At 38.0% G+C, this 69,858-nt stretch overlaps 7 protein-coding genes across 12 annotated transcripts in view; 3 read left to right on the top strand and 4 right to left on the bottom strand.

Annotated features, from left to right (window-relative positions):
* The window catches only part of LOC131327027 (upstream activation factor subunit spp27-like), a 6,851-nt gene extending 4,980 nt beyond the window's left edge, over positions 1-1,871 (bottom strand). Inside the window, exon 1 of the mRNA XM_058359991.1 lies at positions 1,355-1,871. Within this exon, the coding sequence (XP_058215974.1) occupies positions 1,355-1,728 (374 nt within the window). The 5' untranslated portion in view covers positions 1,729-1,871. The remainder of the gene's footprint in view (positions 1-1,354) is intronic.
* Positions 1,872-12,207: 10,336 nt separating this feature from the next.
* On the top strand, positions 12,208-13,140 carry LOC131327546 (uncharacterized). Its single transcript, XM_058360701.1, has one exon. The coding sequence runs from the start codon at positions 12,208-12,210 to the stop codon at positions 13,138-13,140; it is 933 nt and encodes a 310-aa protein (XP_058216684.1).
* Positions 13,141-15,653: 2,513 nt separating this feature from the next.
* Positions 15,654-22,962, top strand: LOC131325206 (serine/threonine-protein kinase SRK2E). 2 transcript variants are annotated; one of them, XM_058357321.1, is made up of 9 exons: positions 15,654-16,281; positions 18,623-18,697; positions 18,824-18,925; positions 19,045-19,098; positions 19,192-19,284; positions 20,303-20,395; positions 21,269-21,373; positions 21,454-21,552; positions 22,424-22,962. In XM_058357321.1, the coding sequence occupies exons 1-9, from the start codon at positions 16,105-16,107 to the stop codon at positions 22,715-22,717; spliced, it is 1,092 nt and encodes a 363-aa protein (XP_058213304.1). In that variant the 5' UTR covers positions 15,654-16,104; the 3' UTR covers positions 22,718-22,962. The 2 variants fall into 2 exon arrangements, with proteins under 2 accessions (XP_058213304.1, XP_058213305.1); XM_058357322.1 differs by lacking the exon at positions 18,623-18,697 and having other exon boundaries at positions 15,697-16,281.
* Positions 22,963-24,158: 1,196 nt separating this feature from the next.
* On the top strand, positions 24,159-27,618 carry LOC131325207 (uncharacterized). Of its 3 annotated transcripts, none has more exons than XM_058357324.1 (2): positions 24,159-24,574; positions 26,760-27,618. In XM_058357324.1, exon 2 carries the CDS (start codon positions 26,762-26,764, stop codon positions 27,473-27,475), a length of 714 nt encoding a protein of 237 aa, XP_058213307.1. In that variant the 5' UTR covers positions 24,159-24,574; positions 26,760-26,761; the 3' UTR covers positions 27,476-27,618. The 3 variants fall into 3 exon arrangements, with proteins under 3 accessions (XP_058213307.1, XP_058213308.1, XP_058213306.1); XM_058357325.1 differs by lacking the exon at positions 24,159-24,574 and adding an exon at positions 24,587-24,693; XM_058357323.1 differs by lacking the exon at positions 24,159-24,574 and adding an exon at positions 24,599-25,460.
* Positions 27,619-35,952: 8,334 nt separating this feature from the next.
* On the bottom strand, positions 35,953-43,147 carry LOC131326739 (probable N-acetyl-gamma-glutamyl-phosphate reductase, chloroplastic). 3 transcript variants are annotated; one of them, XM_058359605.1, is made up of 14 exons: positions 42,677-43,073; positions 41,911-42,066; positions 40,787-40,894; positions 40,092-40,178; positions 39,825-39,875; positions 39,672-39,743; positions 39,370-39,489; positions 39,155-39,215; positions 38,977-39,057; positions 38,543-38,622; positions 38,382-38,471; positions 37,444-37,572; positions 37,206-37,341; positions 36,191-36,331 (listed from the first exon to the last, which is right to left on the bottom strand). In XM_058359605.1, exons 1-13 carry the CDS (start codon positions 42,731-42,733, stop codon positions 37,234-37,236), a joined length of 1,200 nt encoding a protein of 399 aa, XP_058215588.1. In that variant the 5' UTR covers positions 42,734-43,073; the 3' UTR covers positions 36,191-36,331; positions 37,206-37,233. The 3 variants fall into 3 exon arrangements, with proteins under 3 accessions (XP_058215589.1, XP_058215590.1, XP_058215588.1); XM_058359606.1 differs by having other exon boundaries at positions 35,953-37,341; positions 42,677-43,147; XM_058359607.1 differs by lacking the exon at positions 40,092-40,178 and having other exon boundaries at positions 35,953-37,341.
* A 676-nt stretch (positions 43,148-43,823) lies between these two features.
* Positions 43,824-59,521, bottom strand: LOC131326651 (kinesin-like protein KIN-12D). Its single transcript, XM_058359503.1, has 38 exons — positions 59,180-59,521; positions 58,376-59,093; positions 58,133-58,288; positions 57,953-58,036; positions 57,171-57,290; positions 56,951-57,064; positions 56,781-56,873; positions 56,501-56,661; positions 56,337-56,411; positions 56,116-56,203; positions 55,977-56,035; positions 55,825-55,888; positions 55,656-55,721; positions 55,414-55,563; positions 54,984-55,088; positions 54,611-54,846; positions 54,465-54,534; positions 54,288-54,353; positions 54,148-54,192; positions 53,986-54,065; positions 53,827-53,908; positions 51,846-53,522; positions 51,278-51,718; positions 47,992-50,730; positions 47,788-47,895; positions 47,381-47,502; positions 47,204-47,291; positions 46,993-47,067; positions 46,618-46,860; positions 46,427-46,525; positions 45,872-45,949; positions 45,727-45,785; positions 45,522-45,633; positions 45,303-45,413; positions 44,998-45,168; positions 44,662-44,727; positions 44,421-44,540; positions 43,824-44,246 (listed from the first exon to the last, which is right to left on the bottom strand). The coding sequence occupies exons 2-38, from the start codon at positions 59,090-59,092 to the stop codon at positions 44,106-44,108; spliced, it is 9,081 nt and encodes a 3,026-aa protein (XP_058215486.1). The 5' UTR covers position 59,093; positions 59,180-59,521; the 3' UTR covers positions 43,824-44,105.
* Positions 59,522-66,594: 7,073 nt separating this feature from the next.
* On the bottom strand, positions 66,595-69,184 carry LOC131326473 (jasmonate-induced oxygenase 2-like). The gene is made up of 4 exons (XM_058359263.1): positions 68,695-69,184; positions 68,118-68,305; positions 67,197-67,524; positions 66,595-67,085 (listed from the first exon to the last, which is right to left on the bottom strand). Exons 1-4 carry the CDS (start codon positions 68,926-68,928, stop codon positions 66,810-66,812), a joined length of 1,026 nt encoding a protein of 341 aa, XP_058215246.1. The 5' UTR covers positions 68,929-69,184; the 3' UTR covers positions 66,595-66,809.
* Between the last annotated feature and the right edge of the window lie 674 nt (positions 69,185-69,858).

Genomic DNA, 69,858 nt, shown 5'->3' with positions numbered 1-69,858 from the left:
AGTTGACCCGGACACCTGACTAATCTGAGTTATTAAAAAAAAAAAAAAAAACAAGGGAAAAATCATTAAAGTCACGTCAATGCTCGTACAATGCCAACAAAATTAAAATTTCAGTACATAATTTACAAATATCGAACTAAAGTGACTAATTGGTTTGTCTTTTCTTTATTTCAAAAAAAAAATGCATTTGTTAGATTTGCGTCAAACTTTTGTGGATTTTTTATTCGTCTCAACAAGAAGAATCAGTCAAGTAAAAATTTATGATCTTAACTCATAATTTTTTGAATAAAGACAAAAATAAGTCAAAAAATCCGACTTTTTGACTTATTATTGTCTTTATCCAAAAAAAAAATTTCAAATTTTGATTATAATTTTTTACTTTTTCCATTCCTCCCGACGAGAAGAATCAGGCCCCGTTTCGCTAAATTTCTTATTTTCTAAGAGCATCTCCAACACTAGTCTCCACTTTGCCTAGTAAAAAGTACAAAAAAGAGACAATATCTACTTTTCCTATTCACTTTTCCATCAATGAATTCCAACACTACCCTCTATTTTTGCTCTTTATCCAAATAAATTTATTTTTTGAACATTTACCCATAGAATTTAGTGCCAAAAAGGTAAATAGAATGCTAGTCTTGTTTGCTCTCTACTAGTAGGTACTAGGTAGTTAGAGTAGACGAAGGTAAAATGCCTAGCCAAGTAAAGAGTCTCTTGTAACATTGAAATTTGAGTTTGGTTAGGTACAATAGCCAAGAGAAGCCAAGTAGAGAGCCTCTTGGAGATGCTTATTTATTTTTCATTTTATAAGACAGGTCATTCTCTCACAATACATCACATTTAATTTTAAAAATAAGTTTTGTTTTATTTTAGTTAGTGGAACGAACTCTCAATAATTCACAAAAATTTGACGCAAACTTAGCAACAACAACAGTAACAGCAACAAAATCCACGTAGTCCCCAATCATTGAAGGTATGAGCGGGGAGGATGAGAGACGGATCTAACCTTTGGCAATATGCACAAAGTGGCTTCTCTCAAAATACCACTGAAACAGCAGGCCTAGAGATCCAATTCAAAATTCAATTTATATGCATATTACATGCTTTCTTCGTTGATAATTCAGAGCATCGGTATGCAAATGTGAAAATTGTTTTTTGAATAATGATAAACTCAAACTTATTGGTCCAAAACCACCCTAACTTTTGTATTGATATCCATGTACTTTTTACATGTTATTCACCGTAGTTTACTGTTTGCCTTTGTTTACAAGACCAAAGACAGCCGGACACTTTCTTTTCTTTTCTCGGCAACCAAACGGAAGGAAAAAAAGACACAGAAAATAACGTAAACCCTAACCTTCCTTTCCTTCTTCTCTTTCCACTCCTTTCTTCTCCCTCCTCGCCGTCCTCTTCGCAGCCGGTTCTCTCATCGCCGTACGTCACCACACTCTCCGCCTTCTTCCATTCAATCGCTTCCCCATCGACGTCGTCTGCGCCGTCGTTCTCGGTAGTAATCTCGTCATCACGGCCGTCGAGGAACAGTTCGATTCGTCGTCTGATGAAGGCTCTACGGTCGGACAAATCGACGCCGAACTCCGCCTCGAGGGCGCGGCGGAGGGCGGTGGCGGTGGTGGTGCGGAGGTCGCAGGTACGGAGGAGCTGCCGGAGCCGGTCCGAGAGGTCCGAGTCCGGCGCAGTTCCCCCGTCGTCCTGTCTCGCGAGAGGCAACATGGGTGGTTAGAAAAGTACTGGTCAAAAAGGTTGTACTTGTGAAAGTAACCAGTTCCTGGGTACGTTGGGTTTTGGGTTTAAGTATCGGAGACGTGGGTTTTGTGAAAATTCCCTTTTTGCTTTGGAATAAAACAATAATTATCCATCTCACGCATTCACACAAACGCTTTACACATATATTCATATCTTTTGATAGATCTCACACGTACTGAAAGTGTAATATACATGGACCCCAATGTCAATTTGCCTTGTTCGTTTAACATTTTGAAAAGTTTTTTTCAAAAAATATCCCTATTTTTCGATCATTATATTTTACTCATTACTCTTATCTTCAATCATTTTTTTAATATCTCTCTATCTCTTTTTACTTATTATCCCCATTAACACAGCAAATATGAGTGAATTTGTGCATATATTTAGGATTGTAAAATAATTGTTTGAATAGAAGCAGCTTTATGCCTGCTTTGCCTTCGTAATCCTTTGAATTTGTTTTTATTTAAATTATACTACTAGTATATCAATTTTTGTGAATTCTTTTATATATTCACTCTCTTTTTTTATTTTTTAAGAAAAAAATTACGAACACTTTCAATACTAAAAAAACAAAAAATGATTGTGACTATAAAAAAGGAGAGTGTGAAAATCACTCTCATTTTTTAGAACTAATTTCATTTTAAATTATACGTATTGATGAATAGGCTTTGGGCTCTCAAACTACACGGTACACCGTAAACTATGAAAAAATTTGGTGATCTTGGGCCATTGATATATGGTGCCTAACACCCTTCTCAATCATTGTGCATGGTACAATACTAAGGGGGCGTTTCCAATAAGGTTTTGGTGAGAAAACGTATATCATTTTTATCATTTTATTTATATTAATTAACAAGTTTTGAAATTTTAGCTTGCTATTTACACTAACTAACAATTTGTCAACAACAACTTTTTTTTCAATAACTTTTTCACTCACATACCCATCTACAACTTATTGGCCACTAACAACTTGATTGTAACAAATTCTTTCTCAAAACTTATTCACTATCAGAAACGCCCCCTATGTGTATGAACCACATAGAGGGTTGTTCGCATTAATGAATAAATTTTGCACCACAACATTTTGGATTTGTATTTATTGAAAAAAAAAATCCGTGTTTTACGCCAAACTTTTATGTGATATTTGTTCGTTTCAACGAGAGTAATCAGAAAAGTAAAAAATATGACTTTTACATAAGTATTTAGGAAATATCCAAAAAAAGCTCAAGAAATCAATTTTTTGATTTTATTTTTCTTAGATATTTTCAGAAACATAAAATATATGAAGGTCACTAAAAGCAAACATAAACAGATTACAAAATTACTTCTTCTTTTTTTACCTGAAACAAAGCTAGAATTGTTTAATAAAAATCACTTGAGATACAACTTAAATTTAGCTTGGTTTAGTGATTTATGGTTATTAGTATATTAGTACTCAGTAAGATTTTCTTTCAATTGTCTTTTAAGTGGTATTATTTTTTTTCTCATCGTTTGATTAACTCTTTGTACCCGTTACACTCTACAGTTCGCAAATGTATAAACCATATTGTTTCCATTACGGGTGTTACAAAAATAGACGAACCAAAAAAACCGACCGATCAGTTTTTGGGTCGGGGTATGGCCAGTTTTTTTGGGACCAAATCGGTTCGGTCTCGATATCCTGGAATTTTCACTGGACCGAATGGAATTTCCAGGAAATCGAGACCGAACCGAATCAACTGACTATATTTTATATATTTTATATACACTTTTTCTATATATTTTACATACATACATACACTTTAAATTAAATAGAAATTTTATATCTTGGGCGGGCCGAAATTCTTAAAATCCCAGACCGGACCTATCCCACCTTGAACCGAACTGAACGAAACTCAACTCCGGTCGGGATCGATCCTGAAAATATTTGGACCGACCCGAATTGGTCATCAGAAATTTCACTCCGAACCGAACTGAACCAAAATCACCCAAGTTGCCATCCGTAATCCAATTAGAAATTTTCTAGGAAAATTATTTTCACACTTCATTTTTGATACACGCACTTCTTCTTCTTTTTTGTCAAACGAAAATACATACACTTCTTTTCTTGTCTTTACCCTTTAGTGGGATAATTACGTAGAAAAGTTTTACTAAAGACAAACAATGAAGTGCATATAACAAAATGGGGAGTGTGGAAATCATGTCTTTTTTTCTAACTAATTTCATTTTCAAATTGTGGGTAAAGATGAAGGGAAAATGGCGGGCCAGGACGTGTTTTGATAATTAATATCCGGCAAGAATAAGCTGAGAACATTTGTTAATACTAAAAATGTTCTTAGCGAGTATTAATTATCAAAACAAGTCATTGACCGTCATTTTCCCGAAGATGAATCGGCTTTGGGCCCCAAACTACATGGGGCCTACACCATAAAATGAGGAAATTTTTTGGTGGTCTTGAGATAATGCTATATGGTGCCTAAGATCGAGATTCTTTACGAGAATTGTGTCTATGATAATCTTGTAAGGCTTTCAACAAGAGGACGCCACCTATTAAATTTGTGAATCCAACGGTACAGATTAGAACAAATTCCATCAGCCTGTATATTCTTACCAATCCGATGCCGTTTCATTCGAAGGCAGCCAACAGAGAGATAACGTTTGAGCCAACGCTATGTCAGAGTTTCCCACAAGATGGCACGCCAGTGATTGGTTCACTACGACCATGGTCTGGCCAAAGGTAATCTGATAGAGTATTTGTTCTATTATGTGAGGATTTTCGTTTATTTTTTGATATCTCAAGTATCTAGGCCAATTTACGTGCACTTCGACTAATCATAGGATCAATCTCATCGCTTTCTTTTAGGGGTCTAATTAAAGTCAGAGCAGAACTCTATATGGACTAACCCCAAAAGAATTGATAACACTTAAAAGATTTCAAATCTGAAACCCTTAGGAGCAAACCCCCAAATCCCAACCCCATTCGCGGACCGTTCTATAATTTTTTGAATGGTCCTGCAAAAAGATCAATTAAATTGGATATGTGTGTGGTTGATCAAATTTTCCAAGTTTCATTCCGAATTCAAGATTCTGAATTTTGAATGAAAAAAACCAATATTGAATCAATCACTTAGACATATCTAATTGGGCTGTTTTCTGCTGGACCACTCAAAAAATTATTTAAAAAATAATGAATGATTTGAGTTATTCAAGTAAAACTCAAAAGTGGACCCCACATGGCATATGTAATTTTTGGTACCCCATATTCGGTAGCCATAGTCGGACTCCGATGGAATATGCTCTCCAAAATGGTTAAAATTTGAAGGTTTGTTCTTTGAACATTAGATGCTCATATGTGAATTCTAGTATAAGTACAAGAGACATAACATTTCCCTAGACATTATTCTGCGTTAGGCAGCCTTCGAATGAAACGGCGTCAATTTGTAAGAATATAAAGGTTGATGGAATTTTCTCTATTCTGCACTGTTGGATTCACTCATTTAATAGGTGGCGCTCTCCTGTTGAAAGCCTCACACAATCACCACAGACACAATCCTCATAGAGGATCCGGATCCGTAATAATACCCTTCTCAACCATTATGCGGGGTACAATAGTGTATGGAACACATACTAAGTCTATAGATCACACATAAATATGTGATGAAGACTTGTGTAGGAATGCTATGCGGGGGTGTCGAAAAACCCTGCAGAAGTATGGGGTGGAAAAGAGTGGCGGTGCCCAAAACACCGAATAATTACTCATCAATTACCGTCCACTAGAGAAGTAAAAAATTCTCACACTCCCACACTCTCGAAACAACTAATAACAATCACATACAACTTTTTAATTTCTTTTGTTGCATAACATTTGTGAAGCTTAAAAGCAAAAAAATTGCAGTCCATTGGAATTACAACTAAAATAAAGGAAATTTAGGGAATTAAGAAACCTTAGAGATGCTTTACCAATCATCTAAACGAACTCGAACATTGGAACTGAAAATCAAACTTAATCCTACCGCTTCACGTGAACTTCAGTTGAAATTTACCAACTCACCCACTCTTGTGCAATAGAGAGAGAGGGGACAGATAACCAATAGAGGGATATTTGGACTGTGAGAGCTACACGGGGGAAGAGAGAGACAGTGAGATTGCAGGTTTCATTGGTGGGGGGGGTGGGGTGGGTGGTGGACTGAGAGCTAAACGGGAAAAGGGAGAGATAGTGAGATTGCAGGTTTCATTAGGGGGGTTGGGTTGTGTTGAAATGACGTAGTATAGATGAGAGGGGTAGTTTTGTCCAGGTGTGTTTTGAAAACCATGTATTTGGAATAATTCTTCTTTTCTTTCTCATTACTTCTTAATTTCAAAAAATCTAACCATTACTTGTGAATTGTTTGCACCAACCACCGCTGAAACGTAATTCCCCCTATAAAACAAAGGGTTAATTTCATATACACCCTCTGTACTTTGGTCGTTTCTCAACTACATCCCCTCTACTTCATTTTTAAACACTCGCACCCCTTGTACTTAAGACTGGTTTGGAACTGTTAGTATTTCTGTCAAAAGTAACGAAAAGACTGAAATACCCCATCATATACCCCTTCCTTATTTCTTTTTTCTCATTCGCGTATTTCTCTCTCTCTCTCTCTCTCTCTAGAAGCTCTGGTTCTTCAATGGCAGAGAGAGAAACTCAGGTACGTTGATAGCGAAAAGAAATCAGCTTCAAAGAACGTGAATCATTTCAAAGAACTCATTTTCTAGGGTTTTCAGATTGTAAGGTATGTGTAACGCCCCGAATTTTGGGTACGTTAAAAAGACAATTTAAAAATCTGTAACGCCCCGAATTTTGGGTACGTTAAAAGGACATTTTATTGATAACCTCAAAATAGAGTCTGGCTCTTATTACAACAAATACTCCTACAAGAGTTCAATATTTACAAAAATGAAGAGGGTTCTACGGTTCCTAACTACAGCTCCTCCATTCTTGCCAGCTCCAAAAGCCTCCACGGTGAACTGCTTATCCTGATTATCTACAAAATCTGACACATTATACCAGCGTCACCACCGATATAATATGTCAGGGTCACCAAAAAGGCAACACCGTGAGCTACAAAGCTCAGCAGAGTAATCACATACCCGCTAACTCATACTTATAAACAACAGGAAATAACACATCGATTTCCACATGATACATATATACGTAGTTTAACAATGACACATCCACATTCGTTAATCAACTATCGTTGGTGTCCAAGATTTCAGAGTTTCTCCTACGCGACTCATCGTAGACCGTGTCAACATTTTCACTTACAAAACAATCTTTCAAAAACCATTTGTTTAACACAAAACATTTGCATTGGCTCCGTACCGCGGATAACCAAGCTACACACCCAACCCTTTTTAAAGTCATTTGCATTGGCTCCGTACCGCGGATAACCAAGCTACCCAACCTTTTAAAATATTTGCATTGGCTCCGTACCGCGGATAACCAAGCCATACCTCACCATGGTTCCGCCGCTCCGGGTTCCCATGGGAACACACACATTTTAAAACCCTCGGTTCCGCCGCTCCAGGTTCCCGAGTCTCCCACAATGGTTCCGCCGCTCCGGGTTCCCAATTGGGGGTTTTCGAAATCTAAAAACATCGGTTCCGCCGCTCCGGGTTCCCGAGTATCCCCACAATGATTCCGCCGCTCCGGGTTCTCATTGGGTTTTTCAACACACACAAAACCTCGGTTCCGCCTCTCCGGGTTCCCGAGTATCCACAATGATTCCACCGCTCCGGGTTCCCATTGGGTTTTTCAACACACACCACACAATGGACTACCACGTCCGGCCACATTGCGGTTTTCGAAAATTCAAAACCTTTTCGAAGCACATCTTTTACACACGCACACAACTCACATAATGCCACCCGAAATCGGTCATTATGTTGTTTCAAAAATATTTCCTTCCTCGAAAAACATTTCCTTTCATTACTCACACCATAGGTGTCATGTTTCTACTTTCTCGTGTCTCGTTACATGCAAGGACTCCGCGGTAAGCTTGAAACATACTATCGAGATCATCCAATTCTATACTACTTATCACGCTCAATTACTACTTATAGCATAACGCCACATATACGGACGCCTTTGGAGTGTATCACTTATGCTTTATTCAAAGCACAACGCCACATGTACGGACGTCTTTGGAGTGAGATCACTTATGCTTTATCACATACCACAAATAATACAAGCAACTTATATATACATACTCATAATCATCTTTAAAGATCGAAATACAATATTTCTAAACAAACGATAAGTACGTAAATAAAGATAACCTACTTTATACTTGAGTAAGTAAATACATAGGGAGTAAGTAAGGATTTCCTTACAGTTCTTCTAGGCGGTAGTCGGCTACGGAAGGTTAGTCGGCTACGGAAGGTACGTCGGTGGTCGGGCGGAGTAACTTCCTACGGTGGTCTCCGGTAGCTTCGAAAGAGAAAGGTTTCTCTCGAAACTTCTACTTGACTATTACTACTACTACTTTCGGATCGAGGGGGTGGTCGAGTGGCGGTTTAGTGGCGGCTTAGGTTGAGATTCTTGAAGAACACAAGAAGAACTCAAGAACAAAGAAAGAACTAAGCAAAAACAAAGAAAGAACAAGGAAATTCTAGAGAGAGAAGTTGCTAGGTGAAGGTGTGAGTTCAATGCTTGGAATGGGGTCCTATTTATAGGAAAAATCTTGGCCCTCTCCTCCCTCTCATGGCCGGCCCCCCCCCCTCTCTCTCTACCTCAAATTTTGACACATGGCATGCAATCTTTGAAAGATCAAAGTCTAACCCTAGGCTTGCATGGCTAGGTTAGGCTAAATGGTAGGCTTGCATGGCTAGATTGTACCAAGGATGGGATTTATGGAAGATTTGTTGGAAAATTTGGAGACAATGGTACAAGATTTGTCTTGAACAAATCCTAGAAGTACAAATGGGAGTTAAGTTTGGTTAGGAGAAAGATTCTCCAAAGATGAAGAAAAGATCAAGGAAAGATCATGGAAGGTCAAGAAAGTACAACAAAATCTCTCCCTCTCTTTCTCCTATCTCTCTCTCTCCTCTCCCTCTCTCTCGGCCTCTCTCTCCTCTCTCCCTGTCTCGGCCTCTCTCTCCTCTCTCTCTCTCTCTCCTAGTACTATATATATATATATATATATATATATGCATATATATACACACACACATAAGAAAGAATAAGAAAGTACAAGATTTTCCAAATCAAAAATCCTATTAAAGAAATACAATTAGGCACATGTTGATTTAATAAATAAACTAGGGTACTTTGTAATCTAGGTAGATCACACCTCCCATTAAACAAATCCAATTGGGTACAAAACCCCAATACAAAATAATAAAAAAGTACTTAGGAGAAATTTAGGCCTTAAAGGCTACAAGGCTACTAAGTACTTTCAAAATAAAATTTTGGTACTTCATCACATGGGGTTTTTGAAAAAGACTAGTTTATTAAGCCCATGTACTTGGTTGAAAGAATAAGGCTATTACCCAATGGATAATAAATATCCTAACGGTTATCGTCCAATGGATAATAAGGTACGAGTACTTTAAATCATAATTTAAGTCTTTTAAAAGACTACATGTCCTTTTTGAAATTTACCCATGTGTTTATATATATGTATTTAGCCAAATATAATAAAGGAAAAGCTTTTATCCAATGGGTAAAGATTACCCTAACAATCATTGTCCAATGGACAATAGTTACTAGGGTACTTTTTATAGTAAAATATTCAAAAAGTACTTTTAAAGTAATTATAAAAGTCTACTTCCAAAATATTATAGTACTTTGTTCAAATCTTTCAAAAATCCTTTTAATATAAAGAATTGGGTTTCTATTATCCAATGGATAATAGTTTCCCTAAAGGATAAAGAATAAAACTAAAACAATAAAAGAAAATAAATAAGTAATTCTTTAGGGTTGAAAAGGTTGACTAGTCACATCAACTTTATTGAAAAGTTCCCTAGTCACATTGGTACTTTATTTGGTCAAAAGACTCTATTATCCAATGGTCACTAACTTCCCTAACGGTTATTACCCAATGGATAATAGTTTCCCTTGCGGTTAATAACCATTGGACAAAAGAGTACAAGTACCATTTATTTTAAAATAAGATTTTGAATGACTACATGTACTTTTATAACAAAAAGTTTATTATCCAATGGACAAAAATTACCCTTGTGGTTATTATCCAATGGATGATGGAGGGGTGAGAGAATCCCCAATAAACAAAGAATAAATGTACTTTGCACACCATTAAAATACTATATCCTTGTACTTATCAAAATATTTTAAAAGAAAGCCTATTGTCCAATGGATAAAAAATTACCCTAACCATTATGGACTAATGGATAAAGATAAAGGTTTAAAAGATCCAAAAGGTTCAAAAGGTTCATCGAGTAACTAGGTAAGTCGGTTGCTCGGTTCCTCCAAGCAGTCGGTTGGAAACTAACTAAATTGGTCACGTAGGTTTCTAGTCGAGACCAAAATCTAACTACAACGAAATTTACAAGCAAACATATAGCCACTCAAAAGAAAATAAGTAAATTAAATAAAATTCAAATTTTTAACGAAATTTTTATAGACCAAAATTCAGGGTCGTTACAGTATGTTGATAGCCCTAAAACTCATCGTCTAAGGTTTTGAGTAACGTTTTTTTTTTTTAATACTGGTGTTGACGTGAGTTTGTCGGCCAATAAGGGAAAATTATTTCTGATTTTCACATAAAGGGAGACATAATGCTCTGAAAACAAAGAACTTTTCATGATTTGGGGAAATGTTGAAGTTGTAACGCTTTTCTGGTACAATTTTAAATTTGTTTCGATTTTAAGGTTTTTGTTCTAACTTTCCCCTATTGTTTTGTTCTTTAATGGAAATTTTCCTGATTTGGGGAAGGCACATCATTGTAATCCTTTTCTGGTACAGTTTTAAAATTTTTTCGAATTTAGGGTTTTTATCCTAACTTTCCACTATTGTTTTGTTCTTTAATGGAACTTTTTACTGTTCGTTTCTTCTTTAATGGTTGTGGTCCCATACCCAAATACATGTCTGTTGTTCTTTAATGGTTTTTTGTGAGCTGCGTTGTTCTTTAATGCTTGCATGTGGTCCCTTAGGTTTGTAAAGTTGGGTTTTTTAATCATAAATGCAGGATGACTATATATGTTACCCTTCAATTGCATCATGGGGGGTATTTCAAGCATACCCCATTGGCCACTATGTATCTAGGTGGGACAGTGGAAATGGTTGACGAAATGGACCCTGATTTGATTTGTTACTTTGACTTGAAGAAAGTAATTATGTCATATGGTTATCCCACCACAAGTACTATGTATTACGTGATTCCTAGTGTTGGTTTGACTAAGGGACTTAGGGTTATAAATTATGACATAGAGGTTAGAGAAATGTTGGATGTTTACAAAGGTCTTCCAGTCATTAGTTTGTATTGTGAAAGAGGTTATGAGCCCCTTCAAATCATTTACCCTGATGATGATGTGGATGTTCCCTATGTGGAAACAAATGTTGTGGACTTAGATGATGAAAGTCATAAGGCCAATGAGGGCAATCATGAGGTGGTGGATGATATACCAATGGATAAAGGAGTTGGTGAGGATGAAGATGAAGAAGATGACCCTGATTATAAAGTAGATGAAGATGAAGATGAAGATGAATATGAAGTTGAAGAGAATGAGGATGATGAGGATGATGAGGATGGCTCAGATGTAAGTTCTGCCCTTAGCTGGATGTTTGAGAATCTGGAAGGGCCTAGTGATGATGACATTTTTGCTGCAAAGCAGCAACCAAATCAAGCAAATGGTGATAAAGAGCAACCACAAGCAGAAGATTGGTACTCAGATGGGGGGGGGGGGGGGGGGGGGATTCTAATGAGTTACTTAGTCTGTATAGATAAGATGAAGATGAAGAGGGAAGAATGAAATCCAGTAGTAAGAAGTGTCATGAGTTTAATGAGGATGTGGACATGATTAAACCAGCTTTGGAGGAGGGAATGAAATTCACTAATGTGGTAGTATTTAGGAAGGCACTAAGGGAGTGACAAGTTCAACAAGAATTTGACTACAAATTTGTGAAGAATGAAAGTAGCAGGGTCACAGTGAAATGTGAGGAGGAAGAGTGTGGTTTCAGAGTTCATGCTTCAAGAATGCAGGGTGAAAAAACTTTTCAAATCAAAACAATGACTTATGATCATAGTTGTTTAAGAACTTACAATAACCATTTAGTGACTTCACAGTACATTGCAGACAAGTACTTGGACAAGTTGAGGGATGATCCATGGATGAAAGTTGATGCATTTCAAAAACAGATAAGAAGGGAATTGACAGTTGATGTAAGCAAGAGCCAATTGTACAGAGCCAAGAACAAGGCTAAGGAAATGATTGAGGGAGACCACTTTGTGCAATATGGTAGGTTAAATGGAAACTGTTCTAAAATTCAATCCTTCAAGTTGGATTAAGATACAGTCAGATAAGCCTGGTCCAGAACTACCCCCAATTTTCTGCAGAATTTATGTTAGATATGATGCACAATTAAAGGGCTTACTAGTTGGTTGTAGGCCTATGATTGGATTGGATGGAGCTTTTCTGAAGGGTTTATATGGGGGACAAATTCTTAGTGCAATTGGGGTGGATGGTAACAACAACATGTTTCCTGTAGCCATAGCTGTGGTAGAGGTAGAGACTAAGGAGTCTTGGATTTGGTTCTTGAACATATTGTTGGAGGATATTGGGAGTGTGGAGGAGAGGGGATGGACATTTATCTCAGATAGGCAGAAGGGCTTGGTAGAGACATTCAAAGAGCTAATGCCAAATGCAGAACATAGATTTTGCCTTAGGCATTTGTATGCAAATTACAGAAAGAAATTCAGAGGTAAGGAATTGAAAGATTTGATGGGGATGCCAGCCTCTGCAACCACAGTTTGGGCACATAACCATCACATTAAGACACTTGAGAGTTTGGATAAGGGGGCACACAAGTGGTTAAAGGACATTCCAGCTGAGCAATGGTGTAGGTCTCATTTCAGCCCCAGAAGCAAGTGTGACTATTTGGTGAATAATCTCAGTGAGTCATTCAATAACTACATTTTAGAAGCAAGGGATAAACCCATAATTTCCATGCTGGAATGGATAAGGAGGAAGGTTATGAACAGGTTTCAAATTAAAAGGATGGGAATGGAGAAATATAATCAAGCCATATGTCCAAGGATCATGGCCAAATTAGATGTAATGAAGAAGGATTCAAAGGACAGTTTTGCACACTTTTGTGGTGAGTACAAGTTTGAAGTGGACTGCCATGACACAACCTACACTGTGGATTTAAAGGAAAAGACATGTGGATGCAGACAATGAGATCTAACAGGAATACCTTGTAAACATGCATGTGCTGCTATTGGGCTCAACAAGCAGAACGTAGAGGAATATGTGCATATCCTTGTTACAGCAGAGACACATATTTGGGGGTATACCAACATATGATTCAGCCAATTCCTGGCAAACATGATTGGGTGAAGTCCAACAATGAGGAAGTCCTTCCTCCCTTCATGAGAAGGCCAAGTGGCAGGCCAAAAAAAGTAAGAAGAAAGGCTGCAGAGGAGGCTGAGGATGCAGGGGCAGGTCTGTCTAGAGCAGGAAGGTATATGTCATGTTCAAAATGTTTGCAAAAGGGTCACAATCTCAGATCATGCAAGAATCCAATCCACCCAAATTATAAGCTGCTAAAGAAGAAGAATCCATCACAATCTCAGGTATGTAAAGTAAAAGTATTCAAATTCTAAGTTGCTAATTTTTTAAAGTAAAAACATACTGACCAATATTTGGCAGGCACAACAAGGTCAACCAAAGCAGAAGAAATCAAGAATAAGGATTACACCACAAACTTCAACTCAGCCCTTTGTGGATGCTGGTTTCTACACTAAACTAGCACAGTTATTTGAACCAATTAACCCTGGTTTCTACACTCAACCTAGCCAAGGCAATGTTAATTCTGCCAATCCTGGTTTTTCCTCACAGGTATAAGTAATGTTTAATTATGGTATATTCTGCATTTTTTGGTTTATAGCACTATTTAACTAAGGTTTTATGGGTGTAGCCATCTAAATTGCAATGTATTGGTGGAAAGTTTGGAGGAAATGGTCCTCGATTCAGTGTGGGGGTTGCTAACACAAAAGGACAAGCAGGTGGTGCTCAAAGAGGTGGTGGAAGGACATGTGCTCCAAGAGGAGGACAAACAGGTGGTGCTCAAAGAGGCGGTGGTAGGGGAGGTGCTTCAAGAGGTGGTGGAAGGACAGGTGCTAGCAGAGGTGCTGGAAGGTCAGGTGTTACCAGAGGTGGTGGAAGGGCAGGTGCTGCAAGAGGTGGTGGAAGGGCAAGTGCAACCAGAGGTGGTGGAAGGGCAAGTGCTCCAAGAGGTGATACACAGTCAGGGAATGGAGAAACAGGTGGTAGAGAAGGAGATTGGTGGTGGTAATTTACATATGCAACCTTTTATTGGCTAAGTTATGTAGTAATCTTATGATAAGTGTCAAAGTAATTGTCCAAGTTATGGTACTTTGACACTTATTTCTGCAGTTTTTTTGTCCAAGTTATGGTACTTTGACACTTATTTCTGCAGTTTTTTTTGTTGGCTAGTTACTCCTATAGTTTCTTTTGTTGGGCAAGTAATTGTTGTAGTCTTATGGTACTTTGTGTGGACAAGTTTGTGGTAGCTATGGTTTCTTGGACCAGTAATGCTATGCTCGTGTATATTGCTTTCTAGTTTTATGGGTTTTGACAAGTTTGTGGTTGACAAGTTTGTGATGATGCTACATGATTTAGACAGGGACAGTGATGCAAGCCATTATCTGCTATGGGTTTTGACATTCCCTTGTGGTTTTTGTTAGACCATTTAGTAGTTGTTCTAGTATGAAGTTCTCAATATAGTTTGCATTGAATCAGATTACAATGGATTGCATTTCATGATAGCATAAACAAAACACTGCATATATTTTTTCAGTTCATTACTAGGGATAGACATATTTTCTGAATTACATAACCCTTGACAAAAAAGTGCAATACATGCACATTCTACTTAGTTAAATACAACACCATAAAGCAGAAAATGGCAACGCAAGTTGCCACAAACATCCCCTTCTGCCTTCTCTCCTCAGCCTTGCTTTTCTCTAACTCTCTCTCTAAGCGGTCAATGGTCTGCAATAGCTCGTCCCTTCCGCAATCACAAGGTGGACGGTCAACCAACACGAAAAACTTGCATTTCGTGAACTGCATAAAAAAAATACATTACAATTCATTTTACAATATTTTTTAGTGTGTATAACTACCTTAAACTTACCGGATACCTTCCACACCAGTAAAACCGTCTTCCCATGAATGATGGTATGTTAGACGTACGCAGACGAGCTACTTCGCCATAATGGCAAATGGGGACTTGGTTAGATGAGGAGGAACGAGAGGGAGTACGGGAAAAAGAAGAAGAGGCCATGGTGGGTGGGTGATGCTCTGTTTTCTATTCCCACCTATGGAGAAATGATATATATAGGATGTAAATGGCTTATGGGGGCAATTTGGTCTTGCAAAAGATGTTTAGGAGGGAAAATTCCAGCCAACAAGCCATTACTTGCTTTTTCGTTACTTTTGACGGAAATACTAACAGTTCCAAACCAGTCTTAAGTACAAGGGGTGCGAGTGTTTAAAAATGAAGTAGAGGAGGAGTAGTTGAGAAACGACCAAAGTACAGGGGGTGTATCTGAAATTAACCCTAAAACAAACGGAGACGCCATCTTTGCCGTTTCAAAAAAAAAAAAAAAACAAGCAAACGGAGACCTTTTTTTTTTTAACTCACAGAAAAACCGAAAGTGGAGAGAGAAAGTTTGACTGTCCTTGCGGGGAGAGAGAGAGAGAGAGAGAAAAAGTATAGACTTTCACTTCATTTCCACACAGAACGAGAAAGACAGAGACAGATAAGTACCAAAAAAGGCAACAACTTCACGAGCTCCACTCTCTCTCTCTCTCTCTGCATCGTCACTCCTACAAATCCCCATCGCCATCGTCGAAGTGTTTCCCCAATCAAAACCCTAATAAAAATCCTCCAATCTGTTGGGAAGAACCGGGTAAGTAAAACCTTCACGAGCTTCATCCCTCTCTCTCTCTCTTTCCCGTCTCTATCTCCCTCAACCAACCCCAATCGCGTGATCCATCTCTCGCCACGTCACTCCTTTTCGCACCTCCAGCTCGATCTCACAGCTCGATGTCGATCCGAGCTCTATTTCTAGCCTCGTAATGTGATTTTTTTTCGACTTCGTTGATTCGGAGAGAGAGATGGATCGAGCTGCGGTTACGATGGGTCCGGGCATGGACATGCCGATCATGCACGACAGCGATAGGTACGAGCTGGTTCGGGATATCGGGTCAGGGAATTTCGGTGTGGCGAGGTTGATGAGGGATAAGCAGACCGATGAGCTCGTGGCCGTGAAGTATATCGAGAGAGGTGAGAAGGTGAGTGTCTAATTGCCTTGTTCCCTGACTTTTTGCTAATTTTGAGCATACTTTGTTCCGTGTTTCGTAATTTAGGGTTTATTTCCACTAAAATGGACTCCCATGTTTTTCACGGATTTCTAGGCAAGTCATTATCCTCACACACATCAACTAAAATATCATTTTGCGGAAACAACCTATTCTTGACTATTGTCATGAGCCTTTCAATGGACAAAGGGAAATCTAGGCAAGTCCTTCTCCTCACGCACATCAATTAAAATATCATAGCAGAAAAAACTTGACTATTGTCATTAGCCTGACGTTGAAACGCACCCTTAGTTTCACATTTTTAGTGATTGTTTGGTTGAAGCCCTCCAATGGACAAAGGGAAATCTAATCATAAGTTTTAGCAAAAGATCCATTAACGGCATAGTTGTAAGTTTGAGAGGCACGAAATAGCCTTCTAAAATCCGAGTAAGGATTTTAGTCTCCCTTAATTTGAGTAAAAATTTGATTAAAACTCTTTTTGATACGCATTTTGGGTCAAGGAGGGAGTTGATTTTGAGGTGTCTTACTCAAATTTCGTGTTTAAGTGAAAGAAAGGGTAAGGGCTGGAGATGCTCTAAGGTCAGGTCATTTCCAGCCCTTTACTAAACTGTTTTTCTAATGGGAGTAGGAATTTGATAGAAGTATCTTTTGACAAGACACAATCCACTTGGGCTAGCGTTAGGCTAGCCACCCCCTTGTAAATTATCCATTGAGAGTGAAGGGATCAAATCTTGCCATTGACAACAGGTGATTATTAATTTTCTTGTAAGACAACTTTCATTGGTAGTGCATTTCTACCCATAAGGACTATTTTTTGGATTGTTGTGCATGAAGCTTGATTTACTTGTTGCTGACCTCACATGATTGATTAACTCTTTGAACTCAATTCTCTTACTCCTCGACATAAAAAAAAAAAATCGGAGAACTCAGATTTGAACAATGAGTGGAGGCTTCATTACTGGGAAAGTGGAAATCTGGAAAGCCACAAACATATCCGCCCTTTTTTATATGGTAAATCACATCTTTGTTATGCATTGTGCTCAACTTGAAGTTTCAGTCAAGATTTGTGGAAGAGTTGGAGATGCTCTAAGTGGAAATTGTTGTGGGGGTGGAATTGGAATTAGTAGACACTAGTTTGGTTTTTGGTTGCTGGGAAGTGGTGTTTGGTGAAGTAGATAAAAACCTGAGACGTCAGAATAGTGAATTTGACGCTTTAAACTCACCTTCACCATGAGATTGGCCTAAGTTGATGTTTACCGTCCGTTTAATTTGCTAAGCTTTTGGAGTAAAAGATACTAGGAGTTGAGTCAGTAGACTGACTTTTGCAAGAGTGTATATTGAAGTGCTGACAACGAAGGAAAGACGTTGATCCATTAATGATTATTGTGGTAGATGGAGAGCCATATATCGGCTAAATTGCAAAAGCCAAATCTTGTAATATTTCCTCTCGCGATAAACAATGGAGGATGTGGTCTCTTCTCAATTTAAGGATGTGAATCCGGCCGTTGAGGACATGGCTTTGTTGCTATTGTTTTGTCAGATCAACTCCAATAAAAGGCAGAGTAAAGGGGAGAATGTAAACTGACAGAAGCTTGAAGAGAAGATTCGCCCACTAAAGCTTTGTAGGTAGAATTGAACTTTTTGGTGGTTGTTGGTTGCCTCTTTGGCTATGTTTTCCTTTTTTGCTAGTTTGTGTTTCCTCATAGCGATTAGTTTGGCTTGTCCTTGCCTGTATTGGTGCGACTTTGTGTGTCCTTTGGGGCTTGTGCTTTGAGCTTCATTGTATATCCTTTCTTTTTGGTATAAAAGTTGCTTGCTTGCCTTAAAAAAAACTCTTTATCTCAACCTTTGATGAAAGAAATGTTTATATTATGTTTTTGACAGAAAAGACAAAAGAAGGTAGAAGGGCCATGCAAGCTAAGCCTTCTTGCTTTGTAGTTCTCTTATTTTGCTCTCAAGCCAGGACAAAATGAAAATCAGTCAGATACTTATAGACTGCATTCGTAAGATTGTATCATGGATTTACCTGTGTAACAAATCAAAATAACTCTGTTGGTTTCTTCCTCTCAGAAGATGATGAGTTACTCTGTCAACTTGGATGATTTGAGTTATGCAACTTGTTTATAATCGACAGTGAAGGTGCTTTTTGGGTTTAATTTTATAAGGAATAGACTGTATAGGTATTGAGGATAGTCTGCATCGTATAACTCAAGTGCTTGGCTGTAATATTGTGATTGTGAAACTGCTTGTACACAATATTTTTCCTTAAATACCTTCTGCCGGCTTATTAACTGTTGCAAAAATGATTTAACAGATAGATGAAAATGTACAAAGGGAAATTATTAACCACAGGTCGCTGAGGCATCCCAACATTGTTCGATTCAGAGAGGTCTATAATTCAGTCCCTGTGTTTCCTTTTTCTGCTTCTTTTCTTTCTATGTTATGTGTTGGTAAACAAAGAGAAAAAGAGAACAAGGTTCAGTTAAATTAAATGGCATTTAACTTTCTGCTCTAGGTCATATTGACACCAACCCATCTGGCTATTGTAATGGAATATGCTTCTGGAGGAGAGCTCTTTGAGAGGATATGCAATGCAGGACGCTTCAGTGAGGACGAGGTTTTGATCCAACAATTGATCTTTTTTCCTTGGATGAATCTCAACATCTGTTATCTTTTGTGTACACTGTACACCTTTTTGTACTGCAGGCACTAAAACTCTACCCATTTGAACTGCAGGCACGCTTCTTCTTCCAACAACTCATATCAGGAGTCAGCTACTGCCATGGGATGGTACCTAAACTTGTTTACTGTGTTCAGTGTCATTATTTCCTTGTCCTTTAAAGCAGGATTAGTGGTTAAGTGAGATTGTGTTCCTTTATGAAGCAAGTGTGCCACCGCGACTTGAAATTGGAGAACACATTACTGGATGGAAGCCCAGCTCCTAGGCTGAAGATCTGTGATTTTGGGTATTCCAAGGTACCTGGTCATGTTTCTTTCTATTGCTCATTTGCTTATATTCACAAAATATTCTCTGCTTATAAGATACTATATCTCCTTTTGCTCAGTGTTTTGCATGGCACTAAGAAGCACGGATACAGATACGATACGATACAGATACGCGGATACGTGATTTTTTCAAAAAGAAGGATACGATACGTTGAATATAAAAGTAAATAAAAAATATATTATATATAATTTTTAATTCCTAAAGTTTCATTAATGATTAAAGTTTTTCATTACACAAGTTCACCATTTCACATGCCGAGAGAGATATTCTCACGTATAGTTATATTTATATAATTGTGTCTATATAGTTATATATATATTTACATACACACAACGCGAGAGAGAGAGAGAGAGAGAGAGAGAGAGAGAGAGAGAGAGAGAGAGAGAGAGAGAGAGAGAGAGAGAGAGAGAGAGACTTACAAGGTTGTTGAGAGAGGATATTGTCGGTGTGTTTCTGGTGTCAGTTGGTGGGGAAAAAAGAAAAATATAGTCCTACTTGCAATTTTAACCCATATATTTTAAGTAATAACATATTTACCCTCGTGTGTATCCGAAACATATCCGAGCATACGTATCCAAAACATATCGGATACGTATCCAGAGTGTATCGTGCGGATCTGAAATGTATTAGGATACCCAAAAATAATTCTAAAAGTAGGATACTTTAAAAAGCATATCGGATACGTATCTGGAGAGTGTCGGTATCTGATACGGATACGATACGTGATACGGAGGCCAAAATAGAGTATCCGTGCTTCATAGTGTGGTAGTATTTCGAATGCATGAGTGCATGATTAGTCTTTTGTGACTCTGTGAACAACACCCCTCAAACCGAACTACAATGATGGATTGATGATAATGATTTAAGTAGTGAAAAATAAAAATAAAAGAGAAACAGAGAGAAAAAAAATATTCCAGTGTGCCTATCGATTCTATATGTGTTGTTGGTCATTCTTGTATGCATTCTGACTGTTTTTACTAATCTCAGTCTTCGGTGCTACATTCGCAACCAAAGTCAACTGTCGGAACCCCAGCCTATATAGCTCCAGAAATTTTACTCAAGAAAGAGTATGATGGCAAGGTAAATCAGTTTATGATAACTCTATTATATTTTGCTCTGACAAAGGCAAATTGAGTGCTGCGAACCCCGTTAACTTGATACATATTTTTGTAACTAATAATTCTGAGCTTTGTTTTTTCCAAACTGTATACTGGAGTTTTCGTACTGGTTTAATAGGGACTTGTGTGGGTGTTCTTTGGCAGTCGGCATGGACTTGTAATATGTCTAGCTCTCCAGTCTAATTTTTCCTAAACCTCACTAAACCATATCACCATTTTTGGCTTTTTAATATCTGCTTAGCAACTGTTTTGGTGGTAAGCCTGACAATTCTTCTAATTGGCCAAAAGATCATGCGATAAAGCTGGCCTAGTGTGTTTTACCAGAACAGGAATCCAAATGGGAACTTCTGGGGGAACATGTTCATGTAGCTTTCTGGTTTGAGGGCTGGAGTTCTTCTGTTGTAGTTGGGTAAAGAAATAAAATTACGTGAATTCTGACAGGATGATTGATGAAAACTACTCCTATACTACAGAACATGTTCATCTGTAATATGTATAATTTGCAAACAACATGAATATCAGTCTTGATTCTTCAGCTTGGGAAAAGAAATATTCATCGCGGATGATTAATCTTCGTAATGCATAAAATGTCAGATTCCCCGGAAGAGATGTCATATTTATCCTTCCAATATGGGAAAAATATGTGAATCATGTGAAAAGAATGTCAAAGTCGTACTTTTAATACTGATGTTCTAGTGGTCAAATGGGACACTGTACTTCAATAACACCCTGATATGGTATGGCAAAAGCAAAAATATCTGTTTGCTCTCCTATGTCCATGCATTCTTTGTAACTGCTGCTGTTTTACTTGTTTTATGTGCCATTACAATTACAGACTGCAGATGTGTGGTCTTGTGGGGTAACCTTGTATGTCATGCTGGTTGGTGCATACCCATTTGAGGACCCTGAGGAGCCTAAAAATTTCCGCAAGACGATACAAGTAACTGTTCTCACTTGCTCTTACAATAGACATGCATCTCAAGTGGAGTACTCGACTTGATAATTCTTTGCTTTATGCAGCGAATTTTGAGTGTTCAATACTCTATTCCGGACTATGTTCATATTTCTCCAGAGTGTTGCCATCTGATCTCAAGGATTTTTGTAGCTGACCCTGCAAAGGTCAGTTACTATTATAGCTTGTACCAGAGTCTATTTCTTGATGCGAAAATTGTTTTCCCTACTTGTTTAGATTTGCATTTTTGGAAGGGAGTTTGTGCTATTTTTTGAGAGTATTTCTATCTAGTATGAGTTGTGTGATTGGTAGACCTGAACGCATAGTCAGAACTCATGTTGACATGTGTAAACTTGACATTCCTATTAAAATGCTGTCTGGAATGTGCAGCCACGTATGTGTTGGAAATAGTTGGTATAGACTATAGAGTCTGAAATGATGAACACCTCAGCTGAAATATTCAAAATAGGAGTATCGAAGCTCTGAATGTATAAAAACTGAATTTAATTGCACAAATATGCATATATGCATTGATTTGCATGTACAGCCATGTTCTTGTATATACTCATGTAGATAAGATAACGGAGTCTGTATCCAAAATAACTGAGTCTATCCTAAATATAGTGGCCTGTTGCTGACATGCCTGAATCCCTTATTTTTGGTAAATTATATTTGTTCCCAAACAAAGATCAGTACGATGCCTCTTTTTAAATTCCGTTTGACCAAAAAAAAGAGAGATCAGTACGATGAAACAAAAGTGGTATCCCCCTGGGTCAAAACCCAGATAAACGGAGCAAACGCATGGCTACAAACAGCACAAAGGGTGAGAACCTAACTCTTACTAGGCTACCACTTTCAAACCGGAAAAAACAAGCTAAGAAACAAAAGCTTAAACCAAGAGTCTGAAAGGGAATATTTCAAGCTGCACTTGTTGGCAATCACATGCCAAACTTTTTGTGATAACTAGTGCATGCCTTACTTTTGGTTTGTCATTTGGTTGGTGGAATTTGAATTCATTTGCTTTACCAAATTGAACAGAGGATATCCATTACTGAAATCAGAAGCCACGAGTGGTTTCTAAAGAACCTTCCGGCAGACCTGATGGATGATAACACAACGAACAAACAGTTTGAAGAGCCCGATCAACCTATGCAGAGTATTGATGAAATCATGCAGATTATTGCCGAGGCCACCATTCCTGCCGCCGGGACCCAGAGTCTCAACCAGTACCTGACCGGAAGCCTGGACATTGATGATGACATGGACGAGGACTTGGATACCGACCCCGACCTTGATATCGATAGCAGCGGAGAAATAGTCTACGCCATGTGATTGTCTACAGAAATTATGTATCTTCAGTCTTGTGTTTTTGGGTGTAAAAGGTAGGAGGTAAGTGTCTTCAGTTGCGTTTGAAGATCAGAAAATTCAGTCACTTGCGGTCGCAATGTACACTTTCCACTTGTATCTCTTTAATGTACTACCTTCCATGCTCATTGTACATTTGTACCGTTGTTGTACTATATGTATGCCATTTCCAACCGGCACTTTCCTATCTAATTTGGGTGTATTTTCCGTTACTGATTCGCATAGATCTTGGTCTATTGTTCTTCCAGTTTCTTTATCCTCCCCCACCGCATGCCTCCATGTTTTACCTCCGTTTTTTTACATTTGGCCATTTGAGTCTTTATACTCCATCTGTCCCTTTTTTAGAATCCAGAATTTCATTGGGCTGTCCCTTAATAAGTGTCCATTTTGTAAAGTTAGTGGATAAAAGTTGGTGAATTTTTCATTTTGCTCCTAAAAGTATATTTCATTTTAAAAAGTTTGTTAGTAAAAATATAATGATGATATTTTCATAGAGGGTAAGGAGAGAGTGGAGGTAAAAGCTGATGTAAAAGGTATAATGATGATGTCTTTATAATAAGTTGAAATTACGAAGCAGAACACTTAGAAAAAAGACGAAAGGAGTAGTTTGTTTCGTGGATGATCGAAAATTTGGAATTTACATTATCTCATTCTTATTCCATCCTGCATGTACTTGAATCTCAATTCGACCTCTAAATTTGGCCATAAAGATTGTAGGTGATTTCTACAAAACTAATGCAAATGTCGTATACACTGTCGCATGATAAGGGCAAGAGTAATGCTAGGTACAAAGAAAATTTATCCCCGAAAGTGTCCCGATAAAGAGTAATGCTAGGTACAAAGAAAATTTATCCCCGAAAGTGTCCCGACAAAAACAATCAGTGATTGAGATTTATTTTGATGATTGGGTTCCACACATCAAAGCAAATCTCAACTACCGGTTGTTCTTTTCGGGGTAAGTTTTCTGTCTCCCTAGCATTTTCGAAATGGAAAGAGTAATACTAGATAAAAAAGAACTTACTCTGAAAGTGTCTTGACAAAAGCAATCAGTGGTTGAGATTTACTTTGATAATTTGGGTCTCATACATCAAATTGAATTTCAACTACTAGTTACTCTTTTCGAGCTACTTTCGGTGTAAGTAGTTTTCTTTGTCCCTAACCAAGGGTCCTTTGATGAGTTGTGCAATTTGCACCGATCGGAACATACCGACGGCTGCGCGCGGCCGTCGCGCGCAGCCGTCGGTATGGTTTCCCTACATTTTTTGTCGGTACATATAGGATTTCTCGTCCTTTAAAATGCAGAATCCAAAAGATCCTTAACAGTAGTACGAGGATATTAGGGAGTTGAACCCATTCGACTCGTAGCGCGGGTACATGGAATTGGTCAACAACAGTGAGTAATGTAAACCGAATTGAGGTGAGGAGAATGAATGGAGTGATAGAGGTGCATGGGTAGTGGGACGGGGAAATGCACTGGAAAATGACTTTTAACGGATTTCATTCTCCGGGGTAAGTCATTACTCATTGCTGTAGCTAGGTTTCTTGGCATATGTAGAGAGAGACTTGGCTGGGTCTCTTCTTTTGGTGAAGCGTGTTGTTTCAAAGAACAGCGACAATCGTTGGAGTAGCAGTATTGGTTCGCGAACAAGGTTGGGCTTTTATCGTACGTTTGATTTCCACTGGAACGTAACTCCCCCTTCCCTCGTTTTTTTTTTTTTTGATCCGCCCCCTTCCCTCGTTTGCTCCACATCGTCGCAAGACTTGCCCCAGTACGAACGCCCGACCACGCTTCATCCGAATCGATTCCAACTGAAGCATCGTCAGGTAACTCTCTCTCTCTCTCTCTCTCTCTCTCTCTCTTTGCGGAGAATCCTCCCTCCCTGGGGAGGGTTCTTAAACTGCCAACCACCCAGATCAACATGAGGGTTCTTAAGTATCGTGAGGTAAGTCTCAAACCGCCCGGATGAACATTCATTGCCCAGAGAAAACAAAAATGCAAAACTGAAACAAAAATGGGTCAAACCCAGCCCGGAAGCCTAAAATTAACCCTAACCCTAATCAGACCAAAATCACTCAGCCACACAACATGAGAACCGCCAACCACCACCCCGCATCAGACCAAAATCTTTTTTTGTTTGTTGCATACCATGTGTTTGTGAAAATGGCCCAATGGGGAGCCAAATCCCTAATTCAAGGAGGTATTGTGTAGTTGTACTCGCATGTGTGGCTAATATTGATTAATGCAGGTGAGATTACAATAGTTAGTGTAATTAGTGTTGCGCTTGGAAAAATGGAGGTAAATAATTGGCCTAATAATTCCTTGCACGTAGTCTTGTAAATGAAGAGGTCACAACCTCATGTATTGTTCCCTGGCAATGTACATGAAGAGGTAGTGTAGTAGATTGTGTGGGTTTCAAACTATTTTGTATTCCTTGCTCCTAGTCTTGTAATTTCCCTTGGTTTTTCGGTTCTTTGTAAATGTGTTTCTGAAATTGGCATTGCACCAACTGAGTGTGAAGATAGGCATGTAGACCACCTTTGGTCACTCTTTTCAAAAGACGGCAAACAATTGCCGAGAGGAGTTATTGTTAAAATGTTGGAGACAGTGTTGGAAGAGGAGGAAGCGGGATTTCAAGTTTCAGACTGCTTACGCCCTATTTGCTTTGTCATGCTTCATGTGTCCAACAACAAAGGATGTCGCAGCTCCAAGGTTTTACCCGATTGTATTTTGACTCAAATTCATTTTTAGTGCATGGCCGCAATTTGGGAATGTCTGTGGAATGTGTCAAATGCGCTGTATTTGTGTGTGTGTGTGTGTGTGTGTGTGTGTGAGAGAGAGAGAGAGAGAGAGAGAGAGAGAGAGAGAGAGAGAGAGAGAGAGAGAGAGAGAGAGAGACACACACACACACACACCAGGGTTGTAGTCAAACAGATGGATTTTGCAGAGAGATGAGGGCTTGTGGAGAGAGAGAGAGAGAGAGAGAGAGAGAGAGAGAGAGAGAGAGAGAGAGAGAGAGAGAGAGAGAAGGGAGTCGGCTGCCTGGGAAGTGAAAACGATGGGAGATTTGGGGGAAATGAGTGTTAGGGCTTTTAAGTGGTATGTAAAAGAGGGTATAATTGTCATTTCAACTTGGCACACCATGTCTTGGTGAATATTTTACTTGTTGTCATGGGAGGGGTGATTTCAAGAGTGGAGACCATCTATTGGAGAAAAGACTTGATTTGGTTGACACATTCAGGACCACAACATAGTTCGGGCGGGATCAGATTTTGACTGGAGGTTCCTTATATAAACCACTCTATACTTCATAGCTTGACTACAAACAACTTGCATTTAGTTTGATTTTCAAGCGGTTATACATACCAGTACACGAAATGACGAAAATAGTTGTTTCTCTTTAGAGGATTTTGTTTCTGCTCCAAAACTAAAACTCATCCAGAATGTGACGAAAATAGCTGTTCCTCTTTAGAGGATTTGTTTCGACAATGTGATCTAGCAAGATTATTTTCATTTGTACGCAGAATCAAGGAAACAGAATACTGTATAGTTAATCTATGTCAATGTTGAACAGGGGGAAAATGGGTTACATTTAATTGAAAAACCTCAGTGAAACGCTGTTTTAGAATTCATCCATGTTGCACTAGCAGTCATATTGGGCTGCATCAATTTCCCCTAGAAATTCCTTCATATGAGGTGAAAATGATTCTGTGTTCTATATAGAATACATTCGTGTTGTATACTGATTTCATTTCAGGACACACTCTCTCTCTCTCTCTCTCTCTCTCTCTCCACTTGTCTTTCTTTCATCACAATCACGTGATCTCTTTCACTGTTTTACGTTCCGTTCAGAGTCCTGAAAGTTCTTAAATAAGATTTCACCACAAGAGGTTTAGGTTCTTTATAGTTCATGTAGAATTTTCACGCGCTATCTGGGCTTACCTAAATTGTGCGTTCTAATTGTATGTTCTTTGTATTTTTTGAACAGCTGATTGTATGTTCTTTTGACAGGGATGAGTCTATCCCAGGACACTATGTCCCTTAAGCGGAAACGACAAGAACCAATTGCACAACAAACTAAGACACCTGAGAGTTTACTGTTAAGTCTTATCAAAAGTAAAGGAGATATGGGAATCTGGAAAGCAGACATGAAACGAGAGACGAATCTTCCTGAACCCGTGGTCAATAAAGCCCTCAAGATACTCCAAGCCAGGAATTTGATAAAAGAGGTCGTTAATGTAAAAAGCAAGGGGAGAAAACATTATATGGCTACTGAGTTTCAACCCTCAAAGGAAGTCACTGGTGGTTCATGGTATGCGGATGGTGTTCTTGATATAGAATACATTCGTGTTCTGAGAGAGTCGTGCTTAAGAATCGTAAAGAAGATGAAGGTTGCTACAACAGAAGAAATTTCCGAGTTTATCACTAGGAATAAAATTACCAAGGCTGATTGCACAAGACAACAAATTGAAGAGATACTGAGTTCTATGGTTTTAGACAATGAGATTATTGAGGTTAAGAGCACTGGATTAGGGGAATATCATAAAATTCCTATTGGAACTGACTGTTATAGAGCTGCAAGCGGGATGGGGCTAGGACAAGGGGCAAAAATTGGTGCTATGGCTTCAATTCCATGCGGCGTTTGTTCCCGGATAAATCAGTGCACACCTGATGGCATTATCTCTCCGAAGACCTGTATCTACTATGAGAAATGGTTGGATTTTTGAGTGTTTTTACTTTATTTCCTAAACATTCGAGAATTTTTCTTTTAAAATTGTTTATGATGTTTTTTTTATATGTTCTGTTGACAGATATGGTTTATGGTTTTTGTTATTTACGGGTCTCATAAGCTCATCATTTGTTTTTTTTATTCATTATTTTTTGTTTTTTGGGTAATAGAAACGTGAACTGCCCTGCTTGGTTGCTGGTTACATTGTCTGGTTTGCAGATTGCTTTCTTGAAACTTGTTCGTTTGATGGTGTTCAAAAGTTGCTCTTTTGGAATTAGATTTATCAACGATGAGTGATTTAATTTTCAAAGCAGTTCCTTAGAAGTGTTTAACGATAACTAAACAGGGCCTAAGCGTTTTTAACTTTTTACTCGAGATTAAGAGGGAGAAGGTGGCGGCGGGGATTGGAATCGCGATGAGACTTTAATCAACAGGCTATATATCCCCATAAGTCTTAAACTAATTGAGTTTGTTGCACACGGATTTTGTTAAAGACTAGTATTTTGTACAAACTATAAATGCTTTTGCGTACATGATTTTGTTTTTGAAAAATTGAGTGAAATGTGTACATATTTTATTGGGAGCCTTGTTGATAAGGACACACTACAGGTTTCAACGTGCAATTAGTCCACCTAAACTTTTCATAGTGGTTCTAGTCCTTATATGGACACGCGTTCCAAAAATACCCAGTTTGTGAGATACCAACACTATTTAACTTTTCATAGTGGTTCCAGTCCTTATCCTTTGTTGTAAAATACAACCATAAAATATTTTCGATGAGATAATATTATCTCTTTATTCAGTTTGTGAGATACCAACACTATTTAACTTTTCATAGTGGTTCCAGTCCTTATCCTTTGTTGTAAAATACAACCATAAAATATTTTCGATGAGATAACATTATCTCTTTATTCAGTTTGTGAGATACCAACACTATTTAGCTAAGACACTGTTATCTCTTGCTTTATTTTTGTCGATACACTATATTTTTGGCAAATATAGTTATCTCTTACTTTATTTGTGAATTGAATTGGCTGAGATATTATTATCTCATCTGTTTTAACAAGAAAAAATAATAGATAACATGTTAAATATTGTGTAATGAAGTATTTGCATGTGTTTACATTGTGATATTACTATCTCTTGCTTTATCTCTTGTTGTAAAATACAATCAGAAAATGTTTTTGATGAGATAACATTATTTCTCTATTAAGTTTATGAGATACCAACACTATTTATCTGAGATACTGTTATCTCTTGCTTTATTTTTGTCGATACACTATATTTCTGGCAGATAGAGTTATCTCTTAGTTTATTTGTGAATTGAATTGGCTGAGATACTATTATCTCATCTGTTTTAACAAGAAAAATGACAGAAAACATGTTAAATATTGTGAAATGGAGTTTTCGCATGTGTTTACATTGTGATATTACTATCTCTTGCTTTATCCCTAAGTTTATTTGTGAATTGAATTGGTTGAGATACTATTATCTCATCCGTTTTAACAGTATCTCAACCAATACATTTCAGCCAGTAAATTTCACAAAAATTAAAAGAGATAACGCTATCTCAAGAGGAATAACAACTGGAAGAGGAAGAAGAAGAAGAAGAAGAAAATGAGGAGGAAGAAGACGTAAAAGAGGTGAAGGAAAAGGATGTTAAACCAAAATATTTGCAGTACAGGTAACTACTTGGTGTGCCATTATACAAATTGTAGCACCACATCTATGTTCTTTTTCAAGCTCCTTAATGCAAAAAAAATGATTTGATTTGTCTAGAATTGCATGAACAAACCATTTACACCAATCTGCCTTAAAAGCACACTCAGTTGTCATTCTTGATTGGTCATTCCTCAAATACTTGAACCTAAATCCAACTTCAATTGCATACTTACATAAAGATAACCTAAAATCCTTAACACCACCTCTAAATTATTGACCAACATGACTAATCAAACACATCCAATCAGCAGAAAGTCTTTTTGTCTCATGATGAGGACAAAACTTTTCAAGAGGATCCTCAACAATTTCAGAATGTGAACTACTAGTTACTCCACCATTTTCATTGCTACGACTGCTTTCACCGATTTCAAAACTGCTACTAACTCTACAATTACCGTCTTCAACAGATATCTCAACACAACGAGCACCATATGCAGCAGCAAAATCCATCATATTACGAAAATCATCATCATTCTCAAGGAGTATATTAAGATGATCACAAACAGAATACAATAACCTCATTGACACCAAACCATTCCACTTGTTAGAAATACTTTCAATAAGATACTCAAATTGATAACCTTCTGTCACCTTAACAACAAGACTATAGGATCCATACTTGCACAATTGAAGAATAGAAGAATCCATTTCAACTTCAAAAATAGTTCAGTCTGCAAACAGATAACATTATATCAAAATAAACAAATCAGATACACATATCTCAAAAAAGTAGTCTATTTATGAGAACAAAGCAATAGATAATATTATCTCAACAAAACCAGTCTCAGTATCTACCAGAACAAAGAAATAGATATAATGCTATCTTAGTAAATAAACAAAAATAGAAACAGATAATAGTATCTCAGCAAATATAGTTCATTGTGATACACATATCTCAGCATCAATAATTTCTGTATCTACCAGAATAAAGTAATAGATAATGTTATCTCAACAAAAAATAATCTCAGTATTTACCAGAATAAAGCAATAGATAACGCTATCTCAGCAAATAAACTCTATAAACGTAAAAATAGAAGAACACAATAAAAATCAAAACAATAATTGAGACAGAGAAGAACACAACGACAGAGAAACATCACTACAGAGATCACGAATAGAAAAAAACTTCGAAGAGAAAGATCGTGATCTTAATTGAGAAAGATCGTGATCTTGATTGGGAGAGATCGTCACAAAGGGAAACGAGATCATGATCGCAATACAGAATCGAGATCGTGAAAGTGATCGTGATTCAGAACTGAGTTATGATCGCGGGAAAAAAGAGAGAGAGAGAGAGAGAGAGAGAGAGAGAGAGAGAGAGAGAGAGAGAACTGAGCTGTGATCACGGAGAGAGAGAGAGAGAGAGAGAGAGAGAGAGAGAGAGAGAGGAGCACCAGCAAGCTCGTGATCGTGCTGCTCGAGATCTAGAAACGGTTGGCACGTTGCGTTGAAAAGCAGCAGGGAACAAAAATTAAAAATAACACATGATATATACATGCCAGTCAGGGCATTTTGGTCTAGAAATGGACTGTAGACCTAATAAATGTTACAATAATGGATCTTCACCACTATTACACATTGGCCTGGACTAAACACCCAAAAACACCTTCAAAACGGACTCTAGCCCAATTTACCGTATTTTATTTTGTCCAATGCTCACTATATTGCACGAGCAAGCCCCATGGGTTGCTGATTTTGGGGATGCTGAAAATGGTGCCTGTTTTTTCAAAGCCCAAACATTTTGTCCCTCCTAACAGCAGGCATTGGTTCCATAGGCCTTCCGGCTCACGAAGAAGATTGGGCTTTATTGTACATTGGCTTTGACAGCGAACTTTCTGTTGGACCAATAGGGTTTGGTTCGGTTGAAACTCAGAACCTGGTCGGACAATGTCCATGTTCGAGTCCCCGTAGTCTTTTATTGGGATTCAGGTGCAACGATGTCGGGACTGAAGGTAAAGTCCCGCCCCACATATAGATGATGCTAGAAGTATGTTTCGTCCCACTAAAATGCTAAGGAGATTCGAACATGGGCCTTGTCCAACTAGGTTCTGAGTTTCCACCTAACCAAAACCTCTTGGTCCAACCGAAAGTTTGTTGTCAAACCAAACGTACGATAAAAGCCCAACCTTGTTCGTGAACCAATACTGCTACTCCATTAGGGAAAAAGTTTGGGCTTTGCATTGTCGAAAATTATAGATGAATTGTGCTGAATTCCATTAGTCTAGAGCAATTCTTTCTTTTTTTTGAAACAAAAATCTTAATATAAGCCCAAGACATCCTTAATCTATCAAAGAAAAGATACAAGTCCAACGATTGTCACTGTTTTATTGAAACAACACCAACCACCAAAAGCGGTCTTGCTATTGTCAGTCCACTGGGCTAGGAAAACACATATTGATAAGTACACTATAAGACAAGGAAAACACATATTTATGTGAAATTTTTATTGGAAAATTAGAGGCCGATCCTCCTTTTTAGGCTTGGTTTGATATCAACCCTGAAATATTTTTCCGAAGCTGGATGACTCGGGTCTGTTACTTGAGGACTTTTTTACCCCCGATACACTCCACGACCAAACGTAAAAACTGAAACCCCTCCTCCTCTCTCTCTCTCTAAACCACTGTCACCGACACACCAACTCCTCTCTCTCGCTCTCCCTCCACCGATGGAACAACGCCGACCACGGCCGCCGTCTCCTCTCCGATCTCTCTCTTCGATTCACAAGCCACCGTCGCCACCAAGGCGTGGATTCTACTTCTTCAACCGCGATGGCGATTCAGCGAACAGTAAAGGTGGTTTGAAGGCAGTGCTGCTATTGCCATCGCTAAATCGACATACCATGGAAATATTCTGCCATCGATGCTCGATTCTCCCACCTCCGTTTGTTTTAATAAAGATCAACTTACATCGAACACTAGCCGCACCTCCAAGAAGTACTCCAATGAGACGAGGCCACTGTCGATCCCTATAACACAATTCTTTGTCGCCGCTTGTGTAAAAAGAGATTGCCATGAAACTACGGTTTCGAATCGAGCAAAGAGAGATTGAAAGTGTAGGATTTCATGGAGAACAATTCGCAGATATTGTCGGTGGATTTCTTTCAATTAAGCACGATCGGTGTCCACTGGTTTAACTTTATCACTTGACAATGGTCAATTGGCTTCGTCAAATGACTTGCCTTTTCTCGGTCGTATAGTAGTGAGATGAGATCCATCGTGAATTACAGAGACATGATGCTGAGATTGATAGATTCCTTAAAGTTCAGTTTTGGAACTATATGTAAATCTTTTTTTTTATAGATATCAGGAACTATGTAAATCTTGAAAGTTAAATTTCAGGTTTGGATTTCTTTTACTTTTTTTTTAATTAGGAACTATGTAAGCTGCGATATGGATGGATTTGTATTTGATTATTATTATTGTTAGTTCAATTTTTATTTGTGTGTGTATTTTTCTATGAGAATTGTGTATTTTTCTATGAGAATTGTTTATGAGAACTATATATTTTTGTATGAGAACTGTGCATTTTCTATGAGAATTGTGTATTTTTCTTTGAGAATTGTCTATGAGAACTGTGTATTGTTCATGATAACTGTCTATGAAAACTATGTATTTTCTATGAGAACTGTTTATTTAAGTGTTTGATGAGGCTACGTAAACTATTCTCATAGCCCAATTCTCATAGCCTTAGTTCTCATAGTTAGTTCTCATAGCCAAAGTTCTCATAGACTCAGTTTTCATAGCTCTCCTCAGGTATTATAACCTCAATTCTCATAGCCACAATTCATGGGTATTTTGTCCAAAATAATTTTTGTTCGTGTGTGTATTTTATTTGAGAATTATGTATTTTCCTACTAGAACTATGTATTTTCTACCAGAACTGTGTATTTTCTATGAGAATTATCTATGAGAACTAGTTTATATAGCCAATTCACATAGTCCAGTTCTTATAACCAGTTCATAAAGCTAGTACTCTATGAAAACTGACAGTTTTCATAGAACTGACTATGAGAATTGACAGTTCACATAGCTAGTTCTCTATGAGAACTGAACTGATTATAAGACTTGACAGTTAAAAATTCAATTCTAAATCAATTTATCCTATATGAACTATTACTTTTTTACTTTGATTATTTTTTTAAGACACGGCGGTGAGAACATTTATAATTACATTTGATTTTGATTACCTTTTTGTTTTTTTTTATTTTTTGTTCGTATGTGTATTTTCTATGAGAACTGTGTATTTATCTATGAGAACTGTGTGTTGTTCATGAGATCTATGAGAACTGCGTATTTTTTTTATGAGAACTATGTATTGTCCATGAGAACTGTCTATTAGAACCGTGTATTTTCTATGAGAACTATATATTTTTTATGAGAATTGTGTGTTTTAATGTGTGGTAAGATTATGTGAACTGTGTATTTTTCGGTTCACATAGTCCAATTTTCATAACCAGTTCACAAAATTAGTTATCTATGAGACCAATCACTTCTCAAAGCCAATTCTCATAGAACTGATTATGAGCATTGAGCAGTTCTACTCAGTTCTTATAGAACTGATTATGAGACTTGGCAATTCTCATAGCCAATTTACATAGCCAAAAGTATTTTTGTCCGAAATAATATGATTCAGGAATTGATTCTAAAAAATAGCTCTCATAGCCTCAGTTCTCATAGTCATAATTCAGGGGTATTTTTGTCCAAAATAATATGTTAATTTGGGCTATGTGAACTAGCGGGAATATTTTTGTCTGAAATATTATGTTAATGGCTATGAAAATTGACAGTTCTCATAGCCAAAGGTATTTTTGTCCGAAATAATATGAGTCAGGAGTTGATTCTAAAAATATAAATTTTACTAAAAATTGACATGTATACAAAAAGTTAAGAAGAATAGCCAAAATAGTATAAATGCATGAAAAGTCAAGAAAAAAGATTAAAATAAAGAAGAAATATTTTTGTCATGACTAAATTAAGTCCAAGCCTACTTTTTGGGGCCGGCCTAAAAATTCCCCTATCTACCTTTTAATACACATTCATATACTTATATTATTGTCAGTTCATTGAGCTGGTTTTAAAATTTTCCATATCATTTTCCAGTGCATTCCCCGTCCCACTACCCAAGCACCTCTATCACTCTCATTCATTCTCCTCACCTCAGTTCAGTTTATATAACTCAAATTCACCAATTAATACACACGCCCCAATGTATAGTAGGCTTCCTTCGCCACACTGCTAGTGGCTCGGCTTGGTCTTGCTCCCTTCGCCCGCCTATCATAGCTGCTCGGTTTCGTCCTAGAAGCTACTACTGCTTCAGCCTCTGACGGCTTCGCCATCGCTCATGATTATGGATCTTCTCTATGTAGGGCGACTACATTGAATCGAAACCCATTGCGGAATCTGTAAAGCACTCAAGGAAACACCCAGAAACTGGATTCTCCCCGAAACCAAAACCCATTTTATGAATCTCCGAAGCCCTCGAACAAAACTCCCTGACCAACGACTGTCGAAAAAGGGAAAAAACTTAACTCCCTCAGATCATTAATCATCCAAACAGCAAAGAAAACGCGTATATAGTTGCATGCTAGACTACTTCTTCACTCTCTACCTTTTCTAAAGAAAGAAATTCATAAATGCGAAACAAGAATACTCATCCGAGCCTCAAGAACATGTATGCATGGAAAACGAGAATTTCCGCCTTGTTGAAGATCGGTGAAGAGTTGAAGCATAGGCCAACTGTCTCTTTTGTGTGGTATATGTTTATTTACTTTTGTGTGATGTAATATAAAATGTGAAGTGAAATAAAGTAAAAGTAGTGCTTTACTTTTAGTCATGTCATTCCTTTAGGAATGGGTGAATTATGTATCACAGGTGGAATAGTAAGTTCAATTATGTGTACCACCTCCTGGAAACCTTCCTGAATGGTGATAAATGTGCGTTATCGTAAGTGTGTAGTATTATTGACGCAAAGTAAGGTGTGATATAAGCAATGATGTAAGGAAGAATATATTTTTGCTAGTATTTTCTCCTTTCATACCTCTAAAAGGAGGGCATCTCTCCATTGTAAATCTCTAAGACATACGGTCATAATGAATTTCTAAATCTTTTCTTTTGAATGAACAACACTTTATGTTGAATGACCAACACTTCATGTTTAGATATTTCTCTCGAACAAACTCTTTTGTGTTGTTACGATCTCTAAGAAATTCAGTATGTAAGACTGAGATGAATTGATCAAGTTTTGGCAGTTGTTTAAGCTGTAACTAACGGTACTCACCAAGAGCCATGTACCATTGATGAAAACGGCCAAGGAATTTTGCTGTACACTTAGTAATAACGATACCCAATTTAGCAATGAACATGGTAGTTGACACCCCCAAATATCAACTAAATCTCGTGGTTATAACCAATTTGCCCTTAACGCAAAAGCGCCAACAGAAGCACACTTTCAAGGGTTCTTATTTCTCCTTTCAAAATTGCAAAATAAGTACTTATTGAATAAAAAGGCTTAGTGAAACGGAACCTGATTATCGAACTTAATTACCTTAAAGGTCAAAAATTATTAAACACTCCTGCTATATCCACCTCATGTGAAAGAACGATGTCCTCCTTTTTGGCTTGCTCGAGGCCCTATAGTTAGGTCCCTTCCTCACCACACATCAAGGAATTTTTTACAAACAATTAAGAGGTATTTGTATTCTTTCCATTTTCTATGTCAAACTCGAATGAAGAAAAACAATTGCACCCTCTTGAGTAATTTTTGGCACAACACTATGAAATGCACATTGACATGGAAATGCAAATGTTTCAAATCCAGAACTTCATCGAGATACGAAGTCCTCATTCAGAACCCTGGATTTTGGGGCGGGCCGAGCATTTGAACCATTATTTGGATTATTTCTTCACTAATACATAAATTATCTTCATATTCTTACTGGAGAAGATCACAATACTCCAAAAACAAAGAACAGAAAGTGTTGTAGATAAGAGCTCAAGCCAGGGTAATGACGATCTCTGGACTCCACCATTCTTGTTTTCCATCGGATAGCATACGTACTTTCGTGATTAACAGCTCTGAACGAGTATTGAATGCAGAGGCTCTTATTTTGAAAGCAGAAACCCCGCCTAACCTTTGCCTGCAAAAAAAAGACAAGCATCAGCCTAAAACTACATATCAGTCATCTACATACATCTAACATTGGATTAAAGTAGCCGATCCAAAAAAAAAAAAAACATTGGATTAAAGTATCTGCCAAAGATGATAACAAAAAGACATGGTACCACCATCCAATATACTAAGATGCCAAACAGGAGCAGTGAACCCCAGATAATCCATCTAACCCCACAATCTAATAATATCCATCTACATACCAACTGCCACATGTTTATGTGGGTCCACCCTGCCTGTATGGTCTTTCAGTAGAGAGTAAGAGGCTGGGATTTTCCCTCTAATATTCCAAGAAGTCAAAATTGCGTTTTTTTTGTTTCAGTTCATGGAAATATGGCATCATGCATAAAAAAAAAATCATAATGAATTATAAGCAAAGCATAGCTTACTCATCAAACCAGGGTTCAAGAATCCATCGAATGCATGCTAAATCCAGGGCCCAAATCACTGAAAATTTTACATTGTCGTGTTTCTGTTATTGTTTTCCTTAATTCTGTGTATCAGTTACACAGGGCATTCTCGTATTTATCTTTAACATTTCTTTCTTTATTTGAGGTGTAGAGTCCTAATTTTTCTTCTCTTTTCTTTTCTCTCCCTTCTTTCTTTCTGTTCTTCCAAACCCTAAATTTTTTTCACAGAGAACGTTTATTGTAGCTATATTTTGTTGGTATTATGATAGAAGTTGCCAAACATATGCATCACTAAAAAATCTTGGGTGAAAGGTGTCCAAGAAACCCGGTGGCTTTCTGGCCTATGACTACGAGACCATAATCAGAAAGCAAAAGAGCATCTACACCTAACGTTAAATTCTAAAGTGAGGCTTTTGAAATGTGAAGACTTACATGGTTATTGGTCATAAACAGAAAGGTACTAAGGAAACAAAGGCAAGTAGGTAAGCCCTGTATTCTCTGGAATTCCCATCATCAAGTTAAGATTCTGTAAAGCTTGACCAGAAGCTCCCTTCACGAGATTATCGATCTACAACAGAATTCTTTAGAGCTTAGCCAACAAAAAACAAAATGCAACCGAATTGTTCACCAGCATATAATAAAAGTGGAGTAAAAGATGTTGAAGACATACGACAGAAAGTATTATTGCTCTTCCAGTAATTCGGTCGGGAAAGACATTCATAATGCAGTAATTGGATCCGCGAACATGACGAGTGTGAGGAACTTCTTTTTCCTTTCCCAAAACTACAAATTCTTCATTCTGCACAGTGAAATGACAGACGAGTAATAAGTCTACTCCATCATCACCAAAATATAAAGATAAGCATATTGAAAGTCAGGAAAGCAATGTATGTAGTAGGGGCTGAGGCCACCGCCCTGAAAACATTAGCGTAATCTCATTTTCCCCACGTGTTTTGGCCCCTTCTAAACATTGATAATCTTACTTTATCTCCTTCAAAATCTTGATAGTCTTACTTTTTCCCTCAATATTGTTATTTCTTATCAATCCTTCCAAACTCCCTAAAAATTTGCATTTAGCGCCCACTTCATGAAATTCATGCATCGGCCATTGGTTATGCATGCACATCAATACAATCGGGTCACACCTAATGATGGTGGACAGATGGAGCAGGACTGAATATCTCTTGGATTGGGATGAGTGAAGACCATTTCTGAACTACACCAAATTGTAAACTAGTTTGTCAAACGCTACACATGGAAATTTGCAAAGACCAAGACCATGGAAGTGAACAGATGATCTCCTAGGTCATCAACTTGAGTAATGATGCATATTTCTTGCTCCCCAAATTGTCTAGAGGAAGCTTCTTCAGTTACCAAACTAAGATCACTTCTGGCTGCATGCATCTTCTTATCTCCCTCCCCAACCCAGACATGTCAAAAGAAATGGAAAACCTAAACTCAAAATCCAATAACGTGATTCTCTAGTCAGTCATGAATATCAATGGATTTATCAAACACTACAGTAGTGCATTCAAGAATTGATCTATTCAGAGATACATCTGATAAATAGGATTGATCCGGTATTATAGTGGATCGCAATTTACACACCTCATAAAAGACTTTCAAATGTTGGCGCAAATCCTCAACTGATGCTCCTTGAGCTAATTCCACGTAAATACTTGATTGCATACCACGACTCTATAAGGAAATGCAGTTAGCAACACAAATAGGTTCACTAAAATATCCTATATGTATAAGCATAGTACTACCATTGGCATTAAGTGAGGCGTGAAACTGACAGTCACTTTCGAATTCGCAGCCTCAGCTAATCCTTGTTCGATTTCTGGCACTGGAAATCACCAAAATGAGATCACTACTAATACAAGTAAGGATGCCACTCAAAACATCCTCGAATACCAATCATAGCAATTGAAAATATTAAACTCCAGTTTAGATCCCAAATGAAAGGGCAAAGATGGAAAAAAAGGGGGCAGTCCAAAGTATAGAGATTGGCCACAAATGTACAAAAGGGATCGTAAACTCATATAATGGTAAATAACCACCTGGAATCCATGCACAAAATGGTTCCCCTAAGTTAACATTAGATTTTATGTTCCAGGTTGAGGCAAGGAAGTCGGATAATGCCCCATCAGGAAGTATTATCACAGCCCAAATGACAGATTTGTCGAGAGGAAATACTAACCATGACGATGGCCGGTAATACCATAAGAATGAATCCCTTCAGCTATTTCAGTGTATAAATTTGCCTCCTTGGCGCCACGCCCTGCACAACACATATAATATCAGCAATTGCTCAAACGTAGATGAATGTCACATTATATCTGCGAATGCAAGATTATGCACTGACACCATAATTTTACCTGCTCCACTAACACCCGATTTTGCATCAATAATAATGTTTTCACTTCTAATGAGGTTAGCCTGCAAGCAAGAGGGTATCCAAAAAAGCAAGGGGTGTGATTCATGAGAAGAAGAAAAAGTGTGAACAAAGCTCGCTAGTATTTATGCATTTTGATGATATACTCGTCATAAGTAGAAAATGCTCTACCTAGCAAAAGAGTTCCACAATACAAACCTTTATCAAGGGAACAAGAGGAAGCTGAATAGAAGTTGGATAACAACCAGGATTTGCAACAAGACGAGCATCTTTGATATCGGTTCTATAAATCTCTGTTAAACCATACACAGCTTCTCTCTGGGTCCAAACAAAATAAGAGAGTTGTTCACATGCAGACAATGAAAATTTAGATGAAAGAAAGGAGAATATTCGTCAAAAAATTGTGCCAACAATATTATCATGTAGATATGTATGTTCAAAGGGGGAAATTCATTAAAATCTGTGCATCAGATGTTCTTGTTAAACATGTAAAACCCAACCTGCAACTCTGGTGCTCTGTGAGGTTGTCCATACCATTTTTCATAATCGTCAATATCTCGCAGCCGAAAGTCCTGCATAATCAAATAACTTTGGAATGAATAAGACATAAGGTTACAAACAGGACATCGAAAAAATATGCATCCTGTGCTTACAGCAGATAGATCAACAATCTTTAATCCTTTAGGAAGAGCTTTGATGATTTCCTGTAAGAGAAATGAGTAAGTTAGTAAGAGAATGTTGATAGAAGGTTTGAATTGATTTTTTGTAGTTCAACAATCTTCAACAAGGATCTGAAAAGCAAATAATTCTCTTCCAGCATAATAAAAAGGTATTGTATACAAAGCGTACATAGAATAAGCAAAATCTAATCCTGCAAAAATGTATTGTATACAAAGTGTTAGTAGAAATGTATTGTATACCTGTGTGGTTCCATGTGGCAAACAACAAAACACCGCATCCACATTCGAAAAGTCTGCATCATTAACAGCTATCATATTCGGCAAATGCTGCAAAAGTTAGGCGAATCAGACATTGTAATTTGTATAATAAGATCAGCTTTTGTTTGGAGTTGCTTATAGAAAAGTACAATGGCGATGTTTCAAAAGGGTGAAGGAATACAACTTGAGTGTGTGCTGCATTACAAAACTAGAATGAATGACCACCAGTTGCTTCAAGGCTTCCTACAAACATGAATAAGTGTATGACTGTATGTATTGGTAACTCAAAGAATGACATTGGTAAATTACCTCTTATTTGTTACAAGCAATACCATAGGTTAATCACACAAGATAAATGAAATCATTTCCATCCGCAACTTTGTTTGTTTTCACGCCTTCACCATGTTGCATTGATTTTATTGCTCGAAATGAATTACAAATGTGAATTCTACATCTTCAAAATTGCAACCAGAAATAAGTATTGACCTTTCAACGAGAACAAAAAAGAAAAATCCTACTCCCGCAATGATCTCTAGGACACTACAGGCAAAAATCTAACCAGAAAGAACGAGAAATAAAGCTACCAGGGACTAACAATAATATTTAAGCATCTTCAGTAGGAAAAAAGAGCTTTAAAACATAAAAGGAATGATCTACAAGGATAGAAGGGCTCATACTTGTGTTGCCAAATGAGGGAATACAGATCCAATCGATTGGCCGGCTTTTCTATCAGCAGTCATGACAGTAATACCAAAGTAAGGATGGTTTGCAAGAAGCCGAACAATCTGCATGAGAAGGATCAACTTGTGCGTTTAGAATAAAAGTTCAAGGATGGATACATGTACAATTGATAAAGCATAAGAATGCTACATCTAAGAATGCTACATCTATTACTTCATAAATACAAAAATTCGACAGAACAGAATAAGAGCAAGCTTTGAATCCCCTAAGCAAATTTATTGTCTTCCCCTGTTCCCCCATTTCATTTATGCCTTCCTTAACTATACTTACCAAAAACTATGTTGCTTGTCAACATCCTTTGTCAAAAGATATCATGTCACGCACCATTCCCAGATCATACACAACAGAACATTTATCAAGATATCCATTAAGGTGTCCAAGCACAATTAATGTTTTTTATGTGAGAAATGTTGTTGCCTTCAACACATATGTATTCAGTTTTGCAGGTTTTCCTTATTCACTACCGTATTTTTGCCTTACTGAAATAATGAAAATTCCACTTTTTGGCCTCATTCTGTGATATGAAATTTAATAATGTTAACTTTAGTGATAATCCATAGGAATAACACTGTATGTCTCCACTTTAGGTATGTAGGTATAATCCTCACAAGCAAAATTCACCAGCATCGTGCCCCCGAATGATGACTGAGATGCTATGAAACTGAAAAAAGATTAGAAAGAAGAAAGAAAAGGAGAGTAACCTAACAAATGGAAGCTGAAATAAAGTTCTGGGAATAGGCAGCCAGTACAACAAGATATATTTCATTTCTGTAGGATCGGAACTGAAAGACAGTAGTGAAGGATGAAGTTCAAACACTATATACACACTTATACCTCTATTCTAAGAATTTATCTTGAGAAGTTAGAATCTATGAATCTATCATGGAAATTTTAGCAAATGGGCAAATAAACACATATCTCAATGAAACCAGGGATGATTCAAGAGTATTACTATTCAACTCATTGATAAGTTTCAGTTTGATACGTCACAGAGGAGTTTAATAATTAACAAAGCAATAACAAAAAGAAGACAAAATCTTGTTGATTTCTAGAGAGAGACCTCTGAACCAGTGTAACCGCTAGCTCCAAGGACGCCAATTCGAACACTCTTTTCAGGCATCTGCACTTTGGTCTTTTCAAACTGCAAGCTCTGCGGTGTAAAGGCCACTGACTTACAAACGCACACCTTCCTAGCCTTTGAACTTTTCGCCCTGTCCTACACTTTCATACACACGAATGTCAAAATCCACACTTCAAAAACTGAACTAATAAGTAACTGAAACAATTTTCCCATACCCTCAATCCTCATCCAAAAAAAAAAAAACTTTCAGCCATAAGATGAGTAAATTAAAAGAATTAGAACTAAAAGACACATGAATCTGCAAATCCACACATAAAAACTGAACTAATAAGGAACTGGAACTATTTTCCCATATCCCAAATACTCAACAAAAATCACAACTCTCAGCCACAATATTAAAAGAATAAAAATCACAACTTTCAGCCACAAATTCAGCCAATCAAGACCTTACCAATACCGATATCCGAGCTGATGTTTATGCAGGGTTCCTTACAAATATATTTCAAATAAATATGAGCGGCTCCGACCATTTGTTTGGGACCACGGTGTGTGTTGGTGTACACCAAATGGTTTACCCATAGTTTTATCGATTCGAAAATAGAAGTCAAGTAAGCTAATGGTACTGTCCTACATTGCATGTAGATAATTCAATTGAGCACTTTACGATCAAAACTACGAAAAGATTTCTACTTTCTAAATTTTCTCAGCGACCAAACCAACCAAACAGAGCTACAATTGGGCTTACCTCCCGAAAGCATCTTTGGTTGACATATACGGACCCATAGGCCACCGCAGAGCTCATTTTTCGACGGAGTAAGCGCAGAAACGGAGCAGTAACAAAACAGATGCGCTACTTATAGAGAAGAAATCGAAGTGTTATATAGGTGGAAAATATAGGAATTAAGTTGGAAAGGTGGGGATTTGGCTTTAGGATTATGATCCGTTAGAATCAGGAACTAGGTTATAAAACCAGTGGGTGAGGGAAATCTTTTGGGTGAGATACGGAAAGTAAAACAAAGCTTCTTTCGAAAAGAGAATCAACGGCAGAACCCTGAATTTGATTTTTTGGAGAGTAGTCACTGTTGTCAGTCTCACAAGGTGGCTGCTGCCGAGGAGAGAGAGAGAGAGAGAGGGGGGGGGGGGGGGGGGGGGGGGGGGTACGGGGGCGGGTGGTTTGTTGGAGAAAAAGATTTTGTGGAGCAGTGACACATTACTCGAGAATCATTTCCAATGCATTGCATTTTTGCATTGAAATAATTCTACCTTAGAGTATAATAATTATTTTATTTTTTTCTTCACCCTACTTAAATTGTCATATGTTTATTTTTTATTTATAAAAAAATAAAAAAATAAAAAAACTAATTTTTTATCAAATCAAACTAAAATTATTAAAATTATAAGTAATTACACACAAATAATTATTAATAATATTCAAAATCAGATATATATTAAATATAAAAATTTTAAAACTCAAAGGCCCGAGGGATAACTTCACATAACCTCAACATCACCGCCACTGCGAATAGTATACCTAATTTGTACATAACTTGGCTATGTAAACCCTAAGGGGTTGGCAAAGTGATCTTGAGATAGTGTTTGATTCTATTCTAAGATTTCATGTTCATTCTTCTTTGCCAACAATTATGTGTAAGCATTTGAAACACATGTAGGAGGAGCTATAGCCTATAGAGATTAGTCCAATGTGCGAGCAAGCTGGCCCTGAACACCCTGCATTACCCAAAAAAAAATCTAAAAAAAAACCTTGGCTACGTGGTGATAGTGCATTCAAAACCTTAAATTCTAGTATATCTCTCTTGATGGTTTCACCACTTTCCATTGCCAGTTTCAATTCAAAAGTTAATTGAAATTGTCGTAACTAACCATTCCGTCCCTGAGGAATCGACACTTGGGCTTACCCGCTAATGTATTACTCATCAAGAAGCTGTAGGGGTTACAATGATAGATTACAGTATTTACAAGCTCTAGACTACGAAGGCAGATTCTATCGAATGTGGTAGTGATGAAAAACCACTGTACAAATGAAAAAAATCAATCAAATTTACAGCATGACCAGCCAAACAAAACATTAGCTTAAACTTGAAAATTTGGCAGCTGCTAGCAAAAGGCTAACTATTCATGTTGAACTATCTCCCGTTTTAGGCTCCAAGTTGACATTATCTATCCAAAGCAGAGAGAAATGGGGTCTGAGAAGCTCGATTTGGAGTTCGCCGGTTCTCATCTGCTCTCGAGCTAAATGGTGATGGTGGTTGTGGCATGAGCTCGGACAATCGTGCTCTTTCACTGGTTATTCTATTCTGTAGTAGACAATGAGGGCATCTTAGTCTCAACAGGAAGACAAAATATCTTGTATCATTTCAAACCATCATTCCTTTGAAATGAATCCCGAATAAGGGAAACAAAATATAAAGGCGAAGAATATTTGCTTTCGGAAGTACTGCATGATAATAGAAACAAGTGACTTTCTTTACCTTGAACCTGACATCTTGCAACTCTCTTTCAAGTGAGGTAACCCGGTTCTTGAGCTGCTCTAGTGCTTCTTCGGCCATGGAGAGACTTACATCTGGTACTGGATTCGTTATACCAGCAGCCTGCAAAATTTTGATTCAGAAGTGCAAGAGATGAAGCACAAAACACTATTTTGATGAAAAGACGCAGTGCATAGGTTTCCTTAGGTACGAAAAGAAACAAGAGCAAGGATACTCTACCAACCTTCAAAATGCTGGTGCACAAACCAACTAGCTTTTGTGCTAATTGCAGCCTCTCCTCCTCAGTTTCCTGTTGCAGGTTCACTTGATTATTACTCTGTATTTCTATGCTAACGCTATGTTCTTTTTTGAAAACAAGACACTCTCATATTGCAGTTATTAACAGACATAGGCATTCGAGAACATCTTTTCGAAGTTTTACCAAAATTGACCTTCTAACCAAATAAGTTTGGGGAATGGAAAACTGACGGAAAGCAGTTTTTGCCAACTATTCACGGAACAAGTTGTCTGTGTTCTAGAACGAAAAACTGAAAAACAAAAGCCCAGAGTGTTTGCTTACCTTTAGCATGTTACTTAACCGTTTCTCCTCGTCAAAATTGATGAAAGGGCTTCTTCCGTTACTAGCACGGAAGTTTGCAAGCTCTTCCTTGATGCGTGCAAGAATAGCATCTGTTCGTCTCAGCTTAATGGTGAGATCATCATTCTGACTTCTCAAGAAATTGTTTTCCTCCTGTTAAGTTTCATAGGAAGCTTGCTGAATATTAGCTTCAAGAAAAAGTGAATATGAAGATTCTACAAACTAGACAAGGAGACCACAAAAGGCTCGGTACTTCTAAATTCACTAGCATTTGGTTGTTTGCTTGCCTTAATTTTGGCGTGATGATGGATCCGCTGCTGGAGGTTCTGCTGGCCAGACAGCTGCTTCATTTCAGTTTCAAGTTCCATGATCTTTTTCTTATGATTAGTGTTCTCCATCTATACAATTAGAGATCAGAAAGGCTAATCAGGAATAGTAAACAAGAAAACCCATGTTTTCTGAACAATTACTGTTAGAAGCACGTGCACAAATAGAAAGAGATCTACCTTGAACATTTCAATTTCAGCTGTAATTAAACGATCTCGTTGACGAAGTTCTTCCAATGCAACCCGTGCTGCCACCATCTCAGCCTGTTTTCTGTCTATTTCCTCTAACCATCTGGAGTAAGACCTCAAATCAAATTAGGAATGCTTGAAAGAAAAAGGATCAATAAACCCTTAAAGTTCAAATTTTGGGGTCAAATATGCTTACCCTCTCCTCTCCTCAATAAACTCGTTGAGCTGTTGCTTTAACTTCATTGCCTCCTGATCCTGCACAAAATATGTAAATTGTAACAATGAAAATGCAAGAGAAAAGGGCCCACTTTAGTTTCCGTGTTACTGAAAGCTTAGTGTACCTTAACTTCTTGAGCTTCAAAATTATGAAGGCGAGCCTTCTCTGTTATCTTTTGCACTTGCTGATTATCTAGCAATGACTGAAATTAAGCAATCAAAAAATAAGCATGAGTACTTGGGCAGAGATTCTGTAATCAATGCTCATTAAGCATTGCAAACTCAATCAAATACATACTGTCAACTGCAGCAGAACATCCTGAAATGACACAATCAAGTACTTCCTTTTTCCATCTTTCAAATTAGGGGGACATGTTTTTGCTGCACTATTATTAAAATATGAACTCATTTACTTCATCATTGCTCCTGTATTTCTCATCATTGCTCCTGTATTTCTACTTTGAGAAGAATTTACAACCATTTGTAAGAATAGATTTAGTTTTCTAAAAAGTTTATTTTTTACTTTTGAAAATGGGAGGTGCATTTCGGCACATCCCTGATTGGGAAGATGGCCAAAACAAAACGGGACAGAAGAGTAGTTCTTTGGTTCTAAAAGAACTCTGAATGCTGTGAAGTAGTGTGATCGAACTCAAAAGAATGTGATATAACTCGTAATTTACCGCATAGTTCGTCATATCCAACTTCACTCCCAACAAGTCTCGAATTACGTCATGGGTCATGCTTTCTGTAGCAGCTAATTTTGTGTTTAGCATGAAGATCTGGACATAAGAAAAGTTTGAAACTTAATGATTCGTGGTATAAATAATATCAAAAGAATAAGCAGCAACAAAATATGCATCAAGCCTACTACCTCCTTCTGTCGACTTGCAGCTAAGGCTTCAAGCTCTTCAATACGGGCTCTTCCAGCACTGAGCTCCTCATCCCTCTCAGATTTTATTTGCTGTACTAAGCCCAATCCCATACATTTGAAAGGGGAACCGGAACCCCTGGACTTTGATGCATTTTTCTCTAATTTTCTTGATGGTGAATTTGTGGCATGGGTAGGATGGCCTTCAGGTTTGACTTGTTCAGCCATGGCTTCCAATGCTTTGAACTGTTTCCAAGTTCATTTCTTACTTAGTTCAAGAAGTGTAAAAATGAAAAAAAATCTAATCCCAACCTCTTTACATACAACTAAGTTGTACGCTTTTACAAAAGAAATTGTAGAGTATGCAGGTTGGCCTACCTTTTGCTTGTACTCAGAAGCCTGTGCCTCTGCATGCAAATTTAGCTCAGTGATATGAACTTTGCATTGTGCAATCTGTTGAAAAGGAACAAAAAAAATAAACCATAAGCTATGGTACCACAAAGAAAAGGCCAACTAGGTTCAATTTATCGCTACAGACAAAAATTAAGTTTCATTTTACAGCTGAACACAGAAAAACCAGGTAAGTCACCTCTGCATCCCTGGCAGCTATTTCTCTCTCAAGAATTTGAATGCGCTGGAATGCTTCTTGGAGGTTTTTCTCTTTCTCATCTAGATTCCTGTAGACAAGGTACACATCTATTATTAACAAAACAGTACAGTATGTTACTTCAAACGACGTACTTCTAGTAAAATAATTCCTTTTAACCTTCTTATGTCAGTATCACCCCTTTTAACATTGTTCATCTGCTGTTTTACAGCATCAAGCTCCATTTCTAGCTCCTCTCTTTCTAACCGCTGCCGTTCCACTTCCCCTTTGACAATGTCGACCTTAGAAAGCAAAAAAACGTCTCATAAATAGGACATATCATATATTGAAAACTATTACGTAAGCAACACAAAGCTCTGTTTGGAACTTAAAAGGAAAAGGTAAGGAAGAGAAAGGAAACAGTAAGGAAGTGATAGGGAGAGTCACTTAATAAGTTCTTTCCCTTGATTGGTTTGGCAGTGCAAGGAAAGAAGGTGAAAAGAAAAGAAATATTTTCCCTTCCCTTCCTTTCTTTTCCTTCCCCTAGGCTCCACACACTGTGTTCTTAAAATCTGGTGAAAAGTTACCTTGTTTTCCAATACATTCACCGTGCATTCTAGCTCTTCCACTGATCTCTCTAATAGCTTCACCTCCTCTTCCTTCTCTTCGGCGTAGAGCTTTCTGCACTCAGCAGTCTAATCAACAGAACCAACAAAGAAATTAGAAAGATGAAAGATAAAAAAAACTACAGAAATCATTACAAATTTGTTTTGGAGCAAATAAACACGTACCTCTCGAGCTTCCACAGCAATCGCATTGTTTTCTTCAGCAAGAGCATGTGCCATCTCCAAATTCTCCTTGAGAATAAGGACTTCTAATTGGAGACCATCTCTCTCAATAATAACTGCATCCAAATTGCCCTTCAAGGACTCAATACAATTATTCATTTCACGAAGGGCAGCTTCCATTTCGACAAGTTCCGCCTCTAATGTCTCGTTTACCTTCCTTGTCTCTGTTAACTCCTCCTCACTGGACCTTTTAGCCTCTAAGGCATTTTCCGTGTTTGCTGTCAGCTCAAGGTATTTGTTGGAGAGTGATTCAACAGTCTCATGCATTTTTGAGATATCCAGTTGAAGAGTGCAGATAATGCCTGTCTTCTCCTGCACTTGAGCTTCAAGTATTTGTCCATTAGCAACTGCTTCATTAAGCTCATGCAATTTCACTGCATGCTCATCTTCTAAAGCCTCAATAGAAGCTGCCAATTCTTCAATTTCGTCTTTCTGGTCCTTGGTGTTTGATGCAGATTCTTGCAACATGCTTACATCGAATAACAATCCTTTTAGAACATCATCCTTCCTTGATAACTCAGTCTGAAGGGTAGAATTTTCTGATATGAGCTCTTTGGCAAGTTCTTCCAAGCTCTCCAGCTCTTCCATGAACCTATGTATCATTTCCATAACTTCTCTCATCTCTTTGTGCATTTTTTCGGAAGTAGCGCTGCCATCATACAGTGTTTGAGATATTCTGCTATCCACTGTTTCTACATTTGCAACCGAGTCATGACATAAAGAGAGGAACTCAATATTGTGTTTCACTTGAGATTGGAGTTCATTTCTCAAGGAAACATTCTCTTGCTTCAAAGAATAAACTCTGTCAACATGGATTTGCAAATCCCGGGCTTTGGAGCATAACTCATCCCTAGCTACGGATTCAGAAAGTTGGAGTTCCGACAGTTCTGGTTGTACCCTGTCCAGGTCAGCCTTTAAATTGGAAATTTGGGACTTCAGGGAAGTAATTTCATCTAGCAATCGATTATTCTCTTTATCAACTGCAACTGTATGGCTTATATATGACTCAACTTCAGATTTCTTCTCCTCCAAATTTCCATTAACTGAACAAAATTCTGCCTTCACCTTCCTTAGTTCATTTTCCAAACACCCATTTTCCTCCTCAAGACAGCTCATCTTGCATAGCTCAACGTCTTTCATCCTTAACTCATCTTGAAGTTCGGCTAATGACGCTTCCAACAAGGAAATGTCATCCTGCAACACTTTGTTTTGTTGATCAAGGGCTGAGATAGAGCTGGACGAAATCTCTAGAGCATCTTCCTTCGTCTTAATATCTTCCATTAATCTTTCATACTCAGCTTCAAGATTTTTCAGCTGGGTCAACAGTCTCATCTTTGCTTCTGTCACTTCACCTAGTTCACCTTTCAATGTTTCGTGTGAAAGAGCAATACCCTTTAGCAATTGAATATCTTGCTCAAGAGCCTCATTTGTTTTGCCCATATCTGCAATTGTTGCGTTGCTTTCATTTATCTTTGATAAAAACTCCTGCCTCTCGCTTTGCGCTTCCTTGACTTCTTTCTGTAGGAGAGAAACCTCAACTTCCTTGTCGACAGAGATCGATTCCTTCAACTCTGCATCAACTGTGAGAAGAATCAACTCTCTCTTGAACTCGTGAAGAACAGCAGAGCAACTTAGCTTTTCCTTTTCCATCTTAGCTTTTTGGAGAGCCATCTGTTCTAACTCTGACACCAGAATAAGCAACTCAAAGTCCTTAGCAGACAGTTCCAGCACGAAATTCTCCTCCTGAGATTTTAACCCTTCATCCCGCTCGTTCGCAAAATTTTCTTGATCCACCAGTGATGCAGCAATATTCCTGTTATTTAGGTCTAACTCTTTCGTCAATATGGCAAGCTCAGATCCCATGTGATTAGACCTTTGCAACATTGACTCCTCTTGGAGCTGTAGATCTAATATTCTCTTCTCAAAAGAAGTTAGCTTCACAGTGAGTTCACCGGTTTCATCTTCTTTCCTTGAAATGCGATCAAAACCACTCTTGATGTCAGCCAATAGCTTACTCTTCAGGATTCTACACATTTCTAGCTCCCTTCTCGACTTGAAATTATGTTCCCGCAACTCTGATATGACAGAATTTGACTCAGTGAGCCCATGGTGAAGCAAACCTTTTTCTGCATTCAGCCCAGTTACTGTTTCCAACAGTATTCCCATATGACAAAGGTGTAGGACAGAGACAGCGCAATCCTTGACAAAAATCTCAGACCAGATGTCCTCAATCCATGAATGCATCAACTTTCTCGAGCTTTGAAGTTGGGACTTCATGCAAAGGAACTCAGAGGCTATAGATGCAAAATCTTGGTTAAAAGTGCTCTGGACCTGTGAATTGATACCCTCCAGCTCCAAGACTAGATTCTTCATTTCTGACAAATCTGAAGCATAGAGTTTCTCTAATTTTTCATAATGGCAATCCTTCTGATCATTGGCTGTTTGCAAGCTCTGAACCTCTTGGATTAGGATATCCTTCTCAGTGATCAAGGAGAACCTCATCCTCTTCAGCTCTTCAGTTTCAAGCTTCGCGGTTTCATTTGCTATAACTAGCTCATTTATCATAATATCTGCATCTTTCATGGTATCTTGGGCCTCTTCAAATTTAGCAAGTATGCAAGAAGCCTCAGCCATTTTCTGGACCGCAACTGCCTTTGCATCACCGAGTTCAAGCTCAAGTAGCTGCAGCAATTAAGGAGGGAGAATAAAAATCAAAGGCATTTCTTATGTATAAAAAGAGGAACAACAGCTACCATTGAGTGTATATTCACAGTGATCGAGTTCACTTAAGTAAAACATAGACCATATCCAACCATTAACTAAATTTTTTCACTTGATATGAAGCAATCAAATGGGCAAGCTTAAATTGGCCAAAATCAAATCCAAGGATATTTGAGTAAAAGCTTCAGAAGTGCCATTGTTGGTAATTTGGAAGACACAAAATGAACTTAAAACATTTCTATAAAAATTTGATGTGATTAATAATTTGAGCAAAACTCAGTTTGATAGAGGTTTGAGTCAAGGAGTAAAGGGAGTTTCAAGGTATAATTTTAACCAAATTTAAGTTAGAGTGCAGATTTGAGCAAGGGCCGGAGATGGTCTAACAGAGACTATACAATCTGAGAATACAGTGGTTTGGAAGGACATAAATTGTCAAGAGAAGTTCAAATCTCAAAGCAACAAGAGAAAAAACTATAAAAGAAAATTACACTAGAAATAGCTTACCTACCTCTTTTTCCTGGCACCATGTACTACCAGCATTTTGCCCGGCTTCTTCAACAGTCCGCAGCTTATGATCCAAAGATTCCATCTTGAATCCAAACACCTCGTCAAAGTTAATCATAGCTGCTTGTAAGGAAAGCACCTGAGTCAGAACACTTTTGATGCTCTCCTTACTTTCTTTTTCAGACATCCACACCTTTTCTTTCTCAAAACGCAGTCTGGCCATCTCAGCTTGCACTCCTTTTAAGCTATCAAGAGCGGATTCTATTTCCTTTTTGAGAAGAATAATTGTAGCATCTCTGTCACTCTCATCCTTCCGAATTCTTCCAGATGCGAGGTTTTTCTGACCAGATGAATATTCATGTGGATCCTCTGGAATCTCCCTTTTCAGGTGCTCAACAACATATGAATCTATGTTGCTAATTTCTTGTCTTGTTTCACTACCTGTCTGCAACAAGACCAAGATAAGTAGAATTACAAATTCAAACCCGTCACCCAAAAATATGATACTACATAAGAAGTGAAATTTACAAGAAGACCTAAACTGTCAGTCAAGAAACCAAGAAAAAGCTTACCCATGCTTCACATACGCCATCAGTCAACAGAGAAACATGACTTGTAATAGCATTATCTTCCTCACCATTTGGACCCTTCTCTGCATATTCATTCATGCAATACTTGATTGCTGAAACACCATTTTTTAGCTCAGCAAGTTTCTCAGTGGTCTTCAAAATGTCACTTTCTCGTGCTTCTTCAAGCTTCTGTTCCATAACACAAGCTCGCTTCTGCTCCTGAGAAAGCTGCAGCCGTAGCTCACTGCAACTTTCCTTCGACAGATCCAGTTCTCTTGCAAGGGACTCAATCTGTCTCTTTGCTTCATCAATTTCAGCAGTCCGAGTACTTAGAGAAACATCCTTATGCTCTAACGCATCAAGATGAGTAGAATTTATCTCAGAGAACCTATTCACAATGACAAAAGCAACCGTTGCGCAGATTGATGCTTTTTGAATTTCCTCTTCCCCATGCTTAATCCTCTTCTCCAGCTCTTCTATGGTAGACTTTCTTGAGTTCAACTGAGATGACAACAGGAGGATTTCTTTCTCCTTTTCCCTGCACTCTTGCTCGTGTGCTTCAGTAATAACCAAAGTCGCCCCTCTCAAAGACCTTAGCATGCACTCCATTTCACTTCTTCTTTTGTCAGCATCTTCCAAGCATTGGTTGAGGTTTTCAATCAAAAACTCCTTTTCGGATAGTACTTTTCTTATCCTACCAACTTGTTCAGGGATTTCATTTCTTTTCCAAGGAAAGGAACTGGAAACAGAATCCAGCTGATCCGATGCATGTTTAAGCGCCTCATGCCCATCAGAAAGAAGAAGTTCAATCTCACTGGTCAACAATTCCCACTCTTTGGACATTGTTCTTGATTCTTTATCTTTCTCTTCTAGCTTTTCGCCTAAAACTGTGTTATCTTGCTCCATGAGATGCATTTTTTCCTGAAGGTCCTTCAATTCAGTTTGCAGACCCAACAATCTCTCTTCAGTCTCTGTCTCTCTTTTACTACTTTCTTCTACATGCTGCTGAAGAATAGAGATTTCATCCTGCAAGCAGACAATCACCTCAGCAGTTTCAGCCTCAACTTGCCTTCTGACTTCATCCATTTCTTCTTCATTAGATTCTTGAAATTCAAGATCACTTTGATACCGTGTATTCAACCTCCTCGCCTTTTCAAGAGAGCTGTGCATCTTCTTTAACTTCCCCTGTAAAGAAGAGTCCTCACTTTCAGAACACTTGAACAATCGGGGAGCTCTTAATTCTTGACAAAATATTTGCTCCTTCAAAGTAGAGATTTCAAGCTCCTGTTTACTCAAAAGCTCTGCATAGTGGCTGTTACTGCTCCTAAGATCCTCCATTTCATTGATCGAAAGTATTTGTTGAGACTCCAGAGCTTCAATAACAGATTTTGCTTCCTTAAGCTCTTCCTTCACATCTTCAAATAGTCTAGTTATCAACAAAATGTTTTCTTTTGTCTTCTCAAGATCCCTATTCAAGCACAGTTCCCTTGCCTGTACTTGCGCATGAGATGACCTTTCTTCTTTGAGCATGATATTTAAAATATCCACCTCCAGTTGTAATTTCATGACTTCTTCTGCGTGTTCCAACAGATTTTCATTCTTTGCCTGTCCATTCCGTCCATTCTCTTCTTGAGCTGCCTTAATTGATTGATCCAAAGGTGGAGCTTCTAATATGGGCTCCTGGAAGTCATGATATTACCACCCATTAAGAGGAGTTTCGTGGATGAATGAACATATCACAGACAAAAAGAAGAACAAAGAAAAATCTGTCATGTTTTTCTTGGTTACGCCATGTATAATGAGAGAGCTTGGGCTAATGGAGGATCATTCCATAAACACCCTCCATCATTTGTTTCTCCCCTTTTCGTTGGTCTTTTGCTTTCTATATTTTTCTCCCATTGACTCCACAAATGAGTCTCCAATCACTAGAAATCAATTAGCTATCTAACTTCCTATCCACATAAAGCTCTATTACTAAAAGTACCTTTATGACTTCAACGCTGCTGTCATGATCATGGGTTGCGGTTTTGAGGTTACTTAGTGAAGCATGCAGATCATCAATTTCTCTGGGGTAGACGGAGAAAAAGTATTAAAAATTATTAACATCTCAAGATGCAAAACAAGAAAAAAGTTGACAAAATACCTTCTGAGCCTTGCATTTTCCTCTAAACAAGAGCTTAGGTTATTCCTGCACTCTTCTAACTCGCTGAGCGTCTTATTCAGCTGAAACAGTGAGGAGCAAATGTGAGATGAGTTCCAAAGAATAAGGAAGTCACATGTGTTCATTGGGATATTATTCACCAACCTCGAAGTGGAACGAATCATTCTCTTTTCTGACATGTAGAGCTTCCTGTTCCCAAGAGAAGAATCAGTGAAGATTGGAAAAATAAAAATCTGCTTTTGAAGACGAATTTGAAAATGAAATCTGAACCGTTTTAAATATACCTGATAAGGCAGGTCCACTTTTGGATGGTTATGTTGCTTTGAGTTGCCATCAAGAAAACACACCAGCTGCAAACAGATGAAATCCCAACAAGTTACAAAAAAAAATAAAAATAAAAATGAGAGAGAACTGTGGAAATGAAAAGAAAAACACAATCTCTGTTTAGATTCTGTAGATACCTGGTCCCGCAGTTCAGATACTTCAGCTAGTAGCATTTCCTTCTCCCCTTCTTCGTAGAAATCCTGAAACCTATGCATGCCAAAACGGAAAAATAAAAATACAGTGAAGTTTTGGTGGACAAAAGTATTTTGTTGAGAAAAGCTACCTTCTAAGTTGTTCTAAAAGCCTGATATTCTCCAGAGCAAAACGAGTCACTTCTGGGTTTCTCTCAACTTTTGCTTGAAGGAGCTGAATCTCTTCAGAGAGTGCACCGTTCTCTTCCAGTAAATAAGTATCTGCCGGTAGTAAGCCACCAACAACTGACTCCATTCTTTGAATTTTGTCCTCTCGAAACTTCAACATCATTTTTGTGCACCTAGTGTCCTCCTCTCTTTGATGAACCTGAGGTAATATGGTTTAGAAATTATAATGAAGTCCCGAAGGCAACAAAATCTTCCATTTTCCACCATAACCTGGTCTCCAGTTACCCTAGGCAAAAGCGAAGGAACAAATAAATGACATAAATTAAGTCAAGTTACCAGACGATTCAGCTGCTCGATTTCAGCTTCAAGTTGTTTTATAGAAGTTTCTGCCATTTTTTCCCTTCTCAAGGCACCAGCAAGTGTGCACTCCAATGATTTTAACTAAAGGGATAAGAAAGGAAAGCCTTAGCAGAACATTATATATCATCTGCTAAAATATTCATGGAACTTATTTTATTTCTTCCATTTCTTAACCAAAAAACAAGTACATGCCGACGAAGGTTGACTAATCAACTATTTATTCCATATCTTTTGTGCCCTTCCATGGTGGAGTTCCTCGTCACCCAAAAAGGCAAGGAAAGAAGAAAAAACAACTTGAATTTTTACAATCCAGCTTTGAGCCCATCTCTATTTCCCTTTTCAAAATGTCATTCGTCCTGTGGCACTATGAGGAACCGATTCAAGCATAATAGTCAACAAAGTGTACCTGTTTAGTAGACAATTTAAGAACACAATTGTCTGTTTGCTGTAGATCCATCTCGGCACTGTCATGTTCTTGTGTTATATCTATCATGTCTTTTGGACCAAACGACAGAGCCCTGGAGACATTCTGACGTTTGAGGGCAGAAAGCTCCTCCTATTTAAGAACAGCTACTTGTTAGTAAATGTAGAGAAGTAGACCGTGACATTTGTAGAAGATGACTAAAATATTAGTAGTTCAACACCAACTTTTAAGAGCCGTATCTGGTGTTGTAGTGCGATGACATCCCCCGAAGAATCTTCATTCACAACAGCCTTCACCATGACAAATGCCAAAATGCATGGGTCAGGACTCAGAATCCATAACAACAAGTGTCTTATTCATGTCATACTTCATTACGTGCAAAGAGAAGCTTACATTGTTCTGAATAAGTTTTGCACGTTGAGCAAACTTCAAAGTATTCAGCGTTTCAGCAGCACAGCTGGAAAGGGCAAAAACTGTTAGAACATTCCGTAAAAAAACCTTCAAGATCAAAAGCAGCAGAACAGGTATATAACAAATGGACTAACCAGATGGACGGGCTGACATTGGCAATTATCATCGTTTTCGAGTTTCCACCAAGTGAGTCCTGCATTGGCTCATGTTAACGGCAAAACAAATAGCACATGTAAGTCTGATGGAGGCAAAGGACATGGACTTAGAACTCACCTGAAGAAGAAAGGTCAGCCTTGAATCTCTGTAGGGAACATGTTTCGGCTTCCCATTCGCCACGTCCACTAGAACCATTATCACATGACTGCCAAACAAAATATTTACTCACAGAATCAAGAATCAAGAGCAGGTGGCAAATACATACAAGGGATGGTGATGGGGACATCAAAACCAGCAAATATATAGCTGTAAGAGAAACTTAGTAACTGGTGTAGTACCCGAGAGTAGATAGTGATTTGTTAATATTAGCAGCCTCCTTTAAACGTTCACCTTCAGCACCAGAACTTTTCTGCCTGTGAAAGTGAATGATACATTAGTGGCCGTAACATGACTGAACTATTTGAGTTTTTCTTTCTTTTTTTTGGAAGGACCAATGCATTACCTTTCTGAGCCGGCAAGATCAACAAGGTTTAGCCTTGAGAACCGTAGGTTAGACATGGCATCCTTTTCCCACCTACTCTCTATTACGCAGGTAAAGACACTATGCGAACGACTACTCTCTCTATTCATGTTGGTGGAAGCGACTTTCCTATTCGAAGAACCCTATTGCAAATTTCCAATTAGTCAAGGCTTAATGATAAGGTATAATAACTAGAGACAAACAGTAAGAGAGGGAGATAGCATAGCCAAAGCAGACGAGATAATAATGTAAGGTTTGTAACCTGACTCAAAAGCTTAAGAATATCACCCACTGTCTGCACTTCAAATTCTGAGAGATTATCCACATAAACACCCTTTTGCGTATCCTCACGCAGCTGCAAAATCATAACAGAACAAAGTCAATACGATATCATTTCCAAGACTCCAAAGTTCAAGGACGAACTGATCTTACTAGCAAGTTTGTGGATGAAGGATCAAGAAGATCGCAAATTTGTTCATTGTAGATCTCCAAGAAAGAGCACTTGCAGTAGTATTTTAATCTCTCATCTCTTCGACTTTCCTCTTCCTGCTCGTAGAAGAATTCAAGGGAAGAATAAATTAGTTGCAGCTACAATACTCAAACATAATCAAAAGCTGCGGTGGAAAGATCAGACAAAGGATCTTGGACTTACAGCTCTGATTCTTGCAAACAAGAATTCAAATATGCGCGGTGTCATTCCACGATGTGGACTCGGCTTAAGTTCTAACTCTTCAATCTCTCCGAGCATGGTGAATGTTTTCCCACTTCCTGTCTACATGATTAAACTTATCCACATCAAAAAAAAGAAGTTTATTCTGTTTCAAATTAAACAAGAAAAGAAAAGAGAGGAGACACGTCTATGATCATTAATTGCCCAATATGCGTAAAGCGTTCAAGCTCAACTTCATAAAGTTTATTGACCACCATAGACTTCCCCAAATTATATAGAAATTTTGTTTGACCAATCATAAGTTGTTTGCATGACAACATAATTAGAATGGGAAGCATCATTCAATCAATCAAAAATAGAAAACAGATGAGATAAGGAAAACTTTATAAAGAACACTTTGTAACAAACTGCCATTTTTCCATGCTGCGACACACACAAGAAATTAAAGTTATAGGAGCATCTACGTATTACAGCAAATCATATATTCCCTTCCTCCATGAACTATGAATAAGATTTGGATGCTATCCGAGCATGGTAAGGAATTTTTTTATCTCCTTCTTCCAATCAGGTTGAAACACAAAGGTTTAGCATGTGTAAAGGGGGTGATACTCGAATGGACAACTTATTAAGGGGTGCTATGTATTATAGCAATGTCCTCAAATATCCTTGCCAGCATGTTTATACATGCAATAAAAATGGATTTCTCCTTGTCTATCTTCAGTAATGGAGTTGAGGAAAATTAAAAAACCACAACTTTGAAATACCTGCCCATAGGCGAACATACAGCTATTATAGCCAGACAAACAATTCTCAACCATTGGCAGACCAACCATCCTGAAAAGTGTTTCCTGCAAAAATTAAAACCATTCAAACAACATGTAACATAGTATCATACCATGGAACTACATTAGTGAACTTTATTTCTTTCTTAATTCTAATTAGACCTGGTCAACTGTTTCACACGAGACATGATCGAATGTAAATCGAGTTTCCGGCTGCCCAGTCCACGTGATGCATTGAGCACTCTCTTGTTTCAAGCACCTATGGTAGCCGTTCATGCTTCTCTCCATGCTATTCAGTGGGCGAACCCGTATTAAAACCTAAACCAATTCAACATTCAACATAAGCTCCAATGAATAAGGCGATTTAGCCAAACAAGATTGAAAAAAGAAGGATAAATAACTTACTTGCACATTATGCTCCATCCAAAACGACGGATCTTCCTTGAGATCAAAATGTGGAACATCAACTGTATTAACAACAGAGGAAGAACTACAAGAAATCGGAAGCCCTTTGGCCATCGCGACATAGTTCCCAACTCGAGGACCGCCATTGACATGAGGCCTAGAAACACTGGCTGGACAATATCCCGGATTTGGGGGTTTCGACACACTCTTAGTTGGTGTGCTTTGTGTCGAATTGCATTCCGTATAACTTGAAGTAGCATTAGGTCTCCCCACTGTCCGAGTTGTTGACCTGGGAGTAGCCATACTACCAAAACCCCCATTCCCAACCCCTCTACTTGCTTGGCTCGCATAGCCAGTCACATCACTGCGCCCCTCATCACGCGCTTCACTCATAAACAAACTGGATTCATTCTTCTGGGCCCACCCAAACCGGTTCTTCGCAGAAACTCCCGACTTTTCGGGAGTTCGACCGGGCATTGTGCTTTTAGGCTTCGTAGGTGTTCTTTCAATCTTAGTACTCCTACCACCCAAATCTTGTTCTACAACAGATTTGGGATTAGGGTTTGGTTCTGGAATTGTGTTTAGTGGGGCCCTGATTGGGTCTGTGGTGATTTGAGCAACCAAAGAGTCCCTAGGGTTTACCGGCACATTCTCAAATTCCTCTGCGTTGGAGTTCTTGCCCGAATACCGGCGCGAGGACTTGATGTCCCTCAACATTCTAACACATAAGAAAACCCCCAAATAAGGTCAAGAAATTTGGAAAATTTTGAATTGGAAAAGAGATAGTAGTAAAAGTGAAGGTACCTGAAAGAGGAAGTGAGAAAGAGGATACCCAATTGACGAGACCCTGAAATTGCTGGTTGTTTTTTCTAGGGTTTCAGTAAAAATCTTTGCAGTGGATCTTCATTCAAGAACACACTCTGTGTCTAATTTCTTTCCAGTAGCTGGATTCTGAACAAGAACATCTCTCTCTCTCTCTCTCTCTCTCTCTCTCTCTGCGTGGTTCTTGAAATCTTTACAACCTCTCTCTCTCTCTCCCTCTCTCTCTCTCTCTCTCTCTCTCTCTCTCTCTCTCTCTAATTTCTTTCCTAGTTTCTTGATCCTGAACTAGAACCTCTCTCTCTCTCTCCGTGGTTCTTGAAATCTTTGGGAAAAATGGGTTCTTGTCTGTTTTTCAAATTGTGGGGTCTGAGATCTGACAGAGTTTTGGAAGGTGAACCAGATTGGGAAAACGGACGGTCGAGATGGTGTCTTAGATTTTGTAAATCGTCACCGCGCTTTAGCGTTTTGAATTGTATGTGGTCCCAATGGGTTCTTTTCTTTTTTCAAAGAGAAAAGTAGGAAATTTGGAGTAATGGCTAGTAACGGCTACATTTCAATTTCAAGTTACAGGGGTAGTAGTCTACACAGGGACTTTTTAATTATTCGAATTTGAGAATAAATTAAAATTTTCAACCGTGCTTCACTAAAGTTGTGGCTTTCTTAATTCTAGTAATATTTTACTCCATAGTTTAAAATGCCAATCATGTCTAGATATGTATTTAGGCTGCTTTCTTATCAACTTATCTTAAATCTGATAATTTTGTTCTCATTTGAATTATTTTTTGCTAAAAAATAGTTATTTCTCAAAATATTTGGGTAAAAGTAAAAAACAAATAGTTCTCCGATTCCTCTCGTCGAGACTAATCAATAACTCACAAAAAGTTTGACGCAAAAATAACAAATGCCAAAAAAATTCAAATAAAGACAAAATTATCATATTTAAGTTAAATTTAAGTAAAGTTCATATGAACGGAGCCTTATTATATATTTGCACATGTGAAGTAACACATTCAGGCCCCGTTCCGCTAAGGGTTCATTTTTCAAATTAAAAATGACATATTGTGAGAGAATAACTTGTCTCGTAAAATAAAAAAAAGTACTTAAAAAATAAAAATCTCAATGAAACAAGATTAATTGACTACTGTATCTCTTTAATGGTATGCAACCATTAATATAGCATTGCTTGAATAGAAAAATAACCCATTAATTTCTTTTCACAGTCAATATCCGTTAAATGTACTAACTGTCATACAACTTTGATCTAACAAAATCAACCCCCAACAGACATATGCAACTCAGCACAACACTGTGTGGAAAAGAAAGCAGTAACAAGATACAGAAATGCTATCCACACAGACAGTATGTGCACAGATTGTGCACATACGGTTCCATGGGACCTACCATGGGGTTCCCATAAATGACCTAAGTCGTCCATTAGCTTTAAAATAATTTTCTAAGTCATCACACACAAAATCAGCTCAATCTGATACTTTTAAATGCTTAATGTAATCATTCAAATTTTCGCTTAACTTTTGGATTTTGAAATCGGAAGAAACATTTAGACGATTGAATCAAGCACTTAGAGGTATCGGATTGAACTAATTTTGTTTAGGATAACTTAGAAAATTATTTTAAAACTAATGGATGGCTTGGATTGTTTTGGGGGACCCCGTAATGGGCCCCACGGAGTTGTATGTGCACGATCTGTGTACATACAGTCTGTGTTGATAGCATTTCTAAATAAGATATGACAGCTAATTTTGTTACTCCTCTATTTGTTAATGTCACTTATCCTCTTGTTTTTATTATGGTGAATTTACTAAAACACCCTCGCATTTGGAAAGTAAGAAAAAGTTAGCATCATAAAGTGCAAGGGTGTTTTAGTAAATTCACTTTAATAAAAACAAAAAAGAGAGTAGCATTAACAAATAAGAGAGTTGCAAAATCATTAGCCGAAGAAATAAGTATTTTATTCATACAAAGCACTATGGTAATTAGCTCTAAAACAAGTTATATATATTGTAAAGACCCGTATTTTTAGAAATTATTCAAAGGTTTATCAATATTAGAAATTGAAAAAAATGTGAAATATGTGTTATATGATTTGGGGTTTGAGTGATGGAATTGGAAGTTGAGGGGGTGCAAGTGTGATTAGTGTATATGTTAGTATATATAGGGTGAGTGTGTGCGTAGGGGATAAAAAGTCCCTCTCTCCCTCTCTCCCTCCCATCCAATTCTCTTTCCCTTTCTCTCGGCTCCCTCTATCTCTCTCACTCTCTCACCCAATCACTCAAAACCCCAAACAATCAACCTCAACTCCATCTTCTACTTGCATATTAGGGCTCGCATCGCGTTGGATAGAACTCGGTTCGGTGTATTTAGCTCGGTTTGGATTCTGGAAGTTAGGGCTTGCTCAATCTCTTCGATTTCGGCTTGGATACTCGAGGTAGGGAATTCTACCTCTCTTTATATGTCATTTGAATGTTCGTGTACCAACTTTGAGCTTGTATTGATTGTTATTGAGATCAGATTGAAATTTGAAAAATTCTGTCAAAACCGCCAGAAAACGTTTTTCCCCTACCTGTAGGAACTTTTCTTCTACCGGTAGGACAAGTAAGAAATTTTTCCTCAACCAACTTAAACGTACAGCAGCAGCTCAAAAGCTGCTCAAACGTATTCATCCACCTATCGGTAGGCCAAGTACAAAGTTGTTTCGTTCAAAATATTGGCTCTTCTGGCTCTTCTGTTTGCAGTTCTACCGGTAGGATCTATTTACCTACCAGTAGGTCAAGTGCCAAATTCTTCTTTCCTATCCTTAGAATTCATTCACCTACCGATAGGTGGTTGAGCTGCTACAGTGTCTTCAAGCTGCTTTACCTATGTCTTTCAAATCACATTCTAAAGCTTCTCATCGACTATAATGGGTTTGTTTACACATTCTTTCAAGTGTTTTAGAGAGTATTACTTGTTTCTCACTTATAGTGGTATCCAACGGACTAGAGTGAACTCGTTGTGTTAAGAAATGAGAAATGGACGTTATTACGCATTGAAATACGAACGATACACATGAGGATGTCTACTGATCCAATGAGTAGAATTGCAATTTGTGTTCTCTCGACTCGTAGAATCTTTTAGACTCCTTTAGCGTACGTGTCATGCCCTCGATTTTTAACATAAATTAACAATACCATTTGAAATACAAAGTCCTCACAATCACACGTACATTACCCAAAAATGTAGTACAGTTTCCAAACATTCACAAACTGGCTTACAATTACAACTTTTCAAAATAGGGATTTCATAACAAGTGGTTTGTTTTACAAGAAATATAAAGTACTCTCCAAAATAGCTTCACTTGATAATGCCAGTATGCCCTTCAAGCACTTCATGACCATGACCTGCAATGAACCTGAAATGGTAGGTTGAGTAAACACATGCCCAGTAGAGAATTTTATACTCAAACTATATGTAAATTTGATGAATCATGCACCATTAATGAGTGAATATTGACAGATAGGCCCATAGTACGAGTGGCTACCAACAAGCTGCAAGCTATAGTCTAAGGGTCCTAGACTTCACATAAATGTCACTAGCCGTTGCTTCTTTAACTAAATACATCAATAATCTCGCATCGTTCCACATTTGTCTATAATCAATTCATAAACATCTTATTATTCTTCGTACAATACTACAATCTTTCTCGTGTCTACATTGATCTTCATCAAATCCCTTTATTACAAAACCATTCCTTTCTTTTAATCAAGTGTTTCCCATCGATAATCACTTGGGTCACCTCGGGTCTATTTCTCTCGAGCGCAGGATCACCCCGAGTCTATTTCCTTAATAATAATAATCACTTGGGTCTAGTTCCCTCGAGCGTAGGGTCACCCCGAGTCTATTCCCTCAATAATAATAATCAATTGGGTCACCTCGGGTCTAGTTCCCTCAAGCATAGGGTCACCCCGAGTCTATTCCCTCAATAATAATAATCAATTGGGTCACCTCGGGTCTAGTTCCCTCGAGCGTAGGGTCATCCCGAGTCTATTCCCTCAATAATAATAATCAATTGGGTCACCTCTCACCCTTTTCATAATCGTCATCACTGCATAATCAACTTCATCATCAATCTATCGATTGTACCACAAAATTTCAATTAACCATTACTTAACTCCCCAAATATACATGTTCATGCCTTTTCATTAGTTTACTCATACGCATCAAAGATAGCATATTAAGCCCATATATATAATCCTACAATACTCTATCCATTAGTTTCTACACTCGAACCTCGGAGGGTGCCAAAAGGATTGAAAACTTGACGAGTCGTGAGGACACCAGTTATTATATCATCTCAAACAGTTCTTTCACAACATTGATTACATTTCAAAACGTTCCAAACTGTCAACCATATCAAGACTCTGACTAATTAATTAATACACGCCATTCCCTTTAAGGATATCACAATACCACACGTCCTCACCGTACCTCTAAGTACACCCCCGTACCTTCACATACCACATATCAACCCACGACTAGACTCTACGATGCCCGGTCTTCTAGTTTCTATACTTGGAGTCCGTAAAACATATACTAAAGGAATCTGAAGAATTCTACGAGTCGAGAGAAAACGGATTGCAATACTACTCATCGGATCTCTAGACATGTTCAAGTGTATCGCTCGTATTTCAATGTGCAATAATGTCCATTGGATACCACTCTAAGTGAGGAATGAGTAATACTCTCCAAAATACTTGAAAGAATGTATAAACAAACCCATTAGCGTCAATGAGAAGCTTCAAAATGCGAGTTGGAAGATATAGGAAAACAGCTGAAAGACACTGTAGTAGCTCAATCTCCTATCGGTAGGTGAATGAGTCCTACCGGTAGAACTTGACCTATGGGTAGGTTTCCCGTAGGTCAAACCTTTCTAATGGTAGAAATTTACCTACTGGTAGAAGTTGAAAACAGAGAGGCCAACGTTTGAACGAAAAGTTCCTACCGATTGAACGAAACAATTTTTGCACTAGACCTACCGGTAGGTGGAGGCCAACATTTGAACGAAACAAAGGTGGAAAATTCCTATCGGTAGAAGTTGAAAACAGAGAGGCCAACATTTGAATGAAAAGTTCCTATCGGTTGAACGAAACAATTTTTGCAATAGACCTACCGGTAGGTGGAGGCCAACATTTGAAAGAAACAAAAGTGAAAAATTCCTACCGGTAGAACTTGAAGAATATGTTGAGCAGCTTGTTGAGCTGTTGCTATACGTTTGAGCTGGTTACGAAGAAATTTCTCAATCGTCCTACAGGTAGGTGAAAAGTTCCTACTGGTAGGGAGAGCAACTTACAGATGATTTCGATAGAAAATTTTGGGTTTCGATCCAATCTCAAATACAACCAAGACAAACTCGAACAAGGCATAGAAACATTCAAATAATATATAAAGAGAGGTAGAATTCTCTACCTCAAGGTCGAAGAGCAAACACGTAAGGAGATTGGGCCACGTGAACCCTTAAGCTCCAACTTTCAAATACACCCAAAATACCCCTCTCTGAGCCAAACCGGACGAGCTACGAACTCAATGGCACATGAGGAAGATGGAGAGAAGGTTGGGTTCTTTGGGTTTCGAGCTTTGGTGGTGGAAGGGGTGAGAGAGAGTGAGAGGCCGAGAGGGAGGGAGAGAGAGAGAGTCGGACGGGAGATGAGAGAGAGGAAGGAGGACTTTTTATCCCCTACACACACACTCACCCTATATATATACTAACATATAAACTAATCACACTTGCACCCCTCAACTTCCAATTCCATCACTCAAACTCCAAATCATATAACAAATATTTCACATTTTTTTTTCAATTTCTAATATTGATAAACCTTTGAATAATTTCCGAAAATACGGGTCTTTACAGTACGACTCACGGACTCCAAGTATAGAAACTAGAAGACCGGGCATCGCAGAGTCTAGTTAAGGGTCGATATGTGGTATGTGAAGGTACGAGGGTATACTTAGAGGTACGGCAATTACGTGTGTATTTGATTATATGTGATATGGTAGATTGTTGGTCTTGTAATACCATGTGATTGATTAGATGGCTTTTGGATTCGATTGAACGACTTGATGTTTGTGAATGAGAAATAGAATGACAATGGATGACAAATGGACACAAAGAGAACTTTCAGGGCTCTTGAATGAATAAATGTCTGGCAGGAGCTAAATGCTCATATCATATACTTTCAGGGTTCTTGAATGAGTAAATGCCTGGCAGGAGCAAATTGCTCATATCATTTCTCTTCAGGGCTCGTTATCGAGTAAGTGCCTGGCAGGAGCTTTGGCTCAGACTCTTAACAACACGTAATTGGTTTATGAAGTAAATGAATGGGTTTTGGTTTGATTAAAGGATTTTGATGGGAATCCTCCGGTATTCCGCCCGAATCAACAGAGCTCGGCCTATAATGGTCATGAGTTTTCTCTAAATTGTTTTGGAAATCAAAAGGAAGGTTTTATGAAATTAGGCTCTATGGTGAATGGTATGGAATGAGGAAGTTGTTTGTGGTATTCATTCGAAAAGTTATTAAACGGTTGAATAGTTGTTGTAGTTTGTTAGATTGATATGAGTTTAAATGCTGGTTTTAGTTGATGTGTGAGAGGTTAGGGTTATCTCTAAGACATCCGAAACCCCAAAATCTAAATTAGTCAGTTCATTTTGGTAACCCCTATTGTATTTTATGTTCGCTTGTGATTGAAGGAGAAATGGGAAAGAATGTGCCGCACGAGAAGGTGGATTGGCATTAGTCGGATACATGATCTTGATAGTTATGCTTATCTCTGTTGCCATTGGGTTTCTATCGTATGTTCTTCTGTATTGCTCATTTGCATTTAGAGTTTGCGTAGACTTTTCTACTGGGTTAGTGTAGCTCAAGCCTTATATCATTTTCAGGTGTTAATCCGGAACAATAGCATGCATGCCTAGAGTGCTTGAAGTGTGGACACACCTTTTTGAAAGTTAACCAAATTAAGGAGTGTCTTATTTATCCTTATAAATTTCTTTTGAAAGATGTATTTGTAACTCAAGTTACAATTCTTTGATTATGTAATATTTGTAAACTCTTAACTTTCTTGAGACTTGACACTTATGTTAATTTGGGGCCGTTGAGCCGATGATGTAATATTTTAAAATCTAATGGACTTGGAAGCATAATTATGGGAATGAAAGTATGGCAATCTTTTAGGTTTCGTACAGAATATTGTGATGATTTTATTTATGGAAATCTTTTTTATTTATGTTGAAAATTGAGGGTGTGACATATATAGTTGTACATAAATAGACAATACAACTCAACACAACATTGTATGGTCATTTACATCCGGTCACGCGATCGATCGCAACAGTACATACATATCCAACACGCCATCTTATTACTATAAGAAAGCTAGCTAATAGTCGTACATGCATAAGCAATCATACAACTAGACGCATCCGTTTATTCTTCGGACCTCTTATTTTTATTTATAGTCTGGTCACGGACTCACGGGATCGATCGTTACAGGTGTACGTACATATGCAACACTAGTGCTATCTCTTCTCTCACCATTAAGAAATGGCCAGCTAATTTTAGGCCAACCCTGCCGCATTAATCTTGAAATCAGAAACTTGGAGGTTTTCGACATCTAACTTCTTGAAATTACTGCGCCTTCTAGTGGCAACAAACTTTCCCCAGTTGAACGGCTTGTACTTTGCTGGGTTCTTCTGGTGATCTATCAGCTTTCTCAGGGGCTCTACATTGACATGGTGTGCTGGGTTGAAGAAGAATCCAATTGAAAACCTCTCCCTCTCAGAGTTCACTATGGCCCTGTGCTCCACACTCTCATACCTGTCATTGGTCCAAGCCTGTAAACCAAACAAGAAAATTAAAAAACCATTTGTAAATTAAATAAGGATCAATTACAAAATCTCAACAAAAAAAAAAAAAAAACTTTTCTATAGAGATATTCTGGTTACCTGCATAATGGCACCAAGATTAACAATATAGGCATCAGGGATGGGTTCAACTCGAATCCACGCCCCATCTGCTTTCCGCTTCACTTCCAATCCTCCCACGTCGTCTTGAGCCAAAATGGTTAAACCAACGGAATCCTTGTGCGGACCGACGCCAAGAGCGACGTCAGGGGTTGGGCAGGGCGGATAGTGATTGATCCTGACAAGGCTTGCGTGATCTTTGAAGAAGCCATCCAAATGGTTTTCTGGCAATCCTAAGCTCATGGAAATGAGTTGCAATAGCTTGAAAGCTAGGTTTTTCACTTCAAGAGCGTATTCTTGGCATGCCTCCCTGTGGTTAATTAATTAATTGAGCCAATTTATCATTCCACACGTACACATGTACAAGTACTTTAGAAAGCTATCTTCTGTCAAAATATTGCCAATCCCTTTTTTAATTAATGTTTTAAAGAACTATCAAGAAATACCATCTTCCCGATCAGAAGAAATACAATCTTCAAATTATTTCGAACATAATGCAGAGAAAGTAGTTCAGATTCCGAGACTTCTATTCTTCTAATTTGAAATTCGGTCATCTCCCGGCTTTTTGTGCGTACGTAGATTGTTCATGAATTTATCACTTTTGTATCCGAAAGATGAACGACTTTTCTTCTGGAAGAAAAAACGTGATGAATTGCATGAAAAATCTATAAACAGTAACTATTGAAGATATAAATAATAAAGTTATCCATCTTGATCTCTAACATTTTTAATCTTTCACATGAATTGGTGATTAACAATCTAATAGCTAGTAAGCTACTACAACGGAATAGTATATCAGACCATCTAAGCGAGGCCCATGATGGTCCCATGAGTCCGAACTGCATAAATACTCAGGTGGGCTAGCTAGAGAGAAATTAAGAAACTAGCTAGCTTGATTCTTACCGGAAATTAGGAGGGTATTCCGGCCACCGATTATGCATCTCCATGAGCTCCTTGTCGTTGGGATCATGGGAAACCGGCATCACTATTGGACTCTCAACGGCAAGATCAAACACCTCTTTCCAGTCCCTAACGTTCTTTGTATGTTCAGAGTCGTAGTAACCCAATGGGTTTACTTCATCCCTCTTCACCTGTCCAAGTAGCTAAAATTAAATAGTAACAAAGAAATTTTTGGTAGGTTATATAGGTCTGTTATATATAATTAAGAGATCTTCCCAGTGCTCCGCGAACAATGATTTTCTCCTATAGTAGAAGTGTGTGGACTCTACACACTTCTTAAATCCGTACTTTCAAATCTACACGTTTTTCCCTACTTAATTAGAAAGCAGCACTTTTGCCCAACAATCTTTTAGAAACTTCACCATCATCCCTCCAAACAATAAAAAAATCTGACTTTAGCCAATTGACTAAACTCTTAAGGAAATTTTTAATAGAGTTAAAAATTTTGCCTCCACCACTGTCTAAAAATACTGCACTGCTCGAGAAATTTCGAGCGTGAAATTACAAACATTTTACGTACCTTTCCTTTTTCCTCCTTGGACTGTGCAAAGAACTCTCTCGCCGCCGACTTGATATTGCGGAGCAATTCTAGAGAGGCTCCATGGTTGACAAGTTGGAAGAATCCCCATTCCTTGCATGCATCCCTTATCTCAGCTAAAAGGTTCGATTCGGCCGAGAGATCGATCAACGGTATGTTTTCGGCCTCGGTGAATATGGCATGCTTGGGATAAGCTGAATCCACTACATCCACCATTGTTATGGATTGGAAGATGCACCTAGCTAGCTCGTTAGTAATTTCTCTGTTTTGGGTTTTGCTGAAATAATTTGTTTTGAAGGATTGAGTTAATGTTTCAAATGCTAGTATTTGATCTGACAGTGATATATATAGAACAAAAGTGGGACTGAATTTGGACTAGTTTTGGTACCACATTAGAGATAAGGGGGAAGGGAAACTAGTCAAAGCCAGCTTGCACCATTTCTGTTTCTAGGATTTTGTCATGCATGGCGTATATAATGTAACAGAAAAAAAAAATTCACCTTGGGTGGAAACCCCATGGTTTCCACCACGTATTGCGGCTCCCGCCGTGTATTTTTTTCAGTAAATTGAACCGTTATCTTGTGGGGTCCATATAGTAATACATTTGTACAAAAAATTATATTTATCGGATATTGATAGGTATATTTTAAATTAAATCTTAGTTTAAAAAATAGACGGCTATGGATAGTTTAACTTTAAACTTATCTATCGTCGATTTTTAAAACCAAACTTCAATTTTTTATATACCTATCCATATCCAATAAAGCTGATTTTTATGAAGATGTACTACTTTCTAAGCCTTATAAGATGAACGGTTAAAATTACTACTCCCTCCGTCCCTTTTTTTGTGTCCAGTATTCCATTTTGGGCTGTCCCTTAATAAGTGTCCATTTTGTAAAGTTAGGGGGGTAAAAGTTGGTGTATTGTCTATTTTGTCCCTAAAAGTAGATTTTATTTTGAAAAGTTAGTGAGTAAAAGTGTAATGATGATGGGTAAGTAGGGAAAGTGGAGGAAAAAGTTGATGTGAAAGGTGTAATGATAATGTCTTTTTAATAAGTTGGAGTTACGAAGCAGGACACTTAAAAAGGGACGGAGGGAGTATAATATATGCACAGTGGTGCCCGCAATTGATGGTGATGAAAAACC

This window comes from Rhododendron vialii, chromosome 5a, assembly GCF_030253575.1.
Source record: "Rhododendron vialii isolate Sample 1 chromosome 5a, ASM3025357v1".
Classification (NCBI taxonomy): Eukaryota; Viridiplantae; Streptophyta; class Magnoliopsida; order Ericales; family Ericaceae; genus Rhododendron; species Rhododendron vialii.
Note: the sequence above shows the minus strand (reverse complement) of the source record. Positions and strands in the feature narration are given on the sequence as shown.

What these genes read in the sequence shown, in the direction of transcription:
- LOC131327546 (XM_058360701.1), top strand. Translation starts at nt 12,208, where the DNA reads ATGGAAACTGTTCTAAAATTCAATCCTTCAAGTTGGATTAAGATACAG.
- LOC131325206 (XM_058357321.1), top strand. Translation starts at nt 16,105, where the DNA reads ATGGATCGAGCTGCGGTTACGATGGGTCCGGGCATGGACATGCCGATC. An exon ending in ACATTGTTCGATTCAGAGAG is followed by an intron (nt 18,698 to 18,823) that starts GTCTATAATTCA and finishes TTTCTGCTCTAG; the next exon opens with GTCATATTGACACCAACCCA. An exon ending in AGAAAGAGTATGATGGCAAG is followed by an intron (nt 20,396 to 21,268) that starts GTAAATCAGTTT and finishes TTACAATTACAG; the next exon opens with ACTGCAGATGTGTGGTCTTG.
- LOC131326739 (XM_058359606.1), bottom strand. Translation starts at nt 42,733, where the DNA reads ATGAGCTCTGCGGTGGCCTATGGGTCCGTATATGTCAACCAAAGATGC. An exon ending in GCGGTTACACTGGTTCAGAG is followed by an intron (nt 40,895 to 41,910) that starts GTCTCTCTCTAG and finishes CTTCTCATGCAG; the next exon opens with ATTGTTCGGCTTCTTGCAAA. An exon ending in AGATTGTTGATCTATCTGCT is followed by an intron (nt 39,744 to 39,824) that starts GTAAGCACAGGA and finishes TTGATTATGCAG; the next exon opens with GACTTTCGGCTGCGAGATAT.
- LOC131326651 (XM_058359503.1), bottom strand. Translation starts at nt 59,092, where the DNA reads ATGTTGAGGGACATCAAGTCCTCGCGCCGGTATTCGGGCAAGAACTCC. An exon ending in TTCTTAAGCTTTTGAGTCAG is followed by an intron (nt 56,662 to 56,780) that starts GTTACAAACCTT and finishes AATTTGCAATAG; the next exon opens with GGTTCTTCGAATAGGAAAGT. An exon ending in ATGATTCGTTCCACTTCGAG is followed by an intron (nt 54,066 to 54,147) that starts GTTGGTGAATAA and finishes TCACTGTTTCAG; the next exon opens with CTGAATAAGACGCTCAGCGA.
- LOC131326473 (XM_058359263.1), bottom strand. Translation starts at nt 68,928, where the DNA reads ATGGTGGATGTAGTGGATTCAGCTTATCCCAAGCATGCCATATTCACC. An exon ending in CCAAGGAGGAAAAAGGAAAG is followed by an intron (nt 68,306 to 68,694) that starts GTACGTAAAATG and finishes CTACTTGGACAG; the next exon opens with GTGAAGAGGGATGAAGTAAA. An exon ending in ATCTTGGTGCCATTATGCAG is followed by an intron (nt 67,086 to 67,196) that starts GTAACCAGAATA and finishes TTTGGTTTACAG; the next exon opens with GCTTGGACCAATGACAGGTA.